At 36.1% G+C, this 63,138-nt stretch overlaps 3 protein-coding genes and 1 long non-coding RNA gene across 5 annotated transcripts; 1 reads left to right on the top strand and 3 right to left on the bottom strand.

The window, feature by feature from the left end:
• Window positions 1-4,969: 4,969 nt before the first annotated feature.
• Window positions 4,970-8,129, bottom strand: LOC121374029. Its single transcript, XR_005958174.1, has 3 exons — window positions 7,687-8,129; window positions 6,321-6,417; window positions 4,970-5,617 (listed from the first exon to the last, which is right to left on the bottom strand). It is a non-coding gene; the product is annotated as an uncharacterized LOC121374029 (long non-coding RNA).
• Window positions 8,130-12,966: 4,837 nt separating this feature from the next.
• On the bottom strand, window positions 12,967-17,852 carry LOC121374687 (sphingomyelin phosphodiesterase A-like). The gene is made up of 6 exons (XM_041501791.1): window positions 17,816-17,852; window positions 16,949-17,077; window positions 15,601-15,647; window positions 15,149-15,291; window positions 13,738-13,846; window positions 12,967-13,140 (listed from the first exon to the last, which is right to left on the bottom strand). The coding sequence occupies exons 1-6, from the start codon at window positions 17,850-17,852 to the stop codon at window positions 12,967-12,969; spliced, it is 639 nt and encodes a 212-aa protein (XP_041357725.1).
• Window positions 17,853-23,837: 5,985 nt separating this feature from the next.
• Window positions 23,838-38,273, top strand: LOC121375975 (GTP-binding protein 8-like). Its single transcript, XM_041503719.1, has 7 exons — window positions 23,838-24,126; window positions 29,282-29,804; window positions 31,673-31,771; window positions 33,596-33,726; window positions 34,784-34,883; window positions 36,580-36,701; window positions 37,327-38,273. Exons 2-7 carry the CDS (start codon window positions 29,361-29,363, stop codon window positions 37,406-37,408), a joined length of 978 nt encoding a protein of 325 aa, XP_041359653.1. The 5' UTR covers window positions 23,838-24,126; window positions 29,282-29,360; the 3' UTR covers window positions 37,409-38,273.
• A 980-nt stretch (window positions 38,274-39,253) lies between these two features.
• Window positions 39,254-61,904, bottom strand: LOC121375694. Of its 2 annotated transcripts, XM_041503284.1 has the most exons (16): window positions 61,685-61,904; window positions 58,957-59,081; window positions 55,965-56,102; window positions 52,959-54,979; window positions 52,437-52,579; window positions 51,340-51,475; window positions 50,302-50,456; window positions 49,242-49,624; window positions 47,643-47,734; window positions 47,337-47,458; window positions 46,704-46,840; window positions 45,861-46,034; window positions 45,149-45,338; window positions 44,530-44,649; window positions 42,934-43,941; window positions 39,254-42,097 (listed from the first exon to the last, which is right to left on the bottom strand). In XM_041503284.1, exons 2-16 carry the CDS (start codon window positions 59,004-59,006, stop codon window positions 41,993-41,995), a joined length of 4,974 nt encoding a protein of 1,657 aa, XP_041359218.1. In that variant the 5' UTR covers window positions 59,007-59,081; window positions 61,685-61,904; the 3' UTR covers window positions 39,254-41,992. The 2 variants fall into 2 exon arrangements, with proteins under 2 accessions (XP_041359218.1, XP_041359219.1); XM_041503285.1 differs by lacking the exon at window positions 58,957-59,081.
• Between the last annotated feature and the right edge of the window lie 1,234 nt (window positions 61,905-63,138).

The raw sequence follows: 63,138 nt of genomic DNA, 5'->3' as shown, positions 1-63,138 counted from the left end.
TTTATGTGCTCTTTCCCACAAACAGAACCATGGCCTAAATGTACTTTGCAAGTCTCGTCACCATTTTTAACGTTAAATAGGTTGTATTGTTTGTAACTTCTGTTATGGACCTTAAAAAGAAATATCTTTCCCAAAATGGCTATGCAACAAGATGGAAGAGATGACAAATATTCAGAAATACCTTTTTTCATCCTTTCTCAAGCATGGAATCTCTTATTGGGATATTCCAACGAAATCTAGACTGCACGAATTGGGATACTAGAAGCAACCTACATGTTAACTGTATATAGTATTTAAAGGAAATCAAAGAATGGAGCATACCTGAAAAACACCAAAGTTGATGATTTCAAATTTAAACATTTAAATATAACAAAGATATACCCGATTGCAATTTTAAACATTAAAAAAAAAAAAATCAGCTTATTTTCTACTTTATTATTATGCATTATCCTGCTTTTGTGACATATAAAAGTTAATAAATTACTAATTTGATGTTTCCTGATGACCAGTGATAATTTTTCTGGTGTTTGTTATTGAAGACAATAATTTAATTTTGTTACGTAAACCTTGTGATGTGTTATAGATACATTCTAGCCAGCATATAAGAGTGTTATTGTCATTTTATTATTACCCACATGTAATAATATTAGTATCAAATACAAATGTTGTTATATGTTTTATTGTTTATTATTATCAACACATAGTATTCTGATGGAAAGAAATAAAGAAACACATGGTATTTGAGGCCAAATTTATTTCACCCACTAGAGTAGTTATGTTTGTATAAAATACAGACATGTAACATGGAACTGAATGTCAGTACTGTGGAATTGGCTGCCAGCAACATATTTTTTTCTTTTCAACATTACCTGTCCTCAACCAGTCTGGTCCGAACATTCCAACAGCCAATAGGATGGCCTAAAATTCTTCTACCAGAACTACAGGGAGCATACAGTAGAAGAATTTTAGGCCATCCCATTGGCTGTTGGGATGTTCGGACCAGATCACTAGCATGGGGGAGGGGGGATGTGCACTTGTGTTGAGGACAGGTAATGTATCTTTAAAAGAGAAAACACTCCAAGTTTTCTCCAATTTCCTGATACAGTGGATGTGGGTTTTAGTTGCAGTCAATATTTGCTGTTACTAGTTATGTGTTTCTCTTATTTCTTTCCATCAGTATATTTCTATGAGTGAAGGTACAACACAACAGAATATACAACCAAAATGAAAGACAGTTGAAGCATGTTTTCACTTCCACTGATGTTATGATTTGTTTTGTTTATAACTGCATAGTTTTCACATAGCTGAAGCCTTAGTAAATCATTAAATGGTTGGATAAGATGGAATGTTTTAACTTTGTGAAAGTGTAATAAGATTGGTATTGTACTCGGCAGAAGTTAAATAATAATGGTATTCAGCATAGCAAAAATGACATAAAAATTATACTGAGCACAGTAAAGATGTATATGATTGATATTAAGCTCAGTAACAGGCATCAGAATAAGTCGAGAATGGTCATTCAGGTTGCCAGAGGTTACCACTTGCCAAGATCCAAACATTTTATTACACAAAATTCCCAAATCTAAATGTTGATAAACTGTTATTGAAATATGCAATACACATACAAGTATCAGTTGTTTAATGAAGAAGAGATAAACAATGAATAACAAAGTATCATTATGTCTGTGAAGTGGATTTACAGTAAATAAAATGTAATTATTAATATGTTTTAACCTGTAGGTTATCAGACCCTCATTTTGTAGGTAGGTAGATTCTGTCCTGTACTGATATTTAAAAGGGTTTTTTACAGGAATTCTGGTATATTGAGGGTCCTGTTTTAAGAGGCTTCAAACAATGTTTTCTTGGGCCATTTATTAGGTTCACTTTTTGTGCGACCCTGCCTGAGTAATAATGGATATTGTTCTGTGTAGACATTTATTGATGACTGGTGTTAAGCTCTTAAATAGAATTTGTATTACATTTTACAAAAGTTGAATTAATATTGGTTACTAAAAGATGAATGAGAATAACTCATTCAAGTGTTCAGACAAACAACTTTTGAATGTAGCTTTCCAATTTACAGAAAAAAAGAGTTTTATACAGTGTTTTTGTGTGTGTGTGTGTTTGGTTATGTGATAATTAGAACACTAGTATTCAACTTGTATGTTATACTTACATACTAATTTTAACCTAAGTTTGAAATTTCAGTGCTATAAAATAATTTTACATAGAATACAAATGTATTGATATTGACATGCAAGAATGTGTTGAAATATGTAGTTCTTTGTAGCATGCTTCCAAGTAATGTACTTCAGAGCATGACCGGTCCAGAGCAGCAGTTTATATTTGTTACTTACTAAACAAACTGAGCTCTACCAGTACCTATTTTATTAAAAATTTACCTTTATATACCATAGTGGTTTAAAAAATTAGCACTGTTTTTGCCTAGATTTAATAATCTAAATAACGAGTTAACACTACACCAAAAAAGTAAGCAACATTTTAAGAATGGAATGTTTGTTCACTGTTTACACTGCAAAAACCTAAGCTTACAATTTTATTGATGTATCTATCAACTCTTGCCATTCACTTTGATATTTTGATGTTTCTTGAGTTCATGGCAGTCTAATGATAATTATTGGTCTTCATGGTCACAATTGGTGTAGAGTGCCCAAATATTCAGGAATAAAAGAATGGGTGTTTAATGATACCTCTGTATAAAATTTTAATAATAAATGCATGTAATAATAAATAAATATATAAATTTTAAAAATCTCTTATTGCATGTTAAACATTCAGAGTGAATGAATTGATAGAATCAGTATGAAACATTGGTGTATAAAACTGATAAAGCAAATTCTATGGTTAAATATATGCAGTCCATTATTTAAAGGGACAGACCCTAGTTTTTAAGCACTAAGGTATAATTTTCACCTAGACTCTAGTTTCAACCCGTAAAAATGGATACCAAGTTTGGTTAATTCAGAAACCTGTAACAAATTCGGATACAACAGAGTGAAACAATTTTTGACGTTGAAATACCCTTAAAAATAAACTAAGACGCGATTCCGTAACAGTTACTTCTCAGATGCACGTGCATTTTTAAAAATATGAAAAATGCATTTTGTGGTATTAGAAACACCAGGATAGCCAGAAACACTTCGGTTATACAGAAATGGATAATCTAAAAAATAAAATGTAAGTAATGTTTGATTTCAATGGTCATAAACGGCTCTAATAGTGAAAAATATGCCTTAGTGATTAAAAACTTGAGAATGTCCCTTTAAAGTTTGTTTTGTTTAACCACATGACTAAATCACATCTATTTATTAATCATGGGCAATTGGATGTCAAACATTTGGCAATTCATTATTTAGGATGGCTGTAAATGAAAACAAAATGGCAGGCTGGTAAGCTTTAAGATTTAGCATAAAACATATCTCTTCCTTTGGAATGTTTAATAAATAGTGTGAAACTTATAATATAATAATTTCACCAAATGTTTGTTACCAAAGAAATTCTTATACAGAGATTGCAAAAGACTGCACTCAGACCAAAACTTGATGCACACGTTAATGTCTATGCACATTCAAAACTATAGTGATTCTACGTCTAGTCTCAACAGCCTGGCATTTTCTACACAATGGATCTTAGCATGCTAATACATGACACGTGTATTAAAATTTCATAATGATATCATTATGAAATTTTGCATCAAAATGCTGATAACAGCTATTGTCACAATTTATCACATTAGCATTTGTAAATAGCCTAATGTATGTTATATTGATGTGATTATGTATGTTCATAATTGAATCTATGAAAAGTGCTCTTATTGATGTTAACGTTTGAACCTGGCACAGCTGTGATCACTTTTATAATATTTGTAATAAATAATAAACTTTAGAGATGTTTGTTATCAGACACTTTCATGATAGTATATTTATCGTGCCTTGATGAAGTCGAAAGGCAAAGGCGTTAATTCTGACTGTGTTTAGCTCCAGCTTTAGAACATTTCGAGGTCAGGTACATTTCTCACTAACTACAAGAAAAGAAGGAAAAGAAAGAAATGTTTTATTTAACGACGCACTCAACACATTTTATTTACGGTTATATGGCGTCAGACATATGGTTAAGGACCACACAGATTTTGAGAGGAAACCCGCTGTCGCCACTACATGGGCTACTCTTTCCAATTAGCAGCAAGGGATCTTTTATTTGCGCTTCCCACAGGCAGGATAGCACAAACCATGGCCTTTGTTGAACCAGTTATGGATCACTGGTCGGTGCAAGTGGTTTACACCTACCCATTGAGCCTTGCGGAGCACTCACTCCGGGTTTGGAGTCGGTATCTGGATTAAAAATCCCATGCCTCGACTGGGATTCAAACCAGTACCTACCGATGGCCAAACCATGACGCCACCGAGGCCGGTAAGAAAAGGAAGGAAGGAAATGGTTTATTTAATGATGCACTCATTTTATTTACTGTTATATGGCTTCAGACATGGTTATGGACCACACAGATATACGAGAGGAAACCCGTTGTCTCCACTTCATGGGCTACTCTTTTTTTGATTAGCAGCAAGTGATCTTTTATATGCACCATCCCATAGACAGGATAACACATACCACGGCCTTTGATGTACCAGTCGTGGTGCACTGTCTGGAGCGAGAAATAGCCCAATGGTCCCTCTGACGGGTATCGATCCCAAACTGACCGCGTATCAAGCGAGCGCTTTACCACTACAAGTTTGGTAAAGTCGGCTCGGAGATTGCGCCCGAACAAGACTTGAAGCCATGTAATGACTGATAGGTGGGTGGGCATACGCCTACGGGTGGAATGAGAAAACATTCTGGAAAATTCCATGATCACACCCCTTATTGTTTGCGTAAATGGGTATAAGTGGGCGTGTCTTCCCGGGAGTAGTGGAAGAAACATATTTTCTGGAAAAGGAGGGTTGTCACTCGTTGTCCCCCCCACCCCCCCACCCCCCCCCGAATAAAAAAAAATCAAAAAAAAAAATCACACGACGTCGATTGAAGTTAACAGTGGTTTATTTGTTAATTGTTATTTGTTCTTTAAACACAACAGTTATTTCCTCATCAGTTAAAAATTAACTACGCTCGTTCAATATAATATCACTTGAAAAAAAACAAAAAAACCAGCGTTCATTGACCAGCTAAAGAGACAAATTATGAAATTAAATCAGTTAAATACTGATTTATGCCTACAATAATACTTTTAAGTAACGATTTATTTTGGTTCCAATCGCCAAACAACGTGAAATAATTGGGTCAAAGACAATTTCAAAAATATTTAGAGATTAATTTCAAACTTTTGGGCGTTTTTGTTTTAATTTTATTACCCAGATTTATTACAGGTGAGTAGATTATTGCACTGTGTGTTTTGATGGCCTCAAACACAGGACAGTTCCTTTAAGAGTTGCACGCCGTCTAAGACAGTCTGTTGATGCACTGTAGGTACGCCCGCAGAGAAGCCGACTGCGATTTACAAATCATGAATTCTTTACAGTCAGAATCGCACACTGCGTTCAGTCCATTCTGGGCTTGGTAGTTGCCCCAGTACTGCTTAAATAACGTGTCATTCGTCTTGAACCTGCAACACAATTCCTTCAGCCATTATTCAAGGTATTTCGACCTCTTTAAAACAGTGTATGGTATTTCTGTCGAAAACTGAAATAGTGTAGTTATACATGCATGAATATTCTAAAGCAAGATATAAGTTTCAACCACATGCTTACTTGAGGTGTGTAATAAACTGAAAACTGAGACATTTGGTGAAAATGAGAGGTTCAAATTCGGCTTAAAGAGTTTGATTTTGAGTGAGAATACTTTGGACTGAGCTTGAATGAGCGCAGGAGAATAGGTTGAAATGTGTGTCTCCCAGAAAGTGCATGATGACATTGCTGGTCTGATGTAAAACCCACATTTAGTTCTTTTACCACTCTTTATAAACTCTGTTCATTTCAGTAACAGCATCACGTTAGTAATAAACCCCAAAACTTGGCAAGGTTTCAAAAACAGTTTCGGCTAATAACAAAGACACCAAAGCCTTTACCATCAATTACACACACCTGAACTGTATGGGACGAAATGCGCCCCAGAATAATAGGGAAAAGGTGCAATTTTCGTCAAGCTGGATAAAATCCGGCCCCTATAACGATGCCTTTATACTTTTTGTACCGCCTCGTCACTTTATTTTAGGTCGAGTACAGTCTTGAAAACCAATAGTTTACGTTGTGTTGGGTGATTCTGGATCAGTATTAATGTAAAGGTTTTGATTGGTTTCGTCCAAATACCTGTTGGACAGATCCAGGAAGGACTTTGGACTCAAATCTGTCATGTTGTATTCGGATATCGCTGAATATAACCTTTTCACAGTCGCCTTTCCTGATTCTGCAAAACAAATTTGAATGTTTTAGTTCAATGCTTGTTTATTGTATAATACAATCAAGGTGTATATAGTATGTTATAAAAATAGTCACTCCCACTCTTTAAGATAAATAATATGTACTGTATGCAATGCATAACATTGACATTTTGCAAAACCAGACTTCGATTAATTGTGCATTGACGGTAAAAATTAATTTTTTTGAGAAATGTTGAAGGCAAAAGTAACACTAGAAAAAATATGGAAAAAAAAAGAAGACTATAGACTGTGGGAAAGGAATATGATAAGCTAATCGACCATCGTTCTGAGCACGTACAATACACGTTAGTATGTTCTCTAGTGCACGGGGCTCGTTATCTCAATACTTTTCTTAACGTGCACGGCAAGTTGCTTCCATCTATGTAGCATATTTAAAATGGCGGGGGACTTTTGACGGTGAAATGGAGCACCAGCAGCCCAATGATGGTCGGTAGCGGGCGAGGGTTGGTAGCGGGCGAGGGTCGGTAGCGGGCGAGGGTCGGTAGCGGGCGAGGATTGGTTTTTGGTGCTATTGAATTTGCAACTGTCCCGTAGGATTAAGGCCAATTAGAAAACGTTGCGTACTTTCTTGAATGTCATGTCCTTCAAAAGTATTTCAAAATCTTTTATGGCCAACATATAGATGCCATTTTGATGATATGACGCATCAGTGACAATAATGAAACGGGATGCAATACCTTTTGCTGAAAACGTTTGAGGACTACACCTGTACTCTTATCATCACCAATCACCGCCAACACATATATCCCGCATGTGTTGGCGGTGATTGGTGGTGATACAATTATTATGAACATAATGTGTTTCGTTTTTCATAAATATGTTCATTATTAAAGGAAATGATCATAGTTCTGAGGTACACGTACCTTTTAACATATACCTCGGATCAATACCTTTAACTCTTGTTGTTTGCTAGAATTTCATTATCTTAAAAAATAATAATGACAGAAATAACAAAAATAGTCTACAAAATAGTCGAAAATAGTTGTTTTAAGATATCATTTTTTAAGTTCCAAATGCCAGAAAAACGCGTTTTAGAATTTCAGAGATTTCAAAATTTCCGGGGGTGAGGGATGCACCTGGAACCCCATACAAAGTTTTTTTTCAATCAATTTCATATCCAAAAGGCCCCGGCAAATACCTAATCGAACCCTCCCACTCGAAATGCTGGCCACGGGCCTGAATCTGGGACATGACTGTCGACTGTGGTTTATAATGCCCAGTTCAAAGATACCTACTGTTTGCCTCCGTGATGTTGACAAAGTACTGATCGTAGTCCACCAGTTGAAACGTCTGCGAATCGAAGTGGTATACACGAAAGGACGGGTTTATTTGTCCCTCGGTGGTAACAGAGGGCGCTATCAGAACCACACCTACAGCGTCCTCGTGACTTTTAGGATTGGACACCTCAAGAGGAATCAAAGAAATGTGTTAAATAAAGCAGCCTACCACACCCATAAAAAAAACCCATAAACAAAAAACAAATCAAAAAAAAAAAAAAAAAGCAAAATAAAACCCAAACTCAATACTATTAGAATCTAATTAGGATGAAACGTAATAATTGTAGAATCTAATTAGGATATAAACACTTCTCTCTTTTTTGTGTGCTAAATATGAATGTCATTCAAGCCGCACAGTAGGGCCTCCACGGGTCCAAAATATTGAACTCGAGGGTCAAACTCGACCCGGAACCAAATACCCGACACTGATGATAATGAGACTAAGTAATAAAATAAAATAGCATTATGCATCTTAATTCCAGCTCTGAACATAAATGCCCAATCATGCCATTGTATTCAGTAGCGGATCCGGGGGGGGGGGGGGGGGGGGTCCAGGGGTCCGGACCCCCCCCCCCCTTTGTAAGTTCGAGCATGATGTAAGAGGCGCGCTGTGTAAAAGGTGAGATGAGTCATCACATTTGAATCCCACCCCACCCCACCCTTTCAGAAATCCTGCATCCGTGCCTGGTATTGCATTCCACACATTCAACTTTTGTTTTACACCCATGTATCATAGCCCTATAATGTAACCGGCGGCAAGCATATGGCAAAATGACGTAAACAAAAAATATTATTTCCTCTCAAGTCCTCTGAACGGATTCGAGTCTTGCTAGACTCGGCCCGTACCCGAGTATTCGAGTAGGCCTACTCGTAAAAAAAACCTATAGGACAGTGCAGTCGTTATCATTTTAAATATATTCATAACCTATTCATTACGTTTTTAAAAATTATTATTCACACGAACATAAACAATACAACAAATTAGTTCTTGCTGCATCCGTGTCCCAACAGAGCTGTGTTATTGTTATAAGATGGGCAACAGGGCCACGTTCCACGAAGCGGTCTTATCCCTTAGATCAACTTAAGTGCATAGGGTAGCTATGCGCCTAAGGCAATCTTAGGGCTAAGATCGCTTCATGGAACGGGGCACTGGACAGTTGATAACATAGTAACATTTTTCAGAGCTGTTCATAATCAATCTAATTAAAATTAGCTCCACTATTACATGTGGATCTAACACCAGCCAGTTGGAGCTCATGTCCACCAATCAAAACCTTACTTGCAGAATCCTGCCAGTGATTTAAAAATAATTTGAAAACATTCCGAATTATCCTGAGGGTATACGACATGTTTCGTGTGAATTACGAATGCCTTAAAAATGTTTTATTTTATAAAATAAATAATTTGTAATGTAAAACTGAAGACTGATTTAGTTGGGGTTTTTTTATAAATAAATAAATAATTTTTAATGTAAAATTGAAGACTGATAACCCACCCCGTACGTATTGGTATGGTTCGCTGTACTGCGGCCACTAAAATAGACTCGCCCGATATTTTTAGAATTTGTATGCTCCCAAATAACGTTATAAAAGGCGAAGTGTGATTGGTCAATATTTAAATTATTATTCACAGACGAAATGTTACCTGGACATTGGGGACTACGCAGTGTTTAAATCACTGGCAGGATTCTGCAAGTAAGGTTTTGATTGGTGGACATGAGCTCCAACTGGCTGGTGTTAGATCCACATGTAATAGTGGAGCTAATTTTAATTAGATTGGTTCATAATGGTCTTACTTGGCAGTTTAAAGTGATCGTAGTTGTACTATTTAGCAGTTTAAAGTGATCGTAGTTGTACTCTTTAGCAGTTTAAAGTGATCGTAGTTGTACTCTTTAGCAGTTTAAAGTGATCGTAGTTTTACTATTTAGCAGTTTAAAGTGATCGTAGTCGTACTATTTAGTAGTTTAAAGTGATCGTAGTCGTACTCTTTACCATTTTAAAGTGATCGTAGTTGTACTATTTAGCAGTTTAAAGTGATCGTAGTTGTACTCATTAGTTGTTTAAAGTGATCGTAGTCGTACTCTTTAGCTTGAAGTGATCGTAGTTGTACTCTTTAGCAGTTTAAAGTGATCGTAGTTGTACTCTTTAGCTGCTGAAAGTGATCGTAGTTGTACTCTTTAGCTGTTTAAAGTGATCGTAGTTGTACTCTTTAGCTGTTTAAAGTGATCGTAGTTGTACTATTTATCAGTTTAAAGTGATCGTAGATGTACTCTTTAGCTGTTTAAAGTGATCGTAGTTGTACTCTTTAGCAGTTTAAAGTGATCGTAGTTGTACTCTTTAGCAGTTTAAAGTGATCGTAGTTGTACTCTTTAGCTTAAAGTGATCGTAGTTGTACTATTTATCAGTTTAATGTGATCGTAGTTGTACTATTTATCAGTTTAAAGTGATCGTAGTTGTACTCTTTAGCAGTTTAAAGTGATCGTAGTTGTACTCTTTAGCAGTTTAAAGTGATCGTAGTTGTACTATTTAGCTTAAAGTGATCGTAGTTGTACTCTTTAGCTGTTTAAAGTGATCGTAGTTGTACTATTTATCAGTTTAAAGTGATCGTAGATGTACTCTTTAGCTGTTTAAAGTGATCGTAGTTGTACTCTTTAGCAGTTTAAAGTGATCGTAGTTGTACTCTTTAGCAGTTTAAAGTGATCGTAGTTGTACTCTTTAGCTTAAAGTGATCGTAGTTGTACTATTTATCAGTTTAATGTGATCGTAGTTGTACTATTTATCAGTTTAAAGTGATCGTAGTTGTACTCTTTAGCAGTTTAAAGTGATCGTAGTTGTACTCTTTAGCAGTTTAAAGTGATCGTAGTTGTACTATTTAGCTTAAAGTGATCGTAGTTGTACTCTTTAGCTGTTTAAAGTGATCGTAGTTGTACTATTTAGCAGTTTAAAGTGATCGTAGTTGTACTCTTTAGCTGTTTAAAGTGATCGTAGTTGTACTCTTTAGCTGTTTAAAGTGATAGTAGTTGTACTCTTTAGCTGTTTTAAGTGATCGTAGTTGTACTATTTATCAGTTTAAAGTGATCGTAGTTGTACTCTTTAGCTGTTTAAAGTGATCGTAGTTGTACTATTTATCACTTTAAAGTTATCGTAGTTGTACTATTTATCAGTTTAAAGTGATCGTAGTCGTACTCTTTATCAGTTTAAAGTGATCGTAGTTGTACTCTTTAGCTTAACGTGATCGTAGTTGTACTATTTATCAGTTTAAAGTGATAGTAGTTGTACTATTTATCAGTTTAAAGTGATCGTAGTTGTACTCTTTAGCAGTTTAAAGTGATCGTAGTTGTACTCTTTAGCTTAAAGTGATCGTAGTTGTACTCTTTAGCTGTTTAAAGTGATCGTAGTTGTACTATTTATCAGTTTAAAGTGATCGTAGTTGCACTCTTTAGCAGTTTAAAGTGATCGTAGTCGTACTCTTTACCATTTTAAAGTGATCGTAGTTGTACTATTTAGCAGTTTAAAGTGATCGTAGTTGTACTCATTAGTTGTTTAAAGTGATCGTAGTCGTACTCTTTAGCTTGAAGTGATCGTAGTTGTACTCTTTAGCAGTTTAAAGTGATCGTAGTTGTACTCTTTAGCTGCTGAAAGTGATCGTAGTTGTACTCTTTAGCTGTTTAAAGTGATCGTAGTTGTACTCTTTAGCTGTTTAAAGTGATCGTAGTTGTACTATTTATCAGTTTAAAGTGATCGTAGATGTACTCTTTAGCTGTTTAAAGTGATCGTAGTTGTACTCTTTAGCAGTTTAAAGTGATCGTAGTTGTACTCTTTAGCAGTTTAAAGTGATCGTAGTTGTACTCTTTAGCTTAAAGTGATCGTAGTTGTACTATTTATCAGTTTAATGTGATCGTAGTTGTACTATTTATCAGTTTAAAGTGATCGTAGTTGTACTCTTTAGCAGTTTAAAGTGATCGTAGTTGTACTCTTTAGCAGTTTAAAGTGATCGTAGTTGTACTATTTAGCTTAAAGTGATCGTAGTTGTACTCTTTAGCTGTTTAAAGTGATCGTAGTTGTACTATTTATCAGTTTAAAGTGATCGTAGATGTACTCTTTAGCTGTTTAAAGTGATCGTAGTTGTACTCTTTAGCAGTTTAAAGTGATCGTAGTTGTACTCTTTAGCAGTTTAAAGTGATCGTAGTTGTACTCTTTAGCTTAAAGTGATCGTAGTTGTACTATTTATCAGTTTAATGTGATCGTAGTTGTACTATTTATCAGTTTAAAGTGATCGTAGTTGTACTCTTTAGCAGTTTAAAGTGATCGTAGTTGTACTCTTTAGCAGTTTAAAGTGATCGTAGTTGTACTATTTAGCTTAAAGTGATCGTAGTTGTACTCTTTAGCTGTTTAAAGTGATCGTAGTTGTACTATTTAGCAGTTTAAAGTGATCGTAGTTGTACTCTTTAGCTGTTTAAAGTGATCGTAGTTGTACTCTTTAGCTGTTTAAAGTGATAGTAGTTGTACTCTTTAGCTGTTTTAAGTGATCGTAGTTGTACTATTTATCAGTTTAAAGTGATCGTAGTTGTACTCTTTAGCTGTTTAAAGTGATCGTAGTTGTACTATTTATCACTTTAAAGTTATCGTAGTTGTACTATTTATCAGTTTAAAGTGATCGTAGTCGTACTCTTTATCAGTTTAAAGTGATCGTAGTTGTACTCTTTAGCTTAACGTGATCGTAGTTGTACTATTTATCAGTTTAAAGTGATAGTAGTTGTACTATTTATCAGTTTAAAGTGATCGTAGTTGTACTCTTTAGCAGTTTAAAGTGATCGTAGTTGTACTCTTTAGCTTAAAGTGATCGTAGTTGTACTCTTTAGCTGTTTAAAGTGATCGTAGTTGTACTATTTATCAGTTTAAAGTGATCGTAGTTGCACTCTTTAGCAGTTTAAAGTGATCGTAGTTGTACTCTTTAGCAGTTTAAAGTGATCGTAGTTGTACTCTTTAGCTTAAAGTGATCGTAGTTGTACTCTTTAGCAGTTTAAAGTAATCGTAGTTGTACTCTTTAGCTTAAAGTGATCGTAGTTGTACTCTTTAGCAGTTTAAACTAATCATAGTTGTACTATTTATCAGTTTAAAGTGATCGTAGTTGTACTATTTAGCAGTTTAAGTGATCGCAATGGTACTTTTTACCAATTCAAAATGATCGTATGCAGGTACAACTAGTATTTACCAGTTTTAAAATGTATTTAGGGGCTTACCAGTATTTAACAGTACTAATTACCAGTTCAAAGTGATCGAAGTGGGTGTGTCCGAAAGTTGTCAGAACTATGACGTCTGAGTAAGCGCTGACAAGGTCAGTGAAGAAGTCGCCATATTCCAGGAAAGTATTACCAATATCACCAGGTGGCACGTGTCCGATCAGTATAACCTAAAAACGAAAATAATAAGTCTCAATTATTTGTATGGGGCGGGATTTAGCTGAATGGGGGTTTTCTCGTTCCAACCAGTGCACCACAACTGAACAAAGGCCGTGGTATGTGATTTTCTGTCTGTGGGAAAGTGCATATAAAAGATCCCTTTCTGCATTAGAAAAAATGTAGCGGGTTTCCTCTGATGACTACAAGTCAGAATGATAAAATGTTTGACATCCAACAGCCGATGATTAATTAATCAATGTGCTCCAGTGGTGTCGTTAAACAAAACAAACTTTAACATTAACTTTAACTTTAATTATTTGTAACACAGGATTAATTTTATATAGATCAATGATCGGTACTTCCAGACATCATCTGACGCAGTGATAAAATGTCATGAATACGAAATAAAAATTCCTAATTAGGAGATAAAAAATGTCTAATTAGGCTATTTTTCTTTAACTAACACTAGGATGATTTCATTTAAAAAAAAAAAAAATATTTTACCTTAATTAACTGATATATCTTTCTGCGCCACCATCGACAAGAAAAAATTCACTACTCTTTTAGTAACCTGAGGTTAAACCTCAACCAATTAACTAGGTGTTTACCTTCTCGTTGTTTTCTCGAGCATCATGCAGTGTCTCCTCCATGAATTTCATCTGTTCATAGTAGGCTGGTGTTTTGTGATTGAGCAGTGCGTAGAAATTAATTGTGTAACTAAAAGACAAAGATTAACAATCTCTTAACGGATTGAGAAACTGTTCAAAAGGTATGAAGTACGTATGTTCCTGTTAACCAAGAAAACATTCATGTGTATATACATTATTAATTAACAGGCCGTAGTTTTCGAGGTATGCACCCTTTTCTGTTTCACAAAATGAAATTGAACTATTAGGACCAAAAATGGTACCAAAAACCCAAACAAAAAAAACAACAACAACAAAAAAAAAAAAAAACCCAAACAACAAATCTTAACCAAACAAAAACAAACAAACAATAACAAGGGATTTACAATTTTTTTTTAATTTAAGCAAAACGTTATAAGTGCATGTATTAGTAGTAGGCCTATATAAGTAGTATATATACCTTAATAGAGAACACGCTATGACAGCTGAAAATATTTTCTTTAATTATAAAGTTTGAGTTTGTAGTTTAGGATGTCCATTTTTAATTCAATAATGCATTTCTGAGTCTCGTATTATTGTGTGTTTTGGGGGGTGGTTGATGTTTGTTGTTTTTTGTTTGTTTTTGTTTGTTTTTTATCTCGACTAGTTTAGTATTACAGGTACTGGTATTTAAAATTTAAGCTATGGTATGTATTACGTTGTTGAGAAAATAATTCAAATAATCCACTGATGCCATGTAGCAGCAGTAAAATCTTCATTTTAATTTCTAAGACTTAACTAAAACTGACTGGAATATCTTACCCGTAACCACTGTTGAAACTGAGTATTCTCAGACATGTCTTACCCGTAATCACTGTTGAAACTGAGTATTCTCACACGTGTCTTACCCGTAATCACTGTTGAAACGGAGTATTCTCACACGTGTCTTACCCGCAACCACTGTTGAAACTAAGTATTCTCACACGTGTCTTACCCGTAATCACTGTTCAAACTGAGTATTCTCACACATGTCTTACCCGTAATCACTGTTGAAACTGAGTATTCTCACACGAGTCTTACCCGTAATCACTGTTCAAACTGAGTATTCTCAGATGTGTCTTACCCGCAATCACTGTTGAAACTGAGGGCTCTCAGACGTGTCTTACCCGCAATCACTGTTGAAACTGAGTATTCTCAGACATGTCTTACCCCTAATCACTGTTGAAACTGAGTATTCTCACACGTGTGTTACCCGCAACATGTAATTCTTACATGTAATTCTTACGTAACGTGTAAGAATACTCAGTGTATTCTTACACGTGTCTTACCCGTAATCACTGTTGAAACTGAGTATTCTCACATATGTCTTACCCGTAATCACTGTTGAAACTGAGTATTCTCACATATGTCTTACCCGTAATCACTGTTGAAACTGAGTATTCTCAGCCCAGGTTTGACTAACACTGTGTAGTACAAGGAGTACTGGATGTTCTCCAGCTGGTCAGGTGGTATGGGAAACAACAGCTGCCACCATTCAGATGTCTTCATGTTTAAGTTCTGAAACAAAGTCATTACTTTCAGAAAAAAATAGGGTTTGCAAATTATTGTTTTTATACTGCAAGTATCAAGAGTTGACACTTTTTGGGCAAGGATACATGTTTTACGTATTTTAATCAATAGACTTTAAAAATGTCCATTGCATTTTCCAATCAGTTAATGGATCACCACTTCAAATTTTTCAGTTTCACTTTATTACAAAGCCAGGTGGAAATAAAAACCCGCTAGAAATTTTTTAAAATAACAAAATAATGGTTAATGTAAATGGAAGAACATGTTAATAAATATATATAATGTTCTAATACTTACCTTGTAATCCGCCCGTGGTTGATAATATAAACTCTCTGGGAAGCATTCTATAAAATTAAATAAAACCATGTTGGCTGCAGTAATTGAAAAATATTTGTTTACAACTTTACTGGCGGGCAGGGGGGGGGGGGGGGGGGGTCCTTAAAATTGTTTCAAGCAGTACATGTTGCGTTAAATAAACAAAACAAGAGTTAAAGCTACCAATTACATATATTTGATCTCAAGCAAGTTCAAGCAATACCCCTCCTGAAGAATACAATGCAGTAGAATTTAGGGTCTACAATAAAAACAATACGTCGTTGCTTTGAAAACGTCATGACCCGTACGCATATGGTGAAATCAAATAATGCATGTTAGAATTACAAAAGAGATAATTTAATTTATTCACAAAGAGGTACATAATAAATATTACATAAAAAACAACAAAAAAACACATTTAAGTTGTATATTTTTTACTGATGAATGACAGTGTGCAGGTAAATTAGAATGGATTCAATGTTTAACGACATCCCCAGCACAAAGAATACATCGGCTATCGGGTGTTAAACAAAGTATATGAATGAATTATAATTATTAGATAACAAGTAATGTAACCTCTACAGTACAAAATGTTTAACAAAGGTTAAAAAAAAAATTCTTACACACCCGTCGGTGAGACCATCATGCGTTATTTTGTTAAGACATGGGTTGTTTACACACATACGTGTGTTAACAATATCAAGACATACTACTGGCTGCTCCTAGGTGATGACCAGGTCACCAGTGGCATGCATCCAATGAAAAACAACACGGTGAAAATAGATTACATTGTGACGTATAGTTAACCTGACAATCATGTGTCTGTGACGCGTAAGTTAGCTACAAGTGCAACGGTTGTTAATAACTTTTAGTCGAAAAAGATGTTAAAATTTGCTTAAAACCTGGGTTGTTTTTGTTTTTGTTTTTTTGTTGTTGTTGTTTGTGGGGGGTGTTGTTGTTGTTTTTGTGTTTTTTTTGTTTTTTTTTTTTTTTTTTGGGGGGGGGGGGGTTGAGAAATATAATAATACATTCGTGTCCGTTAGATACGGTTTATCTCACAATTCGTTGTTTAAAAACGTATCAAACTTGCTTTCGCACGTTAGATACATTTTAAAACAACTCGTTGTGAGATAAATGGTATCTAACGGCCACTCATGTATTATTCTCTATGTCTACAAACACGAAGTATATGGATATGTTGATCACCAAATGCCTCTCTGTTAGACCAATTATATATTAAGCTAATGAAACCAAATATTTTTAAAAAACAGAGGTAGATGTAGGTGAGATTCCCGAATGGAAGATCTCGAATACATCTAACAGTTCTTACCATGGTTACCCAGAGTCGGGTATATGTTAAAACCTGGCAGTTTCTCACGCATGTGCACCAGCGTGTCATGTGCCCTGTTCAGCTGGGAGGCCCACGTCTCTTGCCATATGTCATGGGGTGGGAAATCACCTAGGTGTGACAAAATACTCAAGTAAAAACTGAAAACCATAACCACTTGTGTTTGACGTAAATATTGTAGTTTTGTTAATAAGGTTATTGCTATCTATCTCGTATCTAGTTATAATTAATAATAGTATTTGGTTTATTGAATGAATGCTACATGGATATAGTTCGTAAACATATAAAGATGCAAAATATACAATTTTTGTTGACTATTATCTCTTTGACAAAATTCAAACATATATTACAGGGGTGTTTTTTTCTGTACATTGCTGTGTTAAATATAATTTTCCTGTGATGAAATTTTTATTAACATGATTTGCTAAAAAGAACCACCACAAAGCACGTTACAAATGAATCTTTTTGATTCACTTTCGTTTTCGGTTTCTATTAATCTTTCGTGTTAACTATGTAATAATGTCAATAGTAATTTACTCTAACGACGATTGCCATTACCTGTGAAAAGAATAAATTCTGGCCGTGGTTGTATATTGTTAGCTGCATCTAAAATCACATCAAATGTCTTCTCTGGAACGTCGCAATTATAGTCTCCGAACGGCCCCGCGGATCCCTAGAATCCAAACTAAATAATATGTAAATATGGTAATAGTTTACATCTAAGCCGCCCCTGGTTTTCCAGAGATTGGGTCCAGTAGGTCGGGCATGAGCCTATTGAGAATAGGGGCACGTCAACAGGTTCGGCATGGCCATTACATTTAATTATTATTAAGCTTTTAACTGAATTACATTTCTTCGTGGATTGTGAATCTTGAAAACTGACCATGTTAATATATATACTGAAATGAGATAAAGTAAAATCGTTTAAGTATACTCCCCACTCCCCAAATGAAGCAATTTATGATTGACATGTCATATTATTTTCAATTGCAATAATTACGCTAAAATAGGGTATTTTGGCACAGGCATATGTATGTAATATAGTATTAATATTGTTAAAATAAGTCGATATGCAGTTGGAAAGATGATTTATGAAAAAAAGCCTTTAAGTTGGTTAATCTTTGATGGGAAGTATACTATTTGTTACAAGTGCATAGGTTTTGAAAACGGTATTGCCGAGCAATACAATTAATGGATGTAGGTGTGGGATACTTAGGTGTAGTTTAATTGGTCCACCAACAAATACATAAGGTAAAAATATGTAAAATGCATTATTTAATAATTTAACACATGGTATACATACCGTACCATTGAACTCGGGGTAACAGCAAATGAAGATCCCACAATCGGTTGGTGTGCCCTGCATGAAATACAGACACAGTTTCACTGATAATGCTCCACACTTTACGTAAATCTGTGTTGGCCTAAGTGTGCGTGAGGGAGAGAGAGAGAGAGAGAGAGAGAGAGAGAGAGAGAGAGAGAGAGAGAGAGAGAGAGAGAGAGAGAGAGAGAGAGAGAGAGAGAGGCACATACAGACATACAGACAGACGCAGAGAGAGAGAGAGAGAGAGAGAGAGAGAGAGAGAGAGAGAGGGGGGGGGGGTGAAGGGGTGGAGGTAATGGCTAAAACCCAAACCCAAATTACTATAAAAGATATTTCAGTCATGTATGCATGCATATGATAATGAACACCAAGAACACCATACGTACAACCGTATAATGCTGGTCAACATGGATATCTGTAATCTGCAGAACACTGAAGGTTTTCCGTACACCAACAATTTTATTTGCACCATATTGTTGATACTTCGTTCTGGTTTGCGGAGAGGTCTTGGTGTTGTTGTGTGCTCGGCGAAGGAACTTGCGTTTTGGCGGGAGATCATCCAAATCTGGAGGGCAGTAGTTTAGATCTTTACAGACATCTTCAGGATTCAGAGCCAGTTGGGTTGCAATGTATACCACCTACAAACACATATCTTTACTGTATGACCACGGATATTACGATCGAGCGTTATAACTTGAGTTGTCTGGACTAATAATGTTAAAAGTAGCTTTCTTGTTGTATAGCAGGCCCGTAGGAACCGGGGGGTGGGGTGGGTGGGGGGGGGGCTGGGGTTTTTCTCTCTTTGTCACATTAATATTTGCCATTGTAACCAAAATCTGATACAGAGTTTGTACCCAATCCATCATTCCCCCCCCCCCCCCCCCCCCCCCCCCCCCCCCCCCCCCCCCCGTATAGGAATTAGTCTCGACCATTATACATGTAAAGTAAATCGTCCATTAGGATGGGGATTAAATTAAATTATATATATATTCCGTATATGATTTAAGGATGGTCAAGCAAAAGGGTCACAACTGAAGATGTCAGCTATGACAATGTGTAACTAATATATAATTATTATTTATAAAACAGGTTTAAAGGGACATTCCTCAGTTTGCTGCATTGTAAGATGTTTCCGACTAATAAAATATTTCTACGATTAAACTTACATATTAAATATATTTTTTGGTTTAGAATATCAGTGTCTGTATATTCAATGTGTTTCTGGTCGTCTTAATATTTGTAAGAAGCCCAAACTGGATTTTGTCTTCAAATAATTCCGTACGTATGAAAAAAACTAATTTTTGGAAATAAAATGAAATTTAACTTAATACAAATATTAGTACGATCAAAAACACGTTTAATATACAGCCACTAATATTTTATGCAGAAAAATATATTTGATATGTAATTACACTCGCTAGAAAGTCTTTGTTAGTCGATAACATCTTAAACATTGCAGCAAACTCAGGAATGTCCCTTTAAACTACAAAAGTCTGGCATAAAGAACGACATGCATTTGTATAGAGTATATATATATATATATATATATATATATATATATATATATGGTGTTATTTATAGACGTGATTGTTAAATGTAACTAAGGTGTCCTTGTTGCAGGTTAAATATAAAGTGAACAGTACAATATATACACTCACTTGCGGTCCAAACGAGTCTATTATTCCTGGACAAACTATACGACCTTTGATGCCCTGTATATCCAACACTACATGGCAAATTTCAATAATTTGTTTTCTGATGTCATTAAAGGTTTTGTTCGATGCAATATTCTTGTTCACAATTTCAATGACATCCTGCAATTAAAAATGGACTATATAGTAATCATCATCATCACTATCATCATGATCATCATACCATACCATACCATACCCATACCATACCCATACCATACCATACCCATACCATACCCATACCCATACCCATACCCATACCCATACCCATACCCATACCCATACCCATACCCATACCCATACCATACCATACAAAAACCTTTATTTCCGTGTTTACAAAATGTTTCTGATGTATAACTAATAATGATACATATAAACACAGACTGGTCATGCTTCAGTATTAAAGCGAATAGTAAAAGTAATTAAAAGTAAAATACACGTAATAAGCAAGATAACATAGTATAATATGAATTTGAGTGTTATAATAACTTAAACCTACAAGAAAATATCGTGAATATATTGTTAATATATAGAATCTTTCATTAACTGGGCCCCTTGGGTTTTGTATTTATTTGTTAATAATAGTAGATTCGTTCATATTTTGTCTCCATAGTTTCACTGGTGTTTAGGGCCTCCACGAAAAAAACCCCAACAAAACAAACAAACCCCAAAACCCCAAATTGATAATATTATAATCTAATTAGGATAAAACGTAATAATTATATAATCAAATTAGGATATAAACACTTCTTTTCTTTTTTTTTGCTAAATATGAATGTCATTCCAGCCGCACAGTAGGGCCTCCACGGGTCCGCTTAATTGTTTTCTGTCCCGGGACAAGCCCCTGGCTATCACGAGACAGGCCCCGGGACGAACATGCTCGAAACTCTAGTGGTATATGAGCATGTAAAAATTATTCGCACTCGCACTCTACGGGTCCAAAATATTGGACTCGAGTACTAGAGGGTCAAACTCGACCCGGACCCGAGTACCCGACATTTACACTAGATGATAATGAGACTAAAGAATAAAGTAAAATATATGCATCTTAATTCCAGCGCTGAACATGAATCCGAAATCATGCCATTGAATTACATTTAGAATCAGATTGATACGTTCAGTATTGTAACGGATGGATGGCCAGATTAAAAAGAGAAACTAGCACATGATCATAAATATAGTGTGTAACTTGTATGACTGATTAGTTACCGTCGGCCTACTACTAAAATTAATGCTCTACATTGTCTCATTTGTACGGGTACTAGCGTCCTGTGAATGGACTCCGAGTCTTGCTCGACTCGGCCCGTGTCCGAGTACTCGTAGAGACCCTATTGGTGTTAATCAGTAATATACATTCTAAATAATCCAAAGCGTTTGTCAATAAACAATAACGGGCAGTTTCAGAGATGGTATTAAATTGTTGTGACCAAAACGATGACACAAAATACGGAAACTTTGTTTCCATATATTTGACCATATTATGATTAATCTTAACGTGTTTTGCGTACTTGCAGATAGAAATATTGTTTCCTATACGCCAATAATTGTTAGAAAGTATTATTATCAAACGTATTTTAAAATACTTTGGAATACAGAAATTTATTTGCCTCATATTTTAAATTTTACACTGATTATCACAATAAAATATAGGCCTTTGACTGAAAACATATTTTATTACATATAATATATATATACAAAATGATTTGGCAAAAGTTATCCAACTTACAAGGACCTCTCCTAATTACAAACATTAAATTGTACAATAATAGCGACTGCAATTTTCAACAAATAAATCAATCAATCAATCAAATAATATAATAGGCCTAATCATTATGTTTCTGTTTTATAGTTCTTACCTTGCAGTACGGACAAAGAGTGTACGAATCTGTAGCATGTTGCAAAATTTTGTCTTTAGAATTGAATCTGGCATTCAGGCCACCACTCACAAGAACCAAGTACCACAAAACAAAACATAAATATCTACAATTCATTGTCACAAGTTATCTCGCACTGGTTAGAAATTAAGCGTCTGTTTAGTAATTAAACTCGAGTAAGTGCAATGCACTTGTCACAGTCCATACCATAGAGATAACGATAAAGGCAAGTTTGTGATGACTCGAGTCAAACATCATGTGAATGTAAAATGACCATCAGTACACGGTTAATCAGATAAGTAGACAGCTGACAATCATACTTCAATTAAGAGGAGTACTTTGGAAATTGTACGGCAGAAGGAAGAGGATGTATATTACATTCTCATCACGATTATAGTAAAGGGGCAGACGTACCAAAGAGGGGGTGAAAGTTATTTATATTAAGATAATTAGAATGGTAGGCAGAGGGTGATAGATGAAAAAGATGAATGAGCCAGCTTTGACGGGATTTGAACCAAGGAGGGAGGTGCAACTTTATATAAAACATCTAGATATTATTCCTAAGTACAATAAAATTATATACAATTTCATTGCATTTTTCATGTTCTAAAAAAAACCCTAAAAAAACCCAGCTTTAAAAGACATATATCCATATCATACTCATCTATTACATTTTTTTTTTTTTTTTTTAATAACTTGAATTTGGGCTGGGGTGCGTACACTAGTCGATCCCAAACCGACCGCGCATCAAGCGAACGCTTTACCACTTGGCTACATCCCGTCCAATTATGTTAATGTTTTTGTTCACATAGCTACTTGTAATAATATATTTATAGGGATAATAATCGGGATAAAAATATGATTGAAAAAAAATTATGATTGTTGTTTTTGGTTGTTGTAATAACTGATTTATAATATTTCAAAAATATTGTTTTCCAACATATAGTTGAAAGACATACAATAAAATATTAAACAGGGGCGTAGGCTACGGGAGTTCGGGGGGTTCGGTGTCCGCTGAAGCAAATGGACCGCTTTCAGAACTAAAACATACAGGTTTATACATATGGAGTTTCTAGTGGTGTAAAAACAAAATAGAAAAAGGTCCACTTGGTTCATATTCGAACCCCCCTTCTCCCCCCCCCCCCCCCCGGTCCAGATCACGCTACGCCCCTGATCAAAAAGAAGATTTTTAAACATTACATGCAATGAAATTAAAGATTGCTTATTTCATGGTCAGGTCAGGTCATAGGGCTAAATACGTGCACATTCAGAGCAAGCTGTTGTAGCGCACGCCTATCCTGGGCACACAAGCTGGCCTTGGCGGGCTCCTCCGTCCAGGACAGGAAATGTGGGGGTGGGAAGGAGGAGGGACCGCCTGCATTGGCAGGTGCAAGGGAGCACCAGCAGCCCGACCATGGTCGGTAACAGGCCGGGGGTGGGTAGTGGTGCTATGGAATTTTGAAGGAGCAAAAAAATGCCAAAGAGAAAAGGTGCAATTTTGATTAAGGAAATTTGGCGCAATTTTGAGCGGTCGGTCAAAAAAGAAAGATCAAGAGCGAACTTAGGGTATGATTTTAGGGAGTCGAGAGTAGCTCGTTAATTAGACCTATTTGATGCTGGGGTGTCTCCCTAGGTTGCCTATGGGCTTTTAATTACCTTTTTTTTAATGTGTTCGATTATAATATGTGGTCGTTGTTTCAGTTGTGTGTGAGGATAAAAACGCTAGCGTGGTTTGTGTGTCTTTTTTGGGTTCATTTTAAGATAATAAAGATTAAAAAAAAAAATGTTTTGTTTATTTATTTATTTGTTTTTGCGCTCATGATTTTATCACTAGGATATCATAATTTCAGCTGGTTTGTAACAGTAACTTGACGTTTTGCAACAGTCTCGATCGATAATCATGGTACGCTAACCAGCGATACCAACCAATCATTTATTTCTGTATATAAATTATAAAGAGATGAACAATAATATCAATAGCAAGAAAAGAAAAACAAAACATGTTATAATCGTTACAATATACTAGTTCAATTATAATTTATATACTAATAACAATATTTAACAAGTGACAATGTCATTAGGTAGGAGATCTAGCAACTGAAAGTAGAACTAAGAAGACGTCTACGTGCATTATTAAGAGGAGGATTTAACATAAGAAGAATGAGAATGGCTGCGCCCATACAGCAAATGCTGCAGCAAATTAGACTGTGAAAATCGCCGAAACGCCCTCCAGCATCATTTTCAAATATTTCTTTTTAATTGTGTCATCAGGTATAAAATCCACTTGCATCACGCCCGTATTAAATATTATTGTCAATACTTATTTAGTTGGCCATTGCACCTTTGGCTTTAGTTCATCAAGATAAACTAAGTAAGTGCACATGCCACATTGAATACGGTGACATTGAGTGCACTTACATTCGAGTTTATCTTGATGAACTACTTGGGTTTGGACCGGCCTCGGTGGCGTCGTGATAGGCCATCGGTCTACAGGCTGGTAGGTACTTGGTTCGGATCCCAGCCGAGGCATGGGATTTTTAATCCAGATACCGACTCCAAACCCTGAGTGAGTGCTCCGCAAGGCTCAATGGGTAGGTGTAAACCACTTTCACTGACCAGTGATCCATAACTGGTTCAACAAAGGCCATGGTTTGTGCTATCCTACCTGTGAGAAAGAGCAAATAAAAGATCCCTTGCTACTAATCGGAAGAGTAGCCCATGTAGTGGCGACAGCGGGTTTCCTCTCAAAATCTGTGTGGTCCTTAACCATATGTCTGACGCCATATAACCATAAATAAAATGTGTTGAGTGCGTCATTAAATAAAACATTTCTTTCTTTCTTTCTTTTTTACTTGGGCTTGGATTAGATCCTCAGTTTTAAGTTTAGTGCATCAAGATTAACCTCGAGTGCGAGCACAATGCGAGCATTGTGCTCGCATTCGAGGTTAATCTTGATGAACTAATCCTCGGTTATGACCAAAACTGATGATTCCGGGTCGTTTTGCCCTAAAACCATTTCGAGCCCTGCGTTGATTCGCCCATAGCCATATTTACCCATCATCCCATGGTTGGTTTGCCCTATATCGCATTTGTACAGTCGAGGCATGGGATTTTTAATCCAGATACCGACTCCAAACCCTGAGTGAGTGCTCCGCAAGGCTCAATGGGTAGGTGTAAACCACTTGCACCGACCAGTGATCCATAACTGGTTCAACAAAGGCATGGTTTGTGCTATCCTGCCTGTGGGAAGCGCAAATAAAAGATCCCTTGCTGCTGGTCGGAAGAGTAGCTCATGTAGTGGCGACAGCGGGTTTCCTCTTAGAATCTGTGTGGTCCTTAACCATATGTCTGATGCCATATAACCGTAAATAAAATGTGTTGAGTGCGTCGTTAAATAAAACATTTCTTTCTTGTACAGTCATTTTGCCCCCCCCCCCCCCCGAAAAAATAAAAAAAATAAAAAAAATAATAATAATAAATAAAAATAAAGTAATACAAATATTATAGTTGGGGTTTTTCCTTCTGTTTTTTCAGTATTCATTACCAAATATTAGGTAATTTTCTGTCTTTGAATATTAATGCCTTATTAGCTGTTTACTTTCTGTCAGCTGAAGCTGGGTGAAATCAACATACCGTACTCTGCTGGGTATGTAGTATATTTAATAAGAAACCACAGTACATCAGTAGTATTCAGTGTGACTGTTCATAAATTAATTATTAATGTGAATATATTGTCTGTATATTATCTAAGGCCTGTACCTATTCCATGTGTATAGCTTGAATTTACAAATAATATAGGAAATAAACAAAATTATAACATTATTTTTATCTGTAAATATAAACATGCAATATAGATCACAATGTGTGAAATCTAAAAATCAATGGATATAGGATAAATCAGTTAATAAATGTACTTTATTAACAAAATAAAAATTAGGGTGAAACGAAACATGGGGCGAAACGACTCGGTTAGAGGTACAAATCGACCCTGTTCAAAAGGACTCAGTGAACTAGTAATAAGGTCGAAATGACCTGTTACCAAACTGACTGAGTACTTAGTTCTACATGAGTACTTTGCCGTTTGAGAGCTAGATGGACATTTGGATGAGTATCATTGCAATCTGCCATCAGAGATAACTGTATAACAAAAACATGGAATTGATTCCTACCCGATTCTCACTCTAATACAACAAGGGTGGAATGTAGCCCAATGGTACAGCACTCGCCTAATGCATGATCGATCTAGGATCGATTCCCATTGGTGGGCCCATTGGCCATTTCTTGTTCCAGCCAGTGCTCCACAACTGGTGTAACAAAGGCCGTGATATGTACTATTCTGTCTGTGGGATGGTGCATATAAAAGATCCCGGGCTGCTAATCAAAAAGAGTAGCCCATGAAGTGATGATAGCGGGTTTCCTCTCTCAATATCTGTGTGGTCCTTAACCATATGTCCAACCATAAATAAAATGTGTTGAATGTGTCGTTAAATAAAACATTTCTTTCTAATACAACAATAACCCTACGTTTGATGTTCAATACCACTGATCATTTTCGAGTACACTGATAACAAGTATTTGACATATTAATCACTAATACACACACTACAGGAAGATACCCGTCAGCACCAATGTATTTAACAGGAACATTATAGGTGGTAGGCAGGCCAAGGCTGCCTTTCTGTGTTTTTGCAATACAGTTATCTCTGACAGTAGAGAGCTATCGTAACTGTCCAAATGTCTGTCTAGCTCTCGAACGGCAGAGTACTCGGGCTAAACAGACCCAAGTGACCATCCATTTATTTGGCTATCTAATTGGAAGTTTACAAAATGTACTTGGTAATGAAGGTTTATGGTTGGAAAATGGCAAAAATATCTGACTGTTACCCACAATTAGTTATGGTTAAGGTTAATTTTTAGAGCTGTGCGGTATTAAAATTTCAGGTTCAGTATGGGTATCAGTATTTTTGGGGGGTGATTTACCTTGGTATGATACTATCGGTGCGTTGTTCGGTATTGATACAATACCTTTTTGAGTTGCACAGTAAATATACATGTTAGTGACTGTCACAAATGCTACTGCTGACTCTATAAATATTATGGGTAGGGGTATCTGATTTCTTCTTGCAGTGTCTGTACTAGTTGAAAACATACTGGTATATAATATATTCAATTCAATTCTTTATTCCGTTTTTAGACCATAGCCCATTTACAGACAGCAAAAGGTGACATTTGAAGGACCTGTTGTTCAACAATTCATATAGCAAACTAAATATTATTTAACTGCAATTAGTTTATAATATAATATAATATATGGTTTAATGCTATGAATGAACTCAAGATAATTAAGAATAGACATCTGTAGCATCAGATTTAAGAACTTAATGATCATTTCAAAAGTCATAGTTTTTATAACTAATCACACTGTAGTCATATTCTGTAATACAGAATGAGTAAGTATACTGAAACTATAATTATACAGGTCACTTTTTGTTATGATATGTAGACCTGTGCTCAATACTCAAAATTAATCTTTAGGACTGAGAAGCAGAAGGAAAGCTAGATATTGCGGAGTAGTTCTAAAAAATTAGTCTCAACATTATAAACTCATGTAACTTTATAATGTACAGTAAAGCAGAAAACGGCAGACAAAAATGGATACAATCTTATGATTTATGTATTGTTTTTGAAAATGAGGACTTCTCTTTATATCTGGAATATTTTCAAAATAAGATGGAAAGCAAATCTGCTTGTGAAGCATATTGGTGTCTGCTCCCTGTCAATGTCGATCCATGATATACTCCTCCAAAAAAGTTAAGGATCATATATTAAATATATAATATTTTCTTATATAAAGATGAAAAGTGTTATTTTTAGTTTCACGAGTAAAAATGAGATACCGTACTTTGTGTGTAGATTGTTTTACACGATTATGCACATGCACACCTGGGCCTTGAAGTAGCTTGGGTGAAAATCGAGTGAAAACGCATTGTTTTAAAATCGCAAATTGAAAGCTATAATGAAATTGAAAGTCGTCAGTTTGAGACTACACATCGTTTAATGTTAAAATTCAGTTACAATGCCACCACGACGCCATTTGACAATTGAAGAGTGAGGCAGAGCAATCGGAATGCTTGAAAGTGGTCAAAGTCAAAGACAGGTGGCTAGAACACTTGCAGTATCACAAAGTGTTATTTCCAGATTGCAAACACGTTACAACAATACTAGACAATTGCGTGATAGACCCAGGAGTGGAAGACCGCGAGCTACAACACAGCGTCAAGACAGAGTTATGGTGACATTGGCTCATTGAAATCGTTTTGATGATGCTGCAAACCTGAATAGACAATTCCACCAGGCCACTGGAGTCCGCATCACCTCACAAACATTGAGAAACAGACTCCATGCAGCCAATTTCCAAAGCCGTAGCCAGCAGTAAGGCCAATACTGCTCCCACGTCACCATCAAGCTCGATTGTTGTGGGCGCGAAACCACGTCAGATGGCAACGTCGTCATTGGCGTCCTGTTCTGTTTACAGACGAGTCAAGATTTTGCTTGGACTTTAACGATGGCCGTAGACGTGTTTGGCGTCAACCTGGAGAGCGATATGCTGACTGTAACATATTGCAACATGATCGGTTTGGTTGGGGGTCAATTATGGTATGGGGTGGAATATCTTTGGATGGTCGTACAGACTTATACGCCATCAGGAATGGAGCTCTTACCGCAATTCGGTACAGAGATGAGATCCTTCATCCATTTGTGAGACCGTTTGCAGGTGCCATTGGTCCTGAGTTTGTGGTAATGGACGATAACGCATGGCCACATAGAGTACGAATTGTAAGGGATTACCTTGAAGAAGAGACAGTTGAAAGAATGGATTGGCCAGCTGTTTCTCCCGACCTTAACCCTATCGAACACATCTGGGATCAACTTCAGACACACATTTCAAGACTTGATAACCCACCAAGAACCATAGACGACCTTGCAAATGCTCTGATTAGAGAATGGCAGAACATTCCACTGCAGGACATTAGGCACTTGATACAGAGCATGCAGCGACATTGCAGAGCAGTGATTAATGCTCGTGGTGGTCATACTCACTACTAAACAGCAATTAGTGAACTGACTTTCACACATAATGAAAAGTTCTGTTCTGCTGATCATTGAAAACCAGTATGAATTTGTACATGTTTTCGTTTTTATCAGAATTGTTTGTTTAATCACATTTTATACAGATAACCACATGTACAAACAATTAATGAATAAACAACGATAGCTGAAACCAAATTTAAGCATTTTATCTTTTCTGGTTCTGATGTTATGTTCAAAGTAAATACCGATCCTTAACATTTTTGGAGGAGTATATAAGTCTATAAGACAAAAGTCTGTATATATGCAATACATTAATTTATTGTTATATTTTCAGATACATTTGACCCAAAGAAACACCACCTTACACCAGCATCCTAATACAACAGGACAACATTTTGTTTTATCTTTCAAACATGTATCTAGTGTGTTCAAAATCTGTGCCTGTATTTACATGCAAAACACAGGCACTGATTACTTGTAGAAAATGCTTATTCAGACTGAGCCATACATCTTATGGTCCGAGGACTGCATCCTCAGTGTTTCAGAATGAAGTAGTTGGCTTGCATTTAAATTTGTGTCACTGTCGAATGATCCACAGTTTCCAAAAGAACAGACATTTTCACACGTCTTCCAGTTATTATAAAAGGCAGACTTTATATCAAAATCCATTAATGAAGTTGCAGCCATATTTGGAAATTCCTATTCTGCCAAAGAATAACCAGGTGTTTAGCCCATCAGCGAGTGAAATGGAAAATGCCAGCGAGCTGTTTAAGAGTCGGCCCAGGGACAAGCATGAGATAAAGTTTATCAAGTCGGTAGTAAACTTGGAGAATTTACCAGAACACGACTTGCCAGAGGTGAGACTTCGCAACTTGTACATTTGTATCAGTCAGGGCCGTGCTAATCAGGGTTTCTGCCAGAGGGTAAAATGGGTATGGCACCATACCCAAATATTTGTGCAGGTTTTTTTTTTTTATTTAACTTTTTGACAAAATTAATTACTCTTATCATTACGGTATGATTTTCTTAACCCTAAACCTAAACTTAACCCATTTTCTTTCTGTAGGAGGCCCTCCATACCTTCCTCCCTGTTGACTATTGATGCATTCAATTCCATAGCGCCATACCCAAAAATTCCTTTCTGGCAGAAACACTGCTTGTAAAACTTTTAGAGTCTAGACTCAAACTTTACTGATGTCCACGCATACAGTTTGTATGACGTTGCCATGACATTAAAGTTAAAGTTTGTTTTGTTTAATAACACCACTAGAGCACATTGATTTATTAATCATTGACTATTGGATGTCAAACATTTGGTAATTTTGACATATAGTCTTAGAGAGGAAACCCATTACATTTTTCTATTAGTAGTGCTCAAGGGATCTTTTTATATGCACCATTCCATAGACAGGATAGCACATACACAGTCTTTGATGTACCAGTTGTGGTGCACTGGCCGGAACGAGAAATAGCCCAATGGGCCCATTGATGGGGATCAGTCCTAGACCACATGTGCTTCAAGAGAGCGCTTTACCGCTGGGCGACAAGTGGTGTAACAAAGGTCATGGTATGTATTGTTGTGCCTGTGGGATGCTGAATATGAATAATGCATATGAATGGACTGTGTCTGCAAATTGATTTTACAGTAATAATAATGCAAATATATATGGAAGGAAGGAATTATTTTATTTAACAACACACTCAACACATTTTATTTACTGTTATATGGTGTCTGACATATGGTTAAGGACCACACAGATATTGAGAGAGGAAATACACTGTCGCCACTTCATGGGCTACTCTTTTCGATTAGCAGCAAGGGATCTTTTATATGCACCATCCCACAGACAGGATAGTACATACCATGGCCTTTGTTACACCAGTTGTGGAACACTGGCTGTAACGAGAAATAGCCCAATGGGCCCACCCACTGGAATCGATCCTAGATCAATCACGCATCAGGCGAGCACCGTACCACTGAGCTTCATCCTGACCACAAATATAAATGTGTCGTAACCTACAGGTTACCAGGTCTGTATTTTGTGGTAACCTGTAAATGGATTATCAGACACATTGCTTATTTCGATGCTTGTGAATACAATGTTATTCTTACACACCTGTTGGTGAGAACATCATTCGTTATTTTTCTAACACATACTTGTTAACACATATACGTGCGTTAACATTTTAAAGACATGTGACTGGCTGCTCCTAAGTATTGACCAAGTCACCATTGCCAAACCATCCAATAAAAAAAAAGAAGGTCAAATTGATCACTCTGTGATGTACAAGATAACTTCAAATTGACTTGTCTGTGATGCACAAGTTAACTATAAGTGCAAATGCTGTAAATAGGTTTTCATTGGAAAAGGCATTTAAATTTAGTTTAAAACTATTTTTTTCAGGATATGTAAGAAACAGAATACAACATTTGTGTCCATTAAATACCATTTATCTTACAACTCGTTTAAAAATGTATTCAACTCACTTTCGCTTGTTAGCTACATTTTAAAACAACTCATTGTAAGATAAATGGTCCATGTATCAAACGGCCAATCATGTACTAGTATTCTCTATTTACAGATAAATTTACCTTCTGTATTTGTAAATATTGTTACACATGTCTTTAGAGAATTATTCGTTTATGGTAATGATCAGATTGTTTTTGTTAACACTAGCTTGACTCAAAGTTTTGATTTTCACACTTGGAATGTACTTTGTTTAGGTTGCCTTTCTTGGTAGAAGCAATGTTGGGAAGTCCAGTCTGATTCGAGCCTTGTTGTGTGATGTGCCTGGTCTTGAAGTAAAAGTCTCCAAGCGTCCGGTTTGTATTGGTTTGTATTGGTTTGTATTGGTCATATGGTCACTTACCTAGCTGTTAAAAATTTCCTCCATAGTATGTTCTAGATTCAGCTAAAGTCAGTGGCGTAGCGTGGGTTGCCTTCGCCCGGGGCAAGGCAAGTATTACGCCCCCTAACCAGTGGACCGATAGTACTCCCCGAGTCCCTTCCACCAGTCGAGAATTTTCGCTCACACTATGTCACTGGCTAAAATTATTCGTGTCAACACTTAGTATACCAACATGATGAATTGACTATTTATGTTTGTAAAACTAAAATATTGGTTTCAGCTATTCATGTTCTGTCATTATTAGTTATGGTCAGTACTGTATTAAAAATAACATGTATTTGATTATGTACTAATAGAGGGGACAATATGTTTTTAAAATTCATTAGTTATTGTGTGTTTTACCTACTAAAGTACTAATCAAAATTATACCCATGTGATTTTCCAGTCTTATATATTAGTTATGAAAATCCCTGGAATAAAAACCATAAAGATGTATCAGTATTATCATGACCTGTTACGGTATTCAAACAACCGGTAGAAAAAATGACAATAAATGACCTGTTATGGATAGAAATATGAGATGTACTTAAAATTTTACTGCAAAACATATGTAATTTGGAACAGACTATAGCACCCAGGTTTATGTTGATTACACTTGACAGGTGAAATCACAAGTACTGAGCTAAGCAGAGAGGTGGTCTCAGGTATGTTCAATATCAAACTTGGTGTTATAGTCTGTTTCATATTACATTTGTTTTGCAGTAAAATTGTAAATAAATCTCATATTTCTATCTATAACACGTCATTTATTGTCATTTTAGGTATCAGTTGTTTGAATACCATAACAGGTCATGATAATACTGACACATTTTTATGGTTTTAATTCCAGGGATTTTCATAACTAATATATAAGACTGAAAAATCACCTGGGTATAATTTTGATTAGTACTTTAGTAGGTAACTGATTGTTTGGTTACATGAATTATATAGAGAATAACTAGTTAATAATGTCGGATATCTGTTTTATCCTGTGAAGTTAAGAATGGGAAGTTCTGCAAGAATGGGAAATTCCACGACGCTGTACCGAGCGGAATTTCTCATTCAGTCTGCACAGGATAAAGCAGATATCCGATGTCATTAACTAGTTATTATCGTTATCCTGCAGACCATAAAAATTAAGGGGAAAAGCTATTATTTCTGTTATTTCAGCCACATTGTACGATGACCTAGAGGTCAAATGAGCGATTTTATGCGTGAAAAGTCATATCCTGCTACTATACGGATATGACTTTGCTTTATCCGTCATCATATTCAGTAGAAACAGTGGTTGCAGTCATCATATTCTGTCAGTAGAAACAGTGGTTGCAGTCATCATATTCTGTCAGTAGAAACAGTGGTTGCAGGATACATTTTAGTATATGGTTACCTCACCCTAAACATTTGTAAAACTTCTATACTACATTTTATGTTCGAAATTATGTTTTAAATTATGGTAACTGATTTTTCAATGATAGCATTTTTATGTACTATATACTAAGTGTAAAAACAAATCAGTCAAGAACTGGGAACTGGGAACTGGGAAACTCTATTAACGTGCCCCTATCCACAAGGGTTCAGGCACGCCCGTCCCGGATTCAGCCTCCGACTTCGCCAGTGACCGACTCCGGGGCAGGATAGTCAAGAACTGTTGAGTATTGTACAGAGGTACCTTTTAAAAGTTATTCAGCAGCAGAAACTTTAAATCTCTTGACACAGCTGTTTCATTGCTCTGAATGTCTGTAGCTTCCGTTTGTTTCAGGGCCACACTAGAGCTCTCAATATGTTCCAAGTGGGGAAGGCCTTTTGTTTGGTGGACATGCCTGGTTACGGGTACAACATGCCGCATCACTTCCACCAGAGTGTGGAGAAATACCTGCAGAGTCGAAAAAAGTAATTCACCCTACTCTACTTGTGTAGTTTACTCGCAAGACAGTTGCTTTTACAGAATATATACTCAACAACGAAAGTTTAGCTAATATTAAAAGAAATGGCGTAACATTTATAAATTAAGCTATTTTTATTAATTTGTATTCACATCTGAAATGTTTACTATTAACAAACAACATAAACTCATCAACGTTTTTGCCTTAACACAACAGGAGGACCTGGTTTTCTTTTAAGTTTATTCAATCATGGAAAATTTAGTATAGTACTGAGGTATAATTTTGATCAGGGGTTATTAACTGTCTACTGTGTGGTAATTTTTACACTTTGATTTAATGGATTGGGAAAGGAATGTATGCTTAACAGCACCTCTAACATAATTAATAAAAAATGTTTTTCTTAGACACTGTATTGAGAGAGAGAGGGTAAACCCTCTACAGGTTCATGTACACGGGTCATTCCCAAGAACAGACATCAAAAGATCTTTTATATGCATTTTCCATAGACAGGAAAGTACATGCCACTGCCATTGATGTACCAGCTGTTAGAACATTGACTGGGACAGAAAAACCCCATGTCTATCGAGGGTGATCGATCTAAAACCGATCGCACCTCAGACACATCCCGCACCGAATGCATTATACATGAAGTCTAAAGGGATGTATCCCTGTTGGTGGGTCCATTGGGCTATTTCTCATTCTAAGCCAGTGCACCACAACTGGTATATTAAAGGCTGTGGGATGGTGCATATAAGATATCCCTTACTACTAATGGAAAAATATAGTGGGTTTCCTCTCTCAAAATTATCAAATATTTGACATCCAATAACCAATGATTAATAAATCAATGTGCTCTAATGTGTCTTTAAACAAAACAAACTTTAACTTTGATAATCAGAAAGTAATGTTTTATATTGAACTACCTACAGACAGGCCCATACAGTACATACCACAGGCTTTGGTGTGCCATATGTAGAGTGCTAGTTGAAGTGGGTGACGCTGAGAGTTAACTAAACAAGTTAATTCTACCATTTTGTCAAATATTTTTTAATTGATATTTGCAGATTGTGCCGATCTTTTGTCTTGATAGATAGTGAAATAGGAATTACTAAAACAGACACAATTGGACTTAAAATGATGGAAGATTTTAGAATACCGTATGTTGTAAGTATCAAAATAGAGGGAAAAAATTAATTCTTGATAAATCTTAATGAGTCAAATCCTTGAAATTTAGATAGGGGAGGATAATAAATTATAAATAATCCTACATTGTCATTTATAAGTGGGGAGTTTGTTGTATATACAGGTACAAGATTCCAGGAGTAGCATAAAATTTAATGGCAGGAGTTTCTACAGGGGTGGATTATACTTTAGGTAAGGTTGTTTTTTTTCGAAACAATATGTAAATGATTATAATTTGAAATTATAAATTTTATGTGAACATCAATTTAGATCTACGTGGTGGGGTTGGGTTTTTTTTTAGCTGGGGGGGGGGGGGGGTCCATGCAACTGGGAACCCCCTTTAATCTGCCCCTGTTCTATGAATAAGTTTTATTCCATCGTATTTAAAGATATATATGGGTAGAATGGGTGGATCTCTTTCTTATAAACGATGAAGTGTTTTTTCTCTTGACCGAGTCTTGCAGGTGTTGTATGCATGTCTGACATCTAATAGCCCCTGATAATAAATCAGCCCTCTACATGGTGACTGTATATGCGACCATTGTTTTTCATTTGGCGACTAAACATTTCCTACTATCTATATAAAAATACAAGTAGGCACCACCTGGCTCCTAGATGAAAAAGTTAATGTAGAGGGATGATAAATACATACTGAGGTGTCATTAAAAAACCCTTTCTTTTTTGAAAAAAACGTGTTAGATGTAAATGGATAGACATGCTATTTAATGCAAAACACTCAGGTTTAGAGCTATGATTTTAGGCAAGTTGTATCAGTATACACATGTATATAAAATACATAGACCTCCCTTTTAACATTAATTTGAGAATAAAATGTTGAAACCTGTGTAATTGTACAAACTTGGGAACATTGAGTAGTAGGAATGTTATTCCATAGCATTTAAGGCATCTTTATCTTTAAATTGTCCAGCTTTGCTGTGATGTCATGTTCAAAACTGTGCTCTTATATAAAATTTACCGAGAACATAAAATACATGTATGTTTATTTTCATTACTAAAACCAAACATGATATACTAGTATTTAAAAAGTTAAATAATCTTGATAGGTACTGTATTGTGACCCACATATATAATTACACTACTATATGGTTTAGGGGTATCACGATACACTGATACATCGATGCATGATGATACTACTGCTGCTGCTGATACAATTTGTGATCTCCTTGCTTGCTTATCGATTCCCATTTTGACCATGTATCGATTCCTATATTAATTCTGTATTCATTTAACAACACCAATTTTGTACTGGTTGTGTATATATTGACAAGTTATTTTCTTCACAAAAGACGACAATGGACAGAGAATATGTGCATGCTGATGTCAATATTTCTATGATGTGGTATTTCTGCATTAAAACATTTTAATCAGTGTTTTACTTTTATCAGGTTTATTGTTCATTTTTAAATCACTTCACCTAACTTCACTTCAACTTCTTGTTTTATTGTGTAAACACTGTGAATCAGGTATCGTGACACCCCAAACACTGTGAATCAGGTATCGTGACACCCCAAACACTGTGAATCAGGTATCGTGACACCCCAAACACTGTGAATCAGGTATCGTGACACCCCAAACACTGTGAATCAGGTATCGTGACTCCCTAAATATGGTTTATCTTTAGCTCAGTGGGGTGTATAATGTTTGGTTTTGCTTTCAGCTAGTGTTAACAAAAATCGACAAAGTGGGTCATCACATCTTGTTGAAGAATGTCCTGGCTGCAATGAAAGTGAGAGATGAGAGCCATGATCTTTGCTGTTTCCCGCAGCCATTCCTCGCCAGGTACAGAACGTTTGGCCTTCATTTTAATAGCTCAGTATTTTGTTGCTAGTAATAATTTTTATTTTAAAGGTTTTTTTTAAATAGTATTTTAAAACCACATTCACACCTCTGGGTCCAGATAAATTGTATGTATGTACTCTATTTAACCAGGGGTGGGACGTAACTCAGTGGTAAAGTGTTCGCTTGATGCACGGTCAGTCTGGGATTGATCCCCATCTGTGGGCCCATTGGGCTATTTCTCGCTCCAGCCAGTGCACCACGACTGGTATATCAAAGGCCGTAGTATATACTACCCTGTCTGTGGGATGGTGCATATAACTGATCCTTTGCTGCAAATCGAAAAAAAATAGTCCATGAAGTGGCGACAGCGGGTTTCCTCTATCAATATCTTAACCATATGTCCCACGCCATATAATTGTCAATAAAATGTGTTGAGTGTGTCATTAAATAAAACTTCCTTCCTTCCTTTTTAACCACATATTAAAAAATAATTACTATAATAACAAAAATATTTTTTGTCGAGTTTGCCCCATTTTCTAGGCATGGTCAGGTTCCTGAAAGCACATTTTTAAATGCCTTATTGTTGTGTAGGGATCTATGAAGATGTTTGAAATTTTTGTTTCAGTTCAGTAACAGGAGAGGGCTTGCTGTTGCTGCAGTCTTTTATTGCATATGTCACTGGAAACTTGCTTGTTGAGGGATTATGAGAAGACAGTTCCATCATTTCCCAACTGAGGTTAATCTGAAGACCGATTCAACTGAAGACCGATTCAACTGAAGACTTACTACATTGGTAGATAAAGAGGCTTGTGGCTATCATTCCTCACAGCTGCCAAGCCGACTGCATCTTTTGTGTGTTAGGAAATGTAGGACATGTTACACAGGTGACATACGAGACCAATGTAAGATACAATGACTGGGATGAAGACATAGTTGGCAAGGTGCTTACCAACTGGAAGTGTTCAAAACAGGATAATAAATTGTAGAAAAAGATACTGAGGCTGGAAGAAAGGAAACCCTTCTATGATTACCAGCATGGCTGACAAGTTGCTCCAATTCTCACCAAATTTAATTTTACTGTTGATAGGAAAATGTATTCATGAAAGCCAATTTGAAATGGTGCATTAAACATTGTAGTAAGATGGGGTGAATAATATTATTATTACACTGTCTAGTGCATGAAATGCAGCTTACCTGATGTTGTTTCAGAAACCTGCAGGAAACAGAGCTGGTTTAAGGATCTGCTGGGCCTGTAGCACAAATAACAGCAGGGCCCAATTCCCAAGATATACATTTTGTAACCCCCTCGGGGAGAGGGGAAAGATAACCTAGGGAAAATAAATGTACACATCACTGCGGGGTCCCCTGGAGCACGGGGACAGTAGCATGTGCTATATTTGCTACTAGGATAAACCGGCTCTGGCAGGAAACTGATGTTATGATAAACAACAAATATTTCAACTATCATTAATAACAAGCAATTGATGTAATATTTAAATATTTTTTATTACAAACCTGAATTATAAATACCAGACAAAAACTAAAATTTGTAATAAACCATATTATGATTGATGGAATGTGTTACGGTGATTGATATGTTTATCACAGCAAGCTTTTGATAAAATGCACTGATCTACACAATTACCACAGAACTCTAAATATCTGAAGTCATTAAATGACAGTTAAAATGGGATATATACTTTCAGTTTATCAACAGGTCTCTAGGAAAGATATTTAATGTTTTGGGTGGGGGCAAATTATTTTACGAGGACTGCAAGGAATGACCTCAGATATGATTTTCTAGCACAAAACTGCAATGTTTAACCCTTTTAGAGTTAAAAAAATAATAATCTGTTGTTCAATAACAGTGAAGTTGAGGTTTTGTACTGAACTTGTGAGCTAATGTTCACAAACTATTTGATTGGTTCCCAACGTGGCCATTTGGTTTACTGTGAAGCCCATAAACCAGTCTAGCAGACGTTTTTCTGCTCGGTCTGGCGGAATGCAGCCCTGGCAACCTTTGATGATCCTGCCAAAATCCCAATGCCACTCACCACTTTATTCGACAACCCAACCGACCATGGCGCTATCATCTGGGGTAGATACAGCAATTTGTGAGGAGGGTGGAGGCAAGAATATGTACCAACAGGAAAACTGGTACCCACAAGTATATTAAAATATCAGCTAAGTAGCAATGTTGGGGTTCAGTCGTCGCTAAAGCTTATAGGGGAGCTGGATATGCCCATGAGCATGATTATTTAGTCTCTGAAAGTGACACACCGGCCTCGGTGGCGTCGTGGCAGGCCATCGGTCTACAGGCTGGTAGGTACTGGGTTCGGATCCCAGTCGAGGCATGGGAGTTTTAATCCAGATACCGACTCCAAACCCTGAGTGAGTGCTCCGCAAGGCTCAATGGGTAGGTGTAAACCACTTGCACCGACCAGTGATCCATAACTGGTTCAACAAAGGCCATGGTTTGTGCTATCCTGCCTGTGGGAAGCGCAAATAAAAGATCCCTTGCTGCCTGTCGTAAAAAGAGTAGCCTATGTGGCGACAGCGGGTTTCCTCTGAAAATAGTGTCAAAATTACCATATGTTTGACGTCCAATAGCCGATGATAAGATAAAAAATCAATGTGCTCTAGTGACGTTGTTAAATAAAACAAACTTTACTTCTGAAAGTGACAATGCATGGTCAGATATGTAGACATGCCCCTCTTCTAAATCTCTGCATTGTTCTCCACTCACAATAAAAACAATAATAAAATTGCTTAAGTCCATGTGCCTAAAAATTTAATTACTGTGAAATCATTTTCGGGGATTACATTTCATGGTTTAGCTCAAATTCACATTCCATTGGGTACTTAAATTCATGGCTCAAAAAGGTAGTATCATAATTTGTATTATATGTGTACATATATTATATTTTCGTTGTATTTTTAAATTTGTTCACTACACTAGTCCACAAAAATTAGACCATCATAAAAAAAGAAGTGATTTCACAATAGGTTTTAATCCATATAACATATAGGTGATGAGAATAACTGAATTTACATGCAGGTACATAAAATATTACCTACTCATTAGCCAATAAGTATATACATATGCCTAAAATAAATTATCTGACTCATAATTTTTTTTATAGGATGCCCCATTTTCAAAACTTTATATCGAGAAGATATATATACTTCCATACATATTTCTGATATTGACTAAAGTAAACCCTGAGGCATGTTCATAAAGGTAAGTGCTCGCTGTCACTCACTCGACTAGTTTTTGCATACTTGTTGGATAGGACAGGATAGACACCATTCAAGTTGTTTGCAGGCACTCACTTTCCTAAACATGTCATTGGTGTGATATGTAAAACAAATCACTATAGCATAATAAAAGTGATAAATATATATGGCACTACATGTGTATATGCATATATGGTGAGACTGGTAAAATATAACAGCTAGTAACAAACAACTGGACGGAACAATAAAAAGAAACAAAAGTTTCCTATGAAATGAAAACTATCCACAGAAAAACGCATGGATTTTTTTTTTAATACTAATGAATGCACTGGAATGTATTAGGACTAAACAATTCTGTAATATATAATCCAATATTTCGTTTAGTAAATATATCTGTCACACACAAAACAATCAGGGCCCGTGCTTATAAAACTTTTAGAGTCTAGACTCAATCTCAAATGACGTCACACACATACAATTTGTATGGCGTTGTCATGACATTAAGTGTCTCAGACTCTATTAGAGTCTCGAGTCTAGACTCTAAACGTTTTATAAGCACAAGGCCAGGTCTCCTCTAGATACTCTAATATTTAAGAGCTTCTTAATAAATATAAATGCAGCAATACTTTGCTTGTGATTGTCAAACATGACTGCTGAACAAGGCAAAATATCTAGAAGACGATAGGCCTACAACAGGCAAGTTTTTAAGCACTAAGTTAACTGTACAGGTAGCTACTTAACAAAGTACATGTACTTGGATGTCAAACAATAATTGTTCTCATTTTAAAACCCTGTCATTATGAGTGCACCACTAATCACAAAATATACCAATCTTCAGGTGATAACTACATAGATAAACACAATACCGGATATAGGAGAGGAAACTGGCCAAACAAACTTTAGTTTGTGTAATTGACTAAAAGTAATTATTGAGAAATTTCAATATTTTTTTAACATCTTTCATCAGCTATCACACATGATTACCCTTGACCTACCTATAATTTAATTAAAGAATTCTATTAAAATACTTTTGATCTTTGAAATAACTTGATTAAATATCAGTGTTCAGCAGTGCTTGAAAATTTAAAAAAACATTCTGGACTATAACTAGTATACAGTGGACTCTGTCTTAATCAGATTCAAAAGGAACTGACAAAATGTGCTGTGCCCAGATTCTTGAAGCTATCTTGGCCCTACGATATCGTAAAACCATCATAGGCTATAATGTCATTATATGGCACTTGTTGTAGTGATGTCACAACCTACAATGGTTTTACAATATTGTAGCACTAAGTTACCTTCGAACATTTGCAGTCTGGATTAGACAGACGACACCCAAGCTATTGCCACTGAATGGAACTCTGTGATCATGCCAGTTTACATAGAAATCTGGATGACACAGATGGGTATCGGGTCGTTTTGGCCCCATATGCAATATTTAAAGTTTTATTGTTTGTAATTGGTAAATAATGTATATAATTATGTAGTTGGCATATCCAGAACAACTTTAAAAAAGAAAAAAAGAGTTCAATACATTTATTATACAACTTTTTTTAATCGTCATTACCTTGATGCTGGTAACCCATTGTTTTAAAAACACATGATTACTCTTAACATGCTAAATGGCTTCTTAATTCATTATCAAACAATTGGCAAATTAATTGTGGGTTAAGTTATGTTTAATGTCAGTAATGTTAAGATAAATATAATGCTCTGGAAAATAAGATAATAATTGGGATATAAGCATGTTACCGGTAATACCTAACAAAGAAACGTTTCTTTTTAATTTCTAATATAGTAAAATGGCCGCTAATATAAATTGTTTGCTTACATCTGTATGGTCTTTTTACACTTAAACACACTTAGATGTGTTTGACTGGGAACAAAACGAATAGCATTATGGGGCCAAAATTAACAGAGGCTGAAACGTCTACGGCCGAACATGCACCTGGCCCTAAACGTCCCGAAAGCCACAGATGTTGGTTTGGACAAGAGGCTTCTGTACTTTCCTCATAACCAGCTTTTAGAAATATTAACTACAAGAAACATGACGATCAGTCATCCTGAGTGGACCAGCTGAGCTCTGCCTGTGACTGGCTGACGTCCGTATCCATGCTGGTTCGTACTTCTCCCAACGCAAATCTTCTTTCTGACATCGCCTTGAAAAACAACAGGTTAATAATTATAGAAGAAGAATTTTCCATTTTAAAAATATTAATCGAGGTACATGTATAATGGTCATAAAATATCTAAAATCTCTGCAAGCCATCTTCATGTTATTTTCTATATTTTATTGATGGGCATCATTTTGCATATACGACATCCAGTCAGAATCCAGGAAATTGTAAAACAGCAGAAATTGTAATTTTATCAGTTATTCTGCATTAGCTATAAATTCTAGTCAATAGGGCATATACATTTTACAAAAATATGTTAAAAAAAGGCATTTCAGACCATTTTAAAATAGTTTTAATAGTTCCAGTACATTAAAACTACCTCATCTTTAATTTGGAATCTTGAATGCTTAAATGCTATAAAAAAAAATAAAAAACATCCTCGAAAACATTTATTTTGGCCCCACTTCAAAGCTTGTCTGCCATTTTACAGAGCACATGCCTAGAACGTGTAGAATCCTAGTCTTCATGGGGACGGGACGTAGCCCAGTGGTAAAGCGCTCGCTTGATGTGCGGTCAGTTTGGGATAGATCCCCGTCAGTGGGCCCATTGGGCTATTTCTCGCTCCAGCCAGTGCACCACGACTGGTACATCAAAGGCTGTGGTATGTACTATCCTGTCTATGGGATGGTGCATATAAAAGATCCCTTGCTGCTAATCGAAAAAGAGTAGCCCATGAAGTGGCGACAGCGAGTTTCCTCCCTCAATATTTGTGTGGTCCTTAACCATATGTCTCACGCCACGTAACTGTAAATAAAATGTGTTGAGTGCATCATTAAATAAACCATTTCCTTCCTTCCTAGTCTTCATGAGGTACTTACATGTTTGAGAATTTCTGCGATGCTGTAGAGATCTTTCTTGCTGACCATGTTGAGATCTTGGAGTTGGTTTGGATGAGGACAGGTGGTCGACTTGAGTTGACTTCTCTGTTTCTGCAGCTCGGACGCTGCCAGTACAAATGAACCGTTGTGAACTGGCTTGCCAGACTGTTTCACTTTCACACCATTCCGTTTAACATCTTTAGTCTTTGCTGCAAGTTTCTTTAAACCCAATGACTTTTCTTTCAGCATCTGACCTGTTACCTTACTCTTTGTTTGTGATTTCACTTTCTCTGCCGATTTTACTTTCTCTGGTGATTTCAACTGTTTCCTTTCTATCCCTGCTGAAGTTGGAGGAAGCGGTGGTGGTGGTGGTGGGGGAGGGGGAGGGGGAGGTGCAGCTTGAATGGTATGTAGGTCAGTTTTTTCATCTGATAATCTGTCACTATTTTCCTCTGTCCACGCCTCGAAACTCTTTCTGGATGATGTGGTTGCATCTTTTTTGCCTTCATTCAGTTTGGGAGATAACATGCTGGTTTTACCACAAGGAGCTGAAACTGATGGAGGTTCAAGATACTTCATCTGAGATGGCTTAATCTGCTTGGATCTTTCCTGATCCTCAGATTTTAATGTAACTGGTACTGGTGTTGGTCGTGACACTACAGGCATTTCTACATTTAATGGCTTGTTTGTATTAATATTCTCTAGGCTGTCGTCACTCATCTCATCAAGTGAAAGTTTTAGTTTCCCTTCAGGTTCATCACCATTACTGTGTTCAGTAGATTCCTCCGTTTCATCGGTGATGCTAGCCGATGATTCCAGGTGATCGGTTGATTGCGAGTCATCAATGATCTTCTGCAGCTTGGAGGACTCCAGTGTGGATGTTACAAGGGAGATGATGTTGCGAGTCGACTGCAGGTTTTCTAGAGCCTCACTTGGAACACCGGCTTGCTGGAACAGAGCTCTCCAGTCAGGAGGGAAGGAAAGATTCTCCAACGATACCAGTACATCCTGTGGATATAGAGTAAATCAGTGTTATTACCCAATTACATATTGAATGAAAGAGAGATACGTTCTTTCAAAAGTACCAGAAATTCTTTCTAGCATATACTAGTTCCTAAAACAACATGACCACTAATATTTTGCACCAATAAAACAAGTATTCTAAGAGTAGTGCTGACACAATATGTTCCTTTCCTGGCCCAACAAATTTTCGTATCTCCTAAGTTCAAGGGCCGTAACTCCATTAAAAATAGATAAATAGCCATGAAAGTTAAAGTTGATCTGCAACCGTACCCGATAAAGCATATATACAATATTAACCATACATGATAAATCTATATACAAAATTTCAGCTCAATATTTGGAGGACAAGACAAGTAGGACAGACAAGCAGGACAGAGACGAAATCTATGGTCCTGTCTGGTTGGACCGGAAGGGGACTAAAAAAATCTGAACTGTTAATTTTAAATTAACTCAGTGTAAAATTACACAAAATTCATTCTTAATGTTTTAGATTTGAGGGTGTTTTTTCTTTGTTTAATAACAATCAAGTTGTACTAAGGTTTTTTGACAAAACCAAACTGAAGACGGTATTACCTTGAAAGTTGGTCGTCTGCTTGGTTGACTATCCCAGCACTTCTGAATGAACTCCGACAACTCCTGAGGACAGTCTGTCGGTATTGGAGGCCGGTTTCCATGCCGCACCTTCTCAAGAATCTAAGTAAAAACAAAAAACCCCATTTATTTCCTTTTTCTAATTGACCTGAAACCCTAGTCGTATAGGGGCATGTACAAACAGTTCAAGGTCTAATTGACCATCGATGTTATCTGTCAAATTTTACCAAAATAATCTATTGATCAGTATCAGACAGATAAAGAAATTACATGTAGTTAATAGTGTTCTTTATTTGCTATTACATGTAATAACTGTATACACTACATCTTTTACATCTCCTGAAATGTGAAATTACAATTAGAAATGAATTATTTTTCTATCTTTTCTAACCTACATGTAGTCACTCTTGAAATTATTTATTATTTCAGTATTAATACATGCTATGAAAATACTGGAAAATAATGGAATTTACACGTTATTTTCAAGGCTTTGAAAGTGATGGAATTTTGAGTTAAGTCATGGAACGTTATAAAAAATTATTAACTATGAATGTTTTACCATTTAAAACATGAAACAGCCACAGTTATTTCTGAGAACTACCTGAAACGTTGAACAGTGTTCGTATGGAACCTGTCTAGTCAGCATCTCCCATAGGATGACCGCGAAGCTGTAGACGTCGGTTTTCACCGTGACCTCGCCCCCCTGGACCATCTCCGGAGCCATCCATGCTGGAGACCCTTGGATCTGTCGGCCTTTGTCAGCCTTTGCCGCCTTTACGCTAGCTTCATGTCTGAGAATAGTGTGACCATTATTACACCGCAGAACCTTGTTTGTTAATCTCAAGTTAAAGCTGTCAACAGCATAATTATGTTTTCATTTTAAAATCAGTTCTATGCTTTATGTAATGGCTTCTTGTTCGCATAAAAATATTTTATTTATGCACGCAAGGCCCATTCTTTGTTCTTTACCTCCAGGGTCTCTATATAAAGATTGTTGAAATGCCATTTTTAACTTGTGCTTATAATTCTTACCCATAATGGTCTATCAAAAAAAAAGAGATATGATAAGATATGTTTGCAAGCAATATTTTTTAAATTCTGGATGTAATCAAAAAGGTATACATAGAGTAACAAAACAGTACCTGTTGTGACTTGAATTACAAATCAAACTACTTGCATTATATATATTTTTTTTAATTACAATTATTTATTAGTGGTTTTATATGAACATTTGAAATCGAGTAAAAGGCATAGTGTATTTTAAGATCTCTTCCTACATTTCACAAATGAAAAAACCATTTGCAAAAACATACTTAAGCTTTGAGAATCCAAAGTCAGCAATTTTTGCTCTGTTGCCGATACCGATGAGTACATTCATGGACTTGAGGTCGAGGTGCAGCACAGCAGGGCGCTGGTTGTGTAGATACATCATCCCAGACGCAATGTCTCGCGCTATCTGGTAGTACTCAGCATGGTCAAACATCTCCCTAAACACACACAAGCAGGACGTGTTCAAGAACCTAACCACATTCATTCATTACAATTAAAGAACACTAAAAGGCTATATAAGTAAATACAACATCCCATCAAAATACACAGTTTAAAATGTGTTAGGATGTTGTTAAAGAAATATTATTTTTCTTTCTCACAAGCAGAATTGCACATACCAAGAAAGAATTTTTTGTTTAACGATACCACTAGAGCACATTGATATATTAATCATCGGCTATTAGATGTCAAATATTTGGTAATTTTGACATATAGTCTTAGAGAGGAAACCAGCTACATTTTTTCATTAGTAGCAAGGGATCTTTTATATGCACCATCCCACAGACATGATAACACATACCACGGCCTGTTATATACCAGTCGTGATGCACTGACTGGAACGACAAATAGCCCAATGGGCCCACCAATAGGGAATTTTCCCACACCGACCATCATCATGCGAGCGCTTTACCATTAGGCTACATCCCGCCCCACACATATCAAGAATTATAAGCACCCAACAATGGTTGAAATTGTAATGAATTGCCCATTGCACCTACAGATATGAAAGATAACACAAACTGGTTTTAAAGATATGCAATCAAACACTAAACAACATATTTCTTGAATTTGTAGTTAAAATGACTGCATTAAAAGGGAACACGTACCTGGTCGAATCATGCAGAATGGCAAAGAGGTTTCCCTTTGACAAATACTCGAGCACCATGATTGGTAGTTTCCGTGACGTGCACACCCCAATCAACATGACAATGCGTGGGTGGTGAAGTTCTCGCAGGAGACTCACCTGGAAAGAGCAAACAACAAACAGAATGGATGAACTGAACTAAACCATCCAAAGCACTGGTCTTAAACTATGGTTTATTGCTATGAATGATTACATACATCAAACTGCACAAACACAGAAAGGCAATGGCAAAACAAACCCCAACAACAGTGTTGTATTTGATGTTCATAGAAAAACAGGAAACAGGCTACAATTGATGGACTTAATGATTCAAAGCACTTTCAGAATAGCTGACACAACATGGCTTGTCTATAAACAAATGATTTTCTTGTTTAAGCAAATCAGTAAAACTGATCTATGTTACCAGAATAACTCATCGATAGGCATAGAAAATAGCACTTGTTTAATGGTACAAAGTTAGGGTTGGCCATCTAAGATAATAGTATAATAGTAAACAGAAATATACTAATACACAATTATTAAACAAAATTACAATTTAGACTTGATATAAATTCATTTAAAATGTATTATGTATAATACAAATTATAGCACTCACTTCAGCAGCAAAATAATTTCTGTCTTGGGATGACAAAGGAACTTTAAGTCTTTTGATTGCAACCTCAGCTGCTTGAAAACTTCCCCTAAACACCTGTGAAAAGGCTCCTTCACCAATAAGATCTGAAAATTAAAAACCAGCTCATCCTTGAACACTTGTAAGAATGATTCTTCTTCATAATTTAATATTTATAAATAAACATCAATTTCTTGTACTATAATATATTCTTGTGTATAATAAACATATGCAGGGAAAGGGTAAAGAATTTAATAAAGTCACATCAAATGTAACGAATGTTGTATGTACCTTTGTCATTAAATATAATATCTTTGGCATCAAGCTCAGATTTCCTTACAGGGTCTTTGTGCTGAAGTCTACTCAGTTCAGATTGGAGATGTCTGGAAAAACAAACATTAGAGACAATCAAGTACATAAAGAGACATTCCCCGAGTTTGCTGCATTGTAAGATGTTTCCGACTAATAAAATAGTTCTACGATTAAACTTGCATATTAAATATATTTTCTTGTTTAGCATATCAGTGTCTCTTTATTCAATGTGTTTCTGGTCGTCTTAATATTTGTAAGAAGCCCAAACTGGATTTTGTCTTTAAATAATTTCGTACGTACGATAAAAAAGTTTTTAGGAAATAAAGTGAAATTTAACCTAGTACAAATATTAGAACGATCAGAAACATGTTTAATATACAGCCACTGATATTTTATTCAGAAAAATATATTTGATATGTAATTACACTCGTTAAAAAGTCTATGTTAGTCGATAACATCTTAAAAATTGTAGCAAACTCAGGAATGTCCCTTTAATGTTTAAAGGGACATACCCTAGTTTTTAAACACCAAGGCATATTTTTTACTATTAGAGCCGTTTTTGATAACTAAAATCATACTTTACTTAGATTTTATTGTTTATATTATCCATTTCCGTACATTCGAAGTGTTTTTGGTGATCCTGGTGTTTTTAATATCACAAAATGCATTTCTCATGTTTAAAAACGCGCGTGTGTCTGAGAAGTAACAGTTACGGAGTCCAGTTTTACTCTATTTTTAGAGGGTGTTTCACCATTTCAAAGTCACAAACTCATGTTTCACTCAGTTGTATCTTTATCCAAATGTGTTGCAGGTTTGTATATTTACTAAACTTAGTGTGCATTTTCACGGGCTGAAACTAGGGTCTGTCCCTTTAAACTACATTAACATTAATCAACCAGACTTTGACCAACAAGTTCACCATCACTGTACACTAAATATTGAGCATGATGGATATATGATAGCTTGGATATACTTTTTGGGGGGGGCTAATAAACGAAGGTTCCCCTGACTAAACACAGTCTAGACCACACCACTCCCCAACCCCAAGCACAATTTCCTGCAAATGTGCCTGAAGTGATCACGGAGGCTTATATAAGGCTTCCTTTTCAAATTGGGAGTGGAGGGGACAGAGTTACGTTTGTACCTCCACTTCCAAACCCTAGATCAACATCTACTTGAATTAAATTATAAAAAGTTAATTGGAAAATTAAATTTTCCTTTTTAGAAAATGCATACACCCCCCCTCCAAAACAGACTGCCTTCCACATGGCACTACCCTCTGGCACCATTGATTTGTCATCAGTTCTGTGCTTAATCATGTTTAACTTCTGAATCAGTAAATCTGTTCAGATTTAAATTGATTAGCTGCTTTATAAATATAAATGTAAGTTTTTTGAGTGCCAGGTCAAGCTCCCCCAGAAAATACATTAAAAAACATTTTCTTGGAAAAGGGGTTGTGGGTGGGTTTCGATCCACGAACCCCCATCCGTACATCCACCTGCACTCCTCCTGCTTTCTATGCCATTGCATATACATGATGTTAAGAAACATGGAAAAAACATCCTACAACTATTTTACCTGATTTGCTTTCGATGTTCATCTTTCTCCTTGCGTATTTCATCAAGCAGAGCTCTCTTGCTTCTCGATATGATCATCACACTTCCAGATGAGTGATCCACTTTCTTCCCATCCCCCGCGTTCTTGCTTCCTCTGGTAGTCTGGTCCTTCTGTTGAGCTCCGTCACCTAAAGCAAGTGTTCTCTCAGAGCTTAACTTCAACAGATCTATGTGGGTTGACTTCACAGGGTCTGGCTTTTGAGGTTCTACATTAGAGGAATACTCTGAACTTCCATCCGTGTTAGTTATTTCTTTTTCTATTTCCTCGAGCTGTTTTTGAAGATCCTTCACCATACCCAGAGTAAGCCTTTGATGAATGTTGGTTTGACTCTTAAACACCTGCAACTAAAAACGTTTGATGTTTCATCAATGATTTTACACACCTTTTTTAAGGTTGCAAATCAAATGTGATATTTAAAAATTTGCTGAATGCAAGCCATCAAGTTATGCAAACTTGAACATCAATTATAATGATCCTAACAAATACATTGTGGTGGAAATATTGCTTTAAACCATTATAGCATATAAAAGCCAAATATGAGAGACAAAAAAAATAATGTAGGGTATATATTCACTTTGTTTTTATATGAAAAATAACTGGTTAGTATTATTTTGATACTGTGTTTATTTGGCTTCAGGGTGACTTTGGTGTCCTTGTTGAAGCCCAACCATTTTCTTTTGAGGTGATTTTTTTGTGAGAAAACAAACACTTCCAAAAACTAATACTTGATCACTGGTTGTTGAGCATTTTAAATTAAACTGGGGTTAGAATTTAGCTCAGTCAGTAGAGTGCTCACCTGAGGTGTAGACTCAGATCTCCTTGGAGGACCCACAAGTTTTTGGTTCCTCTAAAGCTTAACAATGTGAGGTTATACCATTAAAGCATCAAGTGTTATCAAGTCACATATTATCAAGATGTATAATAACAAAGATATATCCTTAAGAATGTATTTGTTAATAAACAAGAGATCTGGTGAAAATGTCTGAAAATACACCAAAACATCAACGCATGGCTTCCTTACTGTGAGATCCACGTGCTTCAGCCTCTCTCGCGCAGACAAAGATTTCTCCTCTGTTGTTAGTAACCCATCTAGTTTTCTCTCACTGCGGGGCATGGCTGTGGAAGGCCGGGGTCGGCCTTCTGTCATCAGATCTCGGGAAGGCTCTGGTGAAATGTCTGCAACAAAGAGATACATATTTAAAATGAATACACTAGTCTGATACTCTCAGCTAACACTTTTTAGAGTCAGGCTTGTAACAAATCCTTATTTGCTCAATTCTTTAAAAAACAATAAAAAAACAACAACAACAAAAACAAAAATCAAAAGAAATTTGTTTCAGGGCTTCACTATTGAATATTTAGTTTTTTCAACAACTTGTGATCCATTTGTTAAATTGATCTAGTTACATATGTACAATAATACAGTCCACATGCTTTAAACAGTCACAAATGAATGGTGCACAAGTTGAAGAAAGCTAGGTATAAACACCCTTTCAGAGATAACTAGATGTAACCTGTGCTATGCACAGGAAGTTTAGATGGAGTGTGGTGGCCTTACACACGACTTTCCCCCCAAAATATTACTGCTGTGTAGATAGCCACTTCTGTGTTATGTATAACAATGATGGCAGCATCCATCACATTCTTTGTATGCATAGTTAACACAATTTGTATACAGTAGTCCACTGGACCTGAGCACAAAAGGATCCTTGCAAAATGCAGCATCAGAAAAATACAAAGAAGGTGGTCAGCAGTCCAAATGGAAAGAGGAGAAGCAGTCAGAAGGATGGGAAACTGTTAAAAAGGCCTTGCATATTCTATTATACAAATGTAGATAATTTAGTATCAATTATGTCAGAGAGTCTCTGAAAGGACACTCATGCTAAAAAAGTAGGATCAAAGATTTAGGTCTAGTCTAGACCACACCAGTGTCTGGTGTAAAAACGGACAAGTAACTTCACCCAACAAACTGAATCTAGCTTCACCCTGATAATAGAGTTCTTATAGATGAAATCAAGCACTACAATGTATTCTCAAACAGCAGCATAGAATAGTGTACCTTGACTTTGTTTGTTGGTAAGGACTATTTTGAGAGGAGCTTCTTCGGACTCAGTGCTTGACATCAAGTCGTGGGTTGCCAAAGCAGCTATACTCAGTGGCCGGGTTGATGAAGTTGCACTTTCTGTTTCTTGTTTCTATAACACAGTTAAAAGGTATGTCTAAACATATAACACAAATACAAAATGATTAATTCTTTTCATATCTGAAAACTAGAGAACCTACATCTTCATTCTCAAAACAAACAAAATCTATATACATGTAATAGTTGGGGTTTTTTGTTTTTTGTTTAACAACATCACTAGAGCACATTGATTTATTATCATCAGTTATTAGATGTCAAACATATGGTCATTTTGACACAGTCATAGAGCCAAAACCCATTACATTTTTTTATTAGTAACGAAGGGATCTTTTATATGCACCATCCCACAGACAGGACAGCACATACCACAGCCTTTGGTATACCAGTCGTAGTGCACTGGCTGGAACGAGAAATAGCCCAATGGGCCCACCGATGGGGATCGATCCTTACAGACCACACATCAGGCGTGCACTTTACCACTAGGCTATCATAGCCTATGGAATTGAATATTTACAATGTGTGTGCTGAATGCAACCAGTCAACAGAGGGTATGGGGGCTTCCCCCAGAAAGAAAATGGGTTAGATTTAGAGTTAGGGTTAAAAAAAATCCTAATTGTGTCAAAAGGTTAAATTAAAAATATGAAATCTACAAAAACTTTGGGTATGGAATGAATGAATGAATGAATGAATGTTTAACAACACCCCAGCACAAAAATACATATCGGCTATTGGGTGTCACAAATGGTAAGTATATGGAAATATAATTTATATATATTCATGTAAAACCACAGTGTAAGGAGCTGTGGGGCTTTGGGTATGGTGTCATACCCATTTTACCCTCTGGCGGAAACCCTGCATTAAATATACAGTCAAATATATGTTAAGCAGTCACCAAAGTGAGCATAAAATGATGACCTTTCAAGACTAATTTATGCAGGTCATTTTTTATCAGATGATTTAGAGGTAGCCACATGAGCATGTTTGACTGTAGTCTTTTGCATGCAAGAACTTACCACTTCTATTTTTCTGTCTTGGTGTTTTGCTGCCAATTCATCTCGCTTTTGCTTTCTCTTTTTTATCAGTTTCAGCTGCAGGTTCCGCTCATCCTGTTCTTGCTTCTGCCGGTTCTCTATCTTATGTGCTGCCAGACAAATACCTGCAATCAAACGTTTTTTGCTGTTTTCAATGCAAATCAAATTAATACTCCTTTAATATAAATCCTAAAAAAATAAACAAGAAACTAGTTCCAAATTCAGGCAAAATCTATTTGAAACAAATACAATTTTCAAATCCCGATAACAATTATATTATGTATATATTTATTAGCATCATTTTCCGAATTAGTAATTTAGAACAGGGTAAAAAATCCTTTCAAATATTTCAATTCTCATAGATTCCTGATAAGTCAAAATTGAGGGAATCCGGATTACTAACCATAATACTATTAAACACCCAGTACCCATATTTTAAAATGTGTTGAAGTGTCACCATAAAACTATTTCTTTTCTAATAAAAAGCTGCAATTTTCTACATACCTATTTCAGCCTTCTTTTGAACAACGTCTGCTATCAGTCTGTTGGGAATATTGGACCTGGATGTCACAGACGTCTCTCCTGATGTTTGTACCTTCTCCTTCTTTCCTTCCTTATTGGCTCTGAGAATCTCTCTCTGCCTTGCAGTGGAGACGTTAGCACTCCGCGACTGCATCCTTGGTTTACTGACTGCTTTATCATCAGCCACAATCCTCGATGCTGATGCACTTCTTTTTGTCATCAGAGTCTTTGACTTTGGTCTTCTCGTTTCTGACTGGACGATGTACGTATTTTTTAGATTGAGATTCTTCTCCTCGACATTATCAGATTCTGATGACCTTCGTTTTGTCATAAGAGCAGTTGACTTTGGTCTTCTCATTTCTGACTGGATGGTGTATGTATCTTTTAGATTCTTCTCCTCAACGTTATCAGATTCATGTAATTCAGATGCAACATTCACTTTGCGATTCAGCACGTCCATACTTTCATATTTTTTCATGAGATGACTTGTGAATTCTGGAATACATTCTTCCACTTTTGGAGACAGCATTGGAGAGTGTGAAAAATGTCTGTGTGCAGCTGAACCGTGAGGTATTACATTGCTGGTATCTCCTGACATCAGACAAGGAGTTTGTAACAGCGAACCAGACGTTTCTGTGTGTGAACCATGGGTTTGCGTATGAGAAACAGGAGTTTGTGTCTGTGAACCAAGAATTTCTCTGTGTGACCCCCGGGTCTGTGAAGTCTCCTCTAGATTAAGAATAGCCATCAATATTTTGTTAACTGGACCCACAGCTGTTATCCCCATTTGGTTCAGCAACTCCATAGTTAAATATTTTAAACCACTCATATCAATTTCATGTCTGGCAAAAATCTCAACATATTTATCACAGTTTCTGAGACCAATATTTCTTAACCAAGCTTCCACTGCATGGTCAGATTTTATCTGTTCTTTGGTTTTCAAATTGTAAACATGTGGGAGATTTTTTTCAGAAAAATGACTAGTAGAGTTGGGAGGTAATAAAGATATGATGCCTAAAACTGGTGTGTCATCAGCATCATCTGATAAACACTTGTGACTCTTCATAGAAACATACTCGGAACAGTTTTTTGATGCGTTTTTACCTGTAGTACAATTGGATTCGTTGTTTATATGAGAAAATGTATCTGAACTAAGGCCACTAAAAGGGCCAAACTCCTCCACTTTGTCAGGGCAATGCTCAACATCTGAGCTGTAGTCACTTGTTGGAATTTCTCTTGACGTCTGAACTCTTGCAATCTCCTCAGTGGGACAGATTGTATTATTTTCTTTATCACAGTTTTCACTCACAAGAAGGTTCTCTTGTACAGGCTCCTTTCTGGTTTTAGTTGTGGACGTTTTTGTTGAGACATGCTTTCTCTGCAGACTAACACTATTTTTATCAGCTGCTTCTGATGAGATATTTATATAACCTTGACGTTGCTGTTTAGAAGACAATGTTGATCTATGAGTAGATGGTTTAAATGAACTAGGCTCACTTTTCAAATGAGATTCTGGGTTTACATCATTATCAGATTTAGCAGAATGGCGCGAAGGCCTCTTGATCACACCAGCTCCAATCTTTTCTAGAACCTTGTACTTCAAATTGTCAATTTTCAATGGATCTGTAGGAAAGAGATCTCCCTGAATGTTCGCTTCACTTGTTGATGTCAACATCACTGAGGAATCTTTAGAATTTGTGGCACTTCTGGTTTTTCTTGGTCGCTTGGATCCTGGAGTGTATCTTCTGTTACGTTTGTCATTGTATTTTGGAATGTCTGGAGGTAACTCATCAGCAGAAGATGAGTCGTCTTGATGGCCCAGTGAAGGTCCACCAGCACCAACTCCAGGTCTGTGAGCCATGTTCTGTTCTCTGGCTTTCCTCCTTCTCTGAGCTGCTGCCATAGGAGTGAGGCCAAGAGGCTCCTTCAAGTCACTTGTTGACTTGTAACCCTTAAGCTTTCCACTGCCACCATGCTGCCATCTTGTGCCACCAATTTCCTTTCTGATTGTAAAGAAAGAAATAAAAACCCATAAACTGCCGAAGAATCCTAATAAAGAATTATTTCATCTATATAAAGTACATGCAAAGTATGTAATGGATTTGTATTCTGAATTATATGCAGAACAGCATAATTAAAGTAGCATAATGTGGTCTCTAGTATTTATTTATTTATTTATATATATAGAGACTTATAACTGTTGCAGTATTGGTGTGTCTGTCTATGTATTTATGTGTTTAAACATCTGATACCTCAGACAGTAGCTCTGAGTACAATAAAGATATGTTTAGTTATCTTTTGTCACTATGATCGTAATAAATAACCCATCTATAACAGACTATAGATGCATAGTACCTTACACAACAATGGTATCTTTAAAAAGAAGTTATTGTACAAGAAACAAACCATTCAGCTGTGTTAAACAGCAGTTTTAAGGAACAAGTTTATTTTGTTTACTGACACCACTGGAGCATATTGATTAATTAATCATGGGCTATTGGATGTCAATCCTTTGGTAATTTTGAAACGTAGTCATCAGAGGAAACTTGTTACACTTTTCCTAATGCAGCAAGGGATCTTTTATATGTGCTTTCTCACAGACAGGAAAGCACATACCATGGCCTAAGATCAGTTGTGGTGCACTGGTTGGAATGAGAAAAACAAATCAGTGGAATGGATCCACCGAGGTGGTTCGATCATGCGACGCAAGCACCTCAAACGGGCACTCAACCGACTGAGCTAAATCCCACCCCTTCCAATTAATAAAGACAAAGAATAAGTTTCTATTTCTGATGTCCAAGCATTAAAAAATTGTTACATTAGATGGTATAAATTTGGTGGAACTGAAATATAAAATTATATTTATGTTCCATTATGCAAATTTAATTTAGCAGAAGAGGTTAATTTAGGAGTTGACTGAACATGATTGTGTAAATGCAGTTTGTATTTAAATTTCAATTTTGCATTAACTCGTTATCATGCACAAACCTCAGCATTCCTTGTATGGTATTGTCCTCTTTGACCTTAAGGTCATGGTGGAGCTGCAATGCATTTTCCAGATCCTTGATCTCAGAGTGGAGTTTCTGGTTCTCCTTCAACAAGCTGTTGGGGTCTGGACCTGGACATCTGTAAATATCACATCACAATCGTCTGACAGTTACTTTATAGAGCTGTCATTACCAATGACATCTTGGACGTGACCACGGAATAATTATTATATGATACTAGATCTATATTTAAAAAGTTCAATAAAAAACCCCAAAGCAAAACATTGAAGAATGTGTTATATCAAAATATGAACATACACGTTTTTTGTATTCACTGCTATCAGAATATATAAAGACATGCAGATGATAAGGAATATACTACATACATGTAGTTCTTTTCACATATGACCTTGTTATCTATTTTTTTCTATGTGATAAATAATTTTCTTAATGTTTATGCACAAATTAATGTGTTATTATTTGAATACATATACTGAACAAAAAAAGAAACTTCCGATTTGTACATATAGTATTTGTTGTGTTAAAGAATTCATTGTGTAATGAAATTATATAGGTAGTATTAGACTTGAGCTGTATTATCAGGATTCATGAATTTTATCGATTATTTTTGCACTATTAATCGTCGACAACGTGAAATTCAATTTGCACGTGCATGCATGGTCGACATGTCCCGTGTAGTATTCGGTCAATTTGTTTTACTTGTCTTACTGACATTGTTGTCAAGTGAATGAAAACGCTTCAAAATTTGTAAAAAAATTAAAGTTTTTTACATTGTAGCATTTTTAGTATGCCAAGAATACCCAATAATTTACGCGAATGGGCGATTGGCATGCTTGATGCTGGCATGTCGACAGAACACGTTGCAAGGCATGTTGGGAGTTCTAGTCGAGCGATACGAAATCTTCGCGTAAGATTTCAAATGACAGGAAGCACTAACGACTTGCCACGTCGTGGCCATCCGCGTGTTACAACGCGTGGTCAAGACTGCTATACCATGAACACACATTTGCGCAATTGATTCCAAACTGCCACTGCTACTGCTGCTAACACACCTGGCCTTCATAATAACCGAATCAGTGGGCAAACTGTTCGTAATCGTCTGCGGGAGAACGGCTTACATGCACGACGTCCTTACATCGGATGCGTTTTAACGCAACATCATCGTCTAAATCGTCTTAATTGGGCACGTGTACACACTCGTTGGATATGGCGACGCTGGAATACCATTCTTTTTTCGGATGAATCCAGATTTTCTTTACAACGTGGTGGTGGCAGGGTGCGCGTCTACTGTAGGAGAAATGAACGCTATGCTGACTGTTGTGTTCTTGAACGAGATCGTTTTAGGGGTGGGGGTTGTGTCATGGTCTGGGCAGCCATTGCCCATAGTTATCGTTCACCACTAGTCATCATTGATGGCAATTTAAATGCTCAATGTTACCGCGATGACATTCTCGCTCATCACGTCATTCCTCTGTTCCATAACAATGCCAACATCTCGATTTTTCAGCATGATAATGCCACCTCTCATACAACTAGAGACACTGTAAATTTTCTTAGGACAAATAACATTGATTTCATTGATGACTGGCCCGCTAAAAGTCCTGATCTCAACCCCATCGAGCATGTCTGGGATAGTCTGGACAGATGATTGAGGTGTCGTCCCAACCCACCCGCTAACGTCAACGAACTTCGTCAAGTGCTCATTCAGGAATGGAACAATATTCCACAGGCAGAAATCAACACTTTAGTCAATTCTATGTGCCTGCGATGCACTGCAGTGGTCAATTCAAGAGGTGGTCATACCCGTTATTAAGTGGGTGGGGTTTTTTTTAACCCCTACTACACTTGGTCAAAATTTCTCCCAGTTACACTCTTTAAACGCATATATAACAATTATTCCCCCGGTTTGTTTTCATCAAGTTATGTTCAAGCAAAGTTAGCGGAAGTTTCTTATTTTGTTCAGTATATATTGGTATCTTTGTGTGTGTAACAGTTAAGTTTGAAAATGCAATAATGCAGTATTAAGACCTGCTTGTTGTAAACATAATTTACAGTTTTCTTATGTACAATAGAATTTATTACTATTTGCAGGCCCATGGGGGGGGGGGCCACCTGCCCCCCCCCCCCCCCAAATAATTTTTGATAACCTTTACATCTCGAATGAAAAGAAAGAAATGTTTTATTTAACGACGCACTTAACACATTTTATTTACGGTTATATGGCGTCAGACATATGGTTAAGGACCACACAGATTTTGAGAGGAAACCCGCTGTCGCCACTACATGGGCTACTCTTTCCGATTAGCAGCAAGGGATCTTTTATTTGCGCTTCCCACAGGCAGGATAGCACAAACCATGGCCTTTGTTGAACTAGTTATGGATCACTGGTCGGTGCAAGTGGTTTACACCTACCCACTGAGCCTTGCGGAGCACTCACTCAGGGTTTGGAGTCGGTATCTGGATTAAAAATCCCATGCCCCAACTGGGATCTGAACCAGTACCTACCAGCCCATCTCGAATGAATGTAAAAGTTGTAGCAAGACTAACGGATTGAGATTAATGGCGAGAGTTACATTAACGAGCAAATAACCTTTGAATCATGCCCCTGGACACATACCCACAAATAACTCGCAACTTCGGCGCTCGTTCAATTGGGCCCCCACAATAATGTCCACCATGCTACGGGCCTGATTTGAATAAATCTAGTGGTGTGTAGGCCTCTGAAAATTACGAGAACGATCATTTCGTATGCGCATTGCTTGCTCAAATTTAATTTTGCATAACCTATTTTTTGTTCGTGCAGACTTTAGAGCATTATTTACTTGAATATAACAGGTTACGCAACAAGGAAATGGGTTACATGGATTTATTTCTGCGTAACCGATAAATGGGTCACACAGATTTTTAATTTTCAGAGGCCTGGTATGTGTGTAACAGTTAAGTTTCCGAATGAGATAACGCAGAACATATACCTGCTCGCTGCATTTATACGTAGCTTTGGTCGGGGCCGCTGAAAAGACATGCTTGTGAAATATTAACTCATGCTTGATGTCCCATAGCACCATATTCATGTCAACCTATCTTGTTTTGTAGTTTTCTGTAATTGTTAAATGCAAAAATAATAAATAGCTACTAATAATGAATTTTTAAAATATTAATCGATGTTTTAAATGTAATATTCATTGATGATCATGTAACATATTAAAACATGTATTATAGGGACATTCCTGAGTTTGCTACAATGTTTAAGATGTTATCGACTAATAGACTTTTTAACGACTGTAATTACATATCAAATATATTTTTTTCTGCATGAAATATTAGTGGCTGTATACTAAACATGTTTCTGGTCGTTCTAATATTTGTACTAGGTTAAATCTTATTTTATTTCTTAAAAAAGATTTTTTCGTATGTACGAAATTATTTGAAAACAAACTCCAGTTTGGGCTTCTTACAAATACTGAGAGGACCAGAAACACATTGAATATACAGACACTGATATTCTAAACAAGAAAATATATTAAATATGCAAGTTTAATCATAGAAATATTTTATTAGTCGGAAACATCTTACAATGCTGCAAACTCGGGAATGTCCCTTTAAAAATTAAAGTGTGACACTGCATAACATAATTACATATGCAAAGTTTCTTAAAACAAACTGCATTGGTTGTGTCATCTAGCAAGTATCACACTGAAACACTTTCATTTGTAACTGAAATTATCAGTGTTTATGCACTGGGTAATCTTAATTTTTCTTATCACGCTTTGTATTATAAAAAAAAAAAAAAAATCCACATAAGACAGAAGTTATCACTAGACTAGTGTCCATATATTTCTGGTCCTAGCAAAATACTGTAAGCAATTCATGTAGCATACTATTTGATCTGCCAAAATTTAAATCTATGAAGAGCTAATTGGGGAATATTTTGTTTTATTACATACGGACAAATACACTTTATTTCTGCCTGTTACCCCCATCATATTGATATACGTATAAAGAGGGAACCTCACCATAACCCTAAAACTAACCCTAAATCTAACTAACCATAACAATATGATTGTATGGTAATGATTGGATATTTTACCAATATATTTTTTACCTTGAACTTTCCAATACATTTGTACTACTGTCGATTTCTAAATAATTATGGTAATCATGTAGGCAATTTTGACTGTTAATGACCAGCTGACAGTCCGATATCACACGTAATATGTTACTTTTATACTGCAAGAATTGGGAATCGTTGTAAACATACGGGTGTCAGTAAAATCATACTTTGGTCATTTTATAAGCAATCAGTAAATAAAGGATTACTAGTACCTGTACTTTAAAAATAATGTTAAAATGATGTTAAAAATAATAATCAGGGATAGTAGGCCTAGATGTATTAGTACTAATAATAGCTACTTAGCTAAGTAGGATAGTATCATGGGTGAACCAGTTTTGGTGAGCATAAGCATTCGGTTCTAAAGCATATTAATATTTATAAACAGACAGTTGTTATCCAGATAGCTACCTTTTTATTAGTATTTCTACGCTTCAAATGAGCACTAAACTGGCCGCTTAATAGCAAGTTTACAGCACATGCATCAAAACATGTAGCATGCATCAGCCATAAATACTGTTAACAACGTAACCTGTTTTGTTAAGTGAAACATTTAGTGGTATAGCTTACAGCCAAAACTTTCCAACACAAAACTTTTCAGTGTTTTATCAAAACATGTATGTTGTTCAACAAAACATGTACTTATAATAATTTATACAAATGATTTTAAATATTTTAAGGCAAATTACAAAATGGAGTCCTCAAGAACCAGTGTTAACAGACAACATTTTTGGAAAAATTAATATAACAATTCTGATGTCTTGCAATTGTGTTATAAGTGGGGCAAATGAAGGTTATAATGGTAAAATTGTTTGTTTAAAAAATATAAGCTGCATTCTGAGTTTTAATAAATATATAAACAGAAATCCAGAAAGATATTTATGTTTAAACTATTTAAGAACCATTTATCATTTATTTTTGGCAAGTACATGTATCTGTAAAGAGAGTTTTGCCAGTAGACGCTGTGACAATGATACGACTTCAATAATCAGATAGCAGTACAGCTGAGAACAGACAAATATAGTTTTCAAAATAAAGGCTTTTTTCAAATGACAGTCTTTGATAATCATAGAAAAAAGGTATTCAGAAATGTGTCGTGTTTATGAGTGAGTTAAGTTCAATCTTGCTTTCTTTGCTCGTTTTAACTTTACGAAAATTTCTGTGAATGTGACATTTCTTTACTTTCCCCATGCAAAAGTCAACGACATCAGATATATTCAAATGTACATGCTGTTGCCCACAAATGACGCAAACACTGAAACAGATCCCTCACTGAAACAGATCCACGGATGATAATAATTAAGTGTCTTCTTCAGCTAGACAAAAGAAGCAATTTTAAACTAAAAATGTTGCTTTTTCATATTTTTCGGGACACAACTGACCCTTGCCCCTTTAGATAAGGCTCTGAAAATTCAATATTCAATTTCAAAATCAACAATTTAACGTATTACTATTAACACCTTAAAAGGGCCCCTTACCAATAAGCTTGTCTGAACAAGCCACCTGTGTCAAAACAATAAATATTCCTTAAGTAAGCAAACACATATCATTTTATTCGTCGTTATAGAAAAATGTAAATGCTACTGACTTACAACAAACACATATAGGTTCAAAAATCCACTTGTGTTACAAACACTGCACAGAAGTCGGACCTGTCAAACCAATCATCTTCTGGAATGTTTACTTCATATTGGACCAGTCCTACGTCGATAATCAATCAATGTAGTGGTCATACCAATAAAACGCGGCGAATCACGTATTGAGAAAACTGTCCTAAAGGCACTTTTAGGGATTTACTATCATCTTAAACTTGTAAAATAGTAATGCAGGCATTTGCTCAAAGGTCCTCCAGCCTTGCCTTGTTTATATATATATTGTGAGGGAGAGCAAGAAAACAGTCGAGCTATGCAGGCATTATCAAATTAAAAATAGCAGAGATTGTAATGAAGATATATTTAAAATGAATCATAGTCACTTCGTACCCAAGTCATATCGTACCATCCATTTCGTACCATGCTGCCTGGTCATTTCGTACCCTAGTCATTTCGTACCTTGGCCATTTCGTACCATTGCAAAAAGTCATTTCGTACCCAAGTCATTTCGTACCCTAGTTATTTCGTACCATTGTGAAAAGTCATTTCGTACCCCAGTCATTTCGTACCCTAGTCATTTCATTCCAGTATATAGAAAACGAATTGACTATAGCATAAAAGCAGTGAGTTTTGTTTTAAAACTTTATTTTGACAGTTTGAAAACCAGAACACGTTACTGTGCAGCATATCGTTATTGGTACCCATAATACCTGTCAACTGTTATTTCCATTTTACCTGACAAGAGCCGTATATGGTATTTACTACTAACTGCCAACTGCGATTTTGTGTGAAATGGCTCCAGATAATTAGTTAAAAACAACAAAACAATATAATGGACCAACAAAATATTATTTATTTATTAGTTCTTCTTTTCAAGCTTGCTTATTTGCATCTTATTTGTTTAAGAAATAAACAACAACAACCATTAAAACATTAACTACCTTACTGATTGCCAAATTAGCCAATTGCTAATGTTTATACAAAGTGGCAATAATGTTTAGTCTTTTGCTGATAAAATATCCCTTAAATTAACCACACATTTATAATTTAATGTTATTTTGTAAAAGACATTACCGGGGTAATTGTTATAAATTGTTATACCATGGTACGATATGCCTTTCAGTTATGGTCCGAAATAACCAGAGTACGAAATGACTAGGGTACGAAATGACTTTTTGCAATGGTACGAAATGACCATAGTACAAAATGACCAAGGTACGAAATGACTTTTTGCAATGGTACGAAATGACCAGGGTACGAAACGACCAAATTAGGTACGAAATGACTATGGTACGAAATGACCATGGTACGAACTGACTAGCAACCTTTAAGATATATCACCAACTGTAATTATAGTCGATTCTAATTTAATTTATAGTTTTTAAAACATTTTCATTTCTATACAACAACAAAAAATATATTCCTACCTTGATATTTGTATTATATTTTAAGTT

Source organism: Gigantopelta aegis, chromosome 6, assembly GCF_016097555.1.
Source record: "Gigantopelta aegis isolate Gae_Host chromosome 6, Gae_host_genome, whole genome shotgun sequence".
NCBI lineage: Eukaryota > Metazoa > Mollusca > Gastropoda > Neomphalida > Peltospiridae > Gigantopelta > Gigantopelta aegis.
This window is presented reverse-complemented; position numbering and strand designations above follow the sequence as displayed.

Bases quoted from the DNA above. Each gene is read 5' to 3' on its own strand.
- LOC121375694 (XM_041503284.1), bottom strand. From the start codon at position 59,006: ATGTCTTTTCAGCGGCCCCGACCAAAGCTACGTATAAATGCAGCGAGC. The intron at 54,980-55,964 runs GTTTGTGCATGA...CTTTACAATCAG, and splicing joins ACCATACAAGGAATGCTGAG to AAAGGAAATTGGTGGCACAA. The intron at 50,457-51,339 runs GTACACTATTCT...TCTTTGTTGCAG, and splicing joins TACCAACAAACAAAGTCAAG to ACATTTCACCAGAGCCTTCC.
- LOC121375975 (XM_041503719.1), top strand. From the start codon at position 29,361: ATGTATCTAGTGTGTTCAAAATCTGTGCCTGTATTTACATGCAAAACA. The intron at 33,727-34,783 runs GTAATTCACCCT...TGATATTTGCAG, and splicing joins TACCTGCAGAGTCGAAAAAA to ATTGTGCCGATCTTTTGTCT. The intron at 34,884-36,579 runs GTAAGTATCAAA...TTTTGCTTTCAG, and splicing joins ATTTTAGAATACCGTATGTT to CTAGTGTTAACAAAAATCGA.
- LOC121374687 (XM_041501791.1), bottom strand. From the start codon at position 17,852: ATGGTCAGTTTTCAAGATTCACAATCCACGAAGAAAT. The intron at 15,648-16,948 runs GTAAGAACTGTT...TTAATTTTATAG, and splicing joins CCCGACTCTGGGTAACCATG to AATGCTTCCCAGAGAGTTTA. The intron at 13,141-13,737 runs GTAAACACCTAG...TTTCGTTTTTAG, and splicing joins CTCGAGAAAACAACGAGAAG to GTTATACTGATCGGACACGT.